The sequence below is a fragment of the Rutidosis leptorrhynchoides genome, chromosome 6 (genome assembly GCF_046630445.1).
Source record: "Rutidosis leptorrhynchoides isolate AG116_Rl617_1_P2 chromosome 6, CSIRO_AGI_Rlap_v1, whole genome shotgun sequence".
In the NCBI taxonomy this organism is placed as follows: domain Eukaryota; kingdom Viridiplantae; phylum Streptophyta; class Magnoliopsida; order Asterales; family Asteraceae; genus Rutidosis; species Rutidosis leptorrhynchoides.
In genome coordinates, this window is record NC_092338.1 from 214,412,548 (window position 1) to 214,484,636 (window position 72,089).

The following is a 72,089-nucleotide window of genomic DNA, read 5'->3' on the forward strand; positions in this document are numbered from 1 at the left end:
TATTCTAGATGCATTTTGTTAATGTCGATTACCAGGTGTTCAATCCATATGAATGAATTTTAAACACTTGCGAGTGTATGACTATTAAATAAATGAAATCTTGTGGTCAATTAAAATTATGGAAATGATTGATTACGATAAACTAATCAACTCACCAACCTTTTGGTTGACACTTTAAAGCATGTTTATTCTCGGGTATTAAAGAAATATTCTGCTGTGCATTAGCTCATTTTAAGGATATTACTTGGAGTCATTTATGGCATATTTCGAAAGACGTTGCATTCGAGTCATTGAGTTCATCAAGATTATTATTAAGTCAATTATAGTTGGATGTATTATGAAATGGTATGCATGCTGTCAACTTTCGATGTAAAGAAAGTTTGTCTTTTAAAAACAAATGCAATGTTTGTAAAATGTATCATATAGAGGTCAAATACCTCGCGATGTAATCAACTATTGTGAATCGTTTATAATGTATATGAACGGGGCATTTCAAAAATCATATGGCGTTCCCTACAATTGAAGTATGCTCACAAGTTACAAATGTGCGGGGCCATACTCGGGAGAGAATGTGCACCCACAATAAAGTCATAACGCGCCAAAAAATATCAACCAATTCATACAAACATTCATCAACATGATAAGATATTCAACCAAATTATTCATCTAACAAGATCACAAACAAGATAGTATCACCATGATTCAACTAAACAAGCATAATCTAGTCAACTATCAACTTCACAAATGCAATATCCAACAAATTCATCAACCAACAAACAAATCGATATTAAACACACACAATCAACATTAATAAAACATCACGATCCCTAATTGTTCTTACGTTATTACATGCCATAAACCAAATTCAAATTGTTTTAATCCGGGAACTACAAACTTCCGGATTTTACCGTCATCACACAAACATACTTAATTGTTCCAAACACATAACCATCGTTACCAATTGTTCAAATTTCCCCAAACCAACCCCCCTTAAGTGTTACATGCCAACAAGTTCAAGTAAAATGTTCCACACATCAACCAACATAAAAATTAACAACCAACAAGGATAAGAGAGTGAGAATGTAACCATAGGAATCACCATCAATTGTACCCTCCATAGTATGAACTCGTGCTCCCGTATGATTGGTCTTGGTTGGGGTATTGGTCATAATTGGGTGGACTATTCCACCTGTTTGACTCCTGCGGTTGTTGGTTCCTCAAACTTTCAAAGTACGCAAACTCCTCGGCTCTCCTATTCGCTTCATTTGCATCATAGTTAATCAAAGGTTGGTTTCTAGGGTATATGTAATCATACGGGTTGAAGGTTGGAGAAAATGGCCTCGGGGAAGTTGGGGCCACATGATGAAGTTCGCTACAATGAGCCTCCCATTGAGAATGTGCCCATAGACCCGAAAAGTTGTAGCGCGCTTCATACTCTTGGTTAGCTTGATTAATGTTAATCTGATTAAATTGACCTTCAAGCCACGCATGATCATAACCAATCAACGCACCACTACTACTACCTCCCGCACCTTGTCCTCCTATATTACCCATTTCATATTCATGCCTCACCCTTTCCTCTTATTCTTCTTCTTCATTTCTCCCGATTGCATTCAGATCAAACCACCTCCTCATTAGTTTGTTCGCGTCCCTTCTCAAAATCTTACCTCCCTTAAAGTCAACATACCCAAAACTTACCATTTCTTCAACCCTGAACCTCGAAAGATCAATTCTCAAATAGTTTGCTATCCTTGTCACAAACATACCACCCACAGTACCTGTCTTCCATTTTGTCCCAGTCTTGTCAAAAAGATAGTCAGCAATAAGGTGAGGGACACGGATATTCACATGATTTTTAATTCAATCAGTGAGCCAAATGTCTAAGTAGGACATCTTTTCATTGCTATGGAAAAGGTAGTTGAATGTATTCGCAATGAATCCGGCTATGATTCGAAGTTCATGTGTCTGAAGGGTGTTGGCCACAGTTTTTCCTGGGCAGAAAACCCCGTGCTCATTTCACGCCAAGCAGCTGGAAAGTTAAACTCATCAGTGTTGGTGGTGGGGATTCGGCAAGTCAAGAGATAAGCCCAAAGGGCATCGGTGTTGTTCCTAAACTCTGTATAAATCCCTAAAGCCCTGATAAATTGGAGCATGCTCATTTTGCTTTGTTGTCCACCCAGGTAAAAGGTCATGTATTCTGGGTCAGTAATTGTTTCTACCCTGAAATTGACAATAAGGGTGGAAGTGAACTCCAATGTTGGGACCATGTAAATGGGCTCATTATACCTAAAGATTGGAACCCAAGGGTTGATTTGCTTATTCTCATATTTGGCATTAAAAAGGGCCTCAGCCACAGCAGTCATACCGGCCTCCTCAAGAAGTGACCAGTCGATACTTTTCCCTAGATAGAAACTGTCCGTGAGCTTAAGTGTTAAACAATCTCTAAAGTATGGGATCATTAAAATCTGCTGTAACCATGGGTCTGCTGAAAGTCTTTGTATGTCATCTAGAATCTGTGGCGTCTCTTCGCCCTCGACTTCAACCTCAGGCTCATCGTTAGCAATACGTTTTCCCCTACCCTTGGCTCCAACACTTTTCTGGCATTTTGATCTAGTTGATGGGCCACCGTGTGACTTTGTTGGTTGGTTAGTCTACAAAATAAGACAACAAGAAACCAACATTGTGGGGAAATAAAAGTTAGCACATGAACAATTTGATTTAAATTCCAATCATAACTTTCAAGTTGATTTCACAAATTCACAATAAGTTTCATCATGCAATTCATTTCAACATTTAGCATACATGACTAAAACAAACGTGATTAAAGCATTATAAAGTATGAAATCCAACAAGGTGAACACTTGGAGAAATTTCAAACTTACAAAAAGTTGCAAAATTTAGCTCATGTAAGCAATTTTCAATCATATATAGCATCATAAACTAAACATGCATTATATTCAACTATTAAGCTCATCTTGGTCAAACATGGTTAGCATGAATCAATTGCAAAAAGTCAATCCCTATTCAAAGCTTAATTTGTGCAAAATTTGGCTAAGACAAGAGTAATCATCAAATCATATCAATTCTTCATGTTATAATATAATCATACTGCAAACAAGTACATTATTACTAATCACATTCTCAAATTGGTCAAACCAAGTCAAATCCCTAGCTTATGAACCCTAATTAGCAATTTCAACTCATACAAGCATGAAAGATGGATTCAAAGCAAGATAATCATGGTAGACTAATAATTAAGCATCAACAACATCAATTAACACTCCAATTTGGCTTAAATTCAAAAACCCCCAAATTGGATGAACTCTAGAATTTCAAAGTTGAAATCGATGTAAATAATCATGCAAATCATCTTAATAATCAACAATATAGTCTAGAATCATCAACAATTAGACCAATAACATCACAAATCAAGCAAAATCTACTAATCAGTTATAAAGAGAAAAAGAGTAAAAATCATACAAATCATGTTAAAGAACGAATTAAAATGATAGATTCTTACTTTTCCCATGTTATAGGATAAAGATTTACAAGAAAAGTGATGAAAATTGAAGTTATAAGTCGATTTGGGTCGATTAGGGTTGAATAAGCGCCGGTATTAGAGAGAAGATAGAAGTTGGGTGTGAAAAAGTGAGGTTTGGGTCGTGCAGAATTAGTTAAGTAGCAGATGCAAAAGCGCCGCTTTTCAACCAAAAGCGCCGCTTTTGACAAAGTCATAAGCGTCACTTTTGCAGGGAAAACGTCGCTCTTAGCGATTTAAAAGCGCCGCTTTTAAACACAAAAGCGTCGCTCTTGGCTACTGACCAAATTTTGTTCCAAAACACAGGTAAAAGCGCCGCTTTTAAAACAAAAGCGTCACTTTTGTATCTGATGCAGTTTTCACATTTTAAAAATCCATTTCGACCAAGTAACAAACTATTTTTGGTGTTTTTTAGTTTTACCCATATGCATGCAATACAAAAACATAAAAATGCAACTAAGAAAAGTAATATCATACATTTCTAACAAAATACAACTAGAAGAAACTATCTACCCAATTGTGAAAAGATTTTAACGAGTCTATCACCCGACTCCCATCCCCTTGAGATTTCAACTAATCCCGGGGTGGTAAACTCCCCTTCCCTTTGAACTTAGGGAAATGTTCCCATTACCACCATATTGCAACATTGACATTAACCAATCATTCATTAGCTTGTTTTCGTTGATTAACTCTTTAAGTTTAACTTTCTCATGTTTTGACAAGTTTGACACTAGGCGTTCTCTCAAGTGTTCATCCTTTTTGGATGAAGCCCTATGCACCTGTCCAAATAACTTTTGCATGGAGTTGTCAACTATATCGTTTTGATCCTTGGGTTTACCTTGAATTCCCTTGGTTAAACCCCCGTTACCTTTTGTTGGTGAACCAACTTGTCTTGTGCTTGTGATGCATTGCACACTAGCAACGACTTGTGGTGTAGTCAATGGTATTGATGGTTTCTTAACGCGTTTTGTTCTTATACTCATGCATTTCTCTTTATCCCGAAGGGTCAATTTTCCAGTTCTAAAGTCAAAGAAAGAGCCCGTGGTTGCTAAGAATGGTCTTCGTAAAACAAGTGGTACAACCGAGTCTTCCTTTATGTCAACAATAACAAAGTCAATGGGGAATTCCATGTCCCCTACCTTAACAATTAAGTCCTCGGCTATACCCACACTAGAGTTAACTGATTGACCAATTAGTTTAACTCCCATTGTGGTAGGTGAAAGGTCACCTAGGCCTAACCTTTTGTAAACGAGAAGGGCATGAAATTAATACTTGCCCCCGAATCGGCTAGAGATGTAAGAATCTCCTACCCATTCACATTGCATGGAATAAGGAAATGTCCAGGATCACCCATTTTTGGTGGTAGGTTGCATTTCTTTAAAATACCATCACACTCCATTTTCAAGAAAGCGGTGGATGCTTACTCAACATCTCCCTATTTGGCCATGAGTGTCTTTAAAAATTTCCCATAGTTGGGCATATTCTCAAGCACCTCCGCCAAAGGGAGTTTAACATAAATATTTTCATTTTCGTTTAAAGTTGACTTACAATCCACATCATTTAGATGTGTAGGAGGCAATGATTGAAGATTTGAGATCAGTGTCTCAGTTTTCTCCTTGGTTGATGTAGCAAGAACCTCGACCTCGTTCCTTTGCTCTTTTTCATTAAATAAAGTTTCAATCTTTTGCTCTTTTTCAACCTTTCCCAACTTAATTTGCCCAAATTCGTCCCTTAACTCCTCACATGTTGACTCGGTAGCCTCTATGGACATTACACCTTTGACTTGATAGGAATGAATGTTGCATCGTCCGAATCTTCCGAAAACTTGAATACCCATAATCTATAATATAAATTTCTAATGTTTCATCAAAATCAAATTCTTCTCCTTCAACGTCAAGCTTGAAAACTTAGGATATTCGGGTTTGTTTTCTATGATTGAGTCAATTGAGTTCACTTGAGCATAAGTATTGGTATGATTTGATCAGCTCGCTTGACTTTGGTTCAAATAGGTAATGTTAATCTCAATAGGGATAACTCTCGTGTTAGTTTGGTGATTTTGTTGGTTGTTTCGGTTATTGTTGTAATTATTCGGGTTAACTTGGGTGTTTGAAGGTAAAGTTCCTTGTGGTCTTTCGGCAACTTGATTTGAAATTCGTCCAACGATGCTCTCAAGGTTTTGGAATGAGGCATGTTGGTTTCGAAGTTGTTGCTTCAAGAGCTCATTTTCTTTCATTAGGAACGCTTCGGTTGATTCTACCTTCTTGATGTAGTTTTGCATTATTTCTTCTAAGCTTTTTGAAGGTTGGGATTGTTGAATGTTTTGTTGAGGTTGTTGATTGTAACCTTGGTTATTTTATGGTTGACTATAACCTTGATTGTTTTGATAATTTGAATTACTTTGGTTGTTATAAGGTTGGTTATTGTAAAGTTGTTGGTTTTGGTATTGGAAATTGTTGTTTCGGTTTTGGTGGTAGTTGTTGTTATAACCTTGGTTTTGGTTTTGGTTTGTGAATCCGGGTGGTGTATTGGTTTGGCTGTTAAATGACACTTGTTTTTTGTTAGGATTGTAATAGCTTTGATTAGATGATCCTCCCCTTTGGTAGTTTTGATTACTCACATAGTTTACATGAGCATCCGAATTCATGGGAATGTCTTATAGATCAACATGATTGCATTGAGTAATTTGTGGACAATTCTTTGTGAGATGGGGACCCTCGCATCTTTAACAACCAACTTGCATTGCAACTACCATTTGTTGAATCTTCTTCAACTCCTTCCCGAATGATTGAAATTGATTGTTCAAGCTTGCAAGCATCACTGGCCCATTTTCACTCTCGACTTGTGCTTCATTCGTCCTTGCTAAATCTCGTGGTGAAGGTGCCCATTCATATGTATTGACCGAGATATCTTCTAACATAACTTCGGCCTCATTTGGTGATTTGTACATAAATACCCCACCGGATGAAGAATCAAGATGTCGCTTTGTTTGCATATTACAACCGCGATAAAATGTGTTAAGGTATTCCTTCTTTATCAAACCATGCAGTGGAAAAGCTCTTAGTAAATTCTTGAATCTAACCTATGCATCATATAAACTCTCATCACCCCATTGGGTGAACCCATTAATCTCCATTCTTAACTGCTCTACCTTGGATTTTGGAAAGAAATGATTGATAAACTTGTTTGTTAGCTCTTGAAAAGTTCTTATGGAATCGGCTGGTAAATTACGCATCGAAGCTTTTACGTCTCCTTGAAGTGTAAAGGGGAATGCCCTTAACTTAAAAGCGTCATCGGTGATGTCTTTGGTTTTGTAAATATCACAAAGCTCATTAAAGTGTTGAATATGCTCGAATGGATTTTCATCTATCAACCCATGAAAATAAGTATCCTTGATAAATGTGAAAAAGTTACCCTCGATCTTCCAATTGTCCGCTTGAATTGGTGGTTTGGTTATAGCCGGTGCTATCAATGTTGGTGCAACTAATCTAGCATTCCACAATGGAGTATCGTTTGGATCATTCAATGCTTCTTGATCAATTGGATGACCATTAGGATCACCCTCTTCATTAACAATTGGATTACCATTTGGATCTATCTCTTCTAAACAAAATGGCAAAGCTTCAAAGTTTTTTCCTTAATACCCTTGCTTCTCTACGATTATAAACCCCGTGCACGTATCGTTCCGAATCAGAAAATAGATGTGTGAACTCTTGATCCTTGTGAGATCTTGTTTTCATACACCAAAGGCACCTATCCTTCAATCACAACGCAAACACAACGGTTTTTCCAAACAAAAATAATATATAAAATGTGAAAACTAACTTCCGCAAGGGCAAGCCCTCACGAAAGGATCAAACAATTAAAATTTTAAACCAAATAGCCCACTAGGCTAACTTCGATCCCCGGCAGCGGCGCCAAGAAAGTTGATGTTGCGTGCGTTACAATACATCTTTTTACCCTCTAAATTTATATTTGACTTAAACACTACAATCAAGCACACAAAATTAACGAGCACTTAAAACCCCGTTGTTATAGAACTTTAATGCAAGTATTCTTATTAAGTTCGTCCCAAGGGAAGCGGTGTAAGTTGGTTATTTGAAACTAGAAATTTTCCTAGGGGTTTGTTTGATTGGGGGGTTTTGATTGATATCAACTAACAACTAAAACTTGTACAATTAAACAAACCTAAATTAATAAAGTAGCAAAGTATTAAAGACTTAAATCAATTAACTAAGACGTGTTCACTTATCTAATCCTCTCTATGCTTAGCTTGCCCCGTTTTGCCTATTTTGTTATCTCATAAGTTGTTGAACTATTAAATATTAGAATCACTTCTAAACCTCAATTCGAATGATACTCCATGAATTCACATAAGCTTTGTATCTTAAGATCGAGTTAAGCATGATTTGGTCATTAAGATTGAGCTTGAGTTAAAATCACTTAAAACTCCCAACTATCGAAATCACTTAAGATAATCAGCACTACTATGTTGGCTAAAGGCCAATTGAAAACCAACTTAGATCAAGAACACAATCACTTATAATTCCCTAGCTAGTTGTCTAGATCACCTAAGGTGTTGAAGCACACATTGATTTACTTCTCAAATCACTAAGAGAGCTACTCAACATATGTAATCAAAGTCAAGCCTAAAACAAACTCATAGCAATGGTTCTTTAGCCAATCTCAACAACACATGATCATGTAATTCATTCAAACAACAATATTCAATTGAATTGGGGCAAACACTAGCATTAGAGATTCATAGATAAGAAAACACAAGAGATTTAGCCAATCATTGCTAAAACTAAACTAATAATAAGCATAGAAATGTAAATCATCATCATATTCAAGCTATTACAAGTAACCAAAGCAAGTATTAAGATTAAAGTAATGATTACAACTAAATATTGCAAAGTAATTAAAGTAAAGTAAAGATTACAACCCAAATTGAAAAGAAGATGAAGATCTAAGCTAAATGATGATGAATCTTGAACAATCTCCCTTGAATCCTCCCTTAATCTCTAATAGATGATGAAATTAAGGTTTTGTGTGTGAAAATTGGACCCTAGGCAGCTGCTACAAAAGATGCATATGAAAAATGACCTAATCTCGTCCCTTTTATAGTGCTGAAAATCTGGGCTGAAACAGCGACAGGAGCGCCGCTTTTGCTTCAGGAGCGGTGCTTTTGGCTATCTTCAGGAGCGGCGCTTTTGATGAATAGCGACGCTTTTGGCTCTGATCAGGAACGACGCTTTAGCTTGAAGAACGGCGCTTTTGCCCACTGATAAGAAATGAAGACAAATCGTGCATAATAACGGCGCTTTTAGTTCTGGAGCGGCGCTTTTGATCCTGTAGGAGCGGCGCTTTTAGGCCAGGAACGGCGCTTTTGGAGCTGTTTCCTGCACTCGTCATTTTCTAAGCCAATTTTGCCTAAGATTTGGTAAATTTTACACCAAATCAACTCCTTAGCCCAATATTTACCAAATAGCTCAATAACACACTAAATGGGTCTCGAGATAGTCAAAAACCGAGCAAAGTGAGGTAGATATCGCGAGATTAACATATATAAATTGAGCGATATCAGCATTCCCATTATCAACCTTCTTCTTTGGGCATTGATTTTTGAAGTGCCCTACTTCTCCACATCCGTAGCACGTAGGAACTATTGCATTTGCTTTTGTTGTCGGAGTATTAGATTTGGGAACAACAACTCTACAATTTTTTGCAAGATGGCCTAACTTCTTACACTTGGTGCATTCAACAGTACACTTCCCATGGTGATACCTCTCACACTAGTTACTGTACGGGTGTTTCCCGGCATAGTTACTCTTGGAACCACCAGCAGTTTCATCAGCAGCTTTCTTTCTTGAGTATTGGGTTGAACCTTTACCCTGATCAATATCAAACATCCTCTTACCATCAGTATTTCCCTCAACTTTCTTACTTCCAGCATTCCTCATTTTCAAAGCCATCATAAGATTTTGTGCCAACAGGATGACACAATCAATAGTTTCCTTACCAGCAGATTTAACGTTTCCTTGGATCTCGGCAGGAAGACCCCCTGACATATCTCTCGATCTTCTTATACTTGGGTGTCACCATAGTCGGGCACAGTGAAGCTAACTCCACAAATCGGTCGTTATAAGCCTCAATATCAGTACCCTTTACCTTTCTATTCCTAGAAATCAGTCTCCATCTTTTGGACCTGGTTCCTTGGGTAATACTTTTCAGTCATCATCCTTTTCACGGAGTCCCACGGTGTAGCCAAAGCAGCATCCAGACCCACTGTTTGGGCATAAGAATTTTACCAAGTCAGGGCACTACCAGATAGAGTGCAGGTGGCATACTCGACTCTGTTAGCTTCCCCACATTTGCTGATGCGGAAAATAGATTCAAGCTTCTCGAACTAGCGAGTTAATTATACCGCTCCTTCAGTATACTTGAACGTAAAGGGTTTACAGTTCATGAAATCCTTATATGAACAGGTATTCGGGGATTTTTGGGAGCAGTGTTGTTGCCTTGAGCGGCAGCTAGTAGTTGTTGAAATTGAGAAGAAGTCAAAGTGTCGTTAGAATTGCATCGCTTGTTGATAATCCATGAACCATGTTTCTTCAATACATAGGTAAGTTGGTGTTAGTTAAAGAGTTTATAATGCGATAAACATTATAATGTGATTAAACATACAACATATTTAGAAGGATAAGATAATTCATAAATAGAATGCTTAGTTTTTATTAATAGCACGGAGATAAAAATCTCTTATTACACAGAAATAGAAAGAATGGTAGGCATTGACATGGGGTATTAAGTACATATATGTATGTATGTATGTATGTATGTATGTATGTATATATATATATATATATATGTATATATATATGTATACATACACATATACATATAGGTATATATATACATGTATATATACATATACATATATACATATATATGTGTGTATATATATATATATGTATATATACATATATACATATATATATATATGTGTGTATGTATATGTATATATATATGTGTATGTATATATATATATATATATATATATATATATATATATGTGTGTGTGTGTGTGTGTGTGTGTGTGTGTGTGTGTATGTATGTATATAATATATATATATATATATATATATATATATATATATATATATATATATATATATATATATATATATATATCCATGTAATTGATATATAATTTATAAATTATAGTCCTAATGTTAATGTTTGCAAGTTAGCGTAAATATTATTCACGACATTTTTTTAATAATAAATAAACTATTTGAATAATTAATACCAAAATTATAACAAAAAAACTTATAGTTTATAGGTAAAAGCATGAGAGTCTATCCATGTGACTGTGAGTTCAAATCCTCTTTTATGCTTTGACTATTAAACGAGCATACGATCTATTCGAGCAATATATGCTCGAGTAACTAGCTCGACTATTAAACGAGTTTTCAAGCGAGTCGAATATTAAAAATTTTTATACTCGGATCGTGAAATTAATAGAACAACATTTTTTGTTTGAACTCTACTAGAATTCGAACTCGGTAAAGTTTGAATTCAAAATAAACAAGATCGAACTCGAATAGCTCGTTAAAAGCTTGGTTCGTTAATAGCCCTAGTGAAACCTATACGAGGGCTTATCATTATTTCAACGAAAGTATGCTCAAGACATTCTAGAACGGGTCAACATGTCCTCATGAAAATTTGTAACTCCTTTGGTCGATACCAACTCTAAGCTAAGTACTACTTCGGGTCTCGCTTACTCTGATACGACCATTATTTTTTTTTAGCCAATGCTCTTCAGTATCATACTTTTATGCGTCCATACATTTTCTTATTCCGTGCAACATGTTTTTCTTCATTTGCATGACCTAAAGGACAATCTAATGGATGTTTTGAAACACATACTTCGCTATATCAAGGGTAGTTCCTCTTATGAACTTCAACTCTACATGTCTTTTATCACATTCCTTGTCCCCTACACAGTTTCCAATCTAACTTCTGGCTACTTTGTTTATTTCAGTGACAACCTGTAACACCCCATGTTTTAGTTACATGTTATTTTGGACATCATTTGAGTTACAAGGTATGTAATCGTATATTTTTGGACCCCAAATAAAGTCTGAGTGAATGTTCTAAAACCTTACCATTGGAAAATAGACCTTATTACATTTCCAACGATATTTGATTTATCAAAAAAGGAGTTACGGTGTGAAATTTACGACCAAAACAAGTTTCACAAAAGTACTGAAATTGGGGACCTCGCGGTCGCGACCTGAAATCTCGAGGTCACGAGATATGGTTAGGTGATCAGTATTTTCTTATTTGTAGGCTCACGGTCGCGACCTAAAACCTCGCGCTCACGAGGTGTGTGGCTGGCAGCAGTTTTTGAACTTTTTTTTGGAGTTTTAAAGAGGGGTAAAGTGGTCTTTTCACTTGTGAACATGTATATGGCTTGAGATTTGATCTAGATCTCATCTTATCTTCATTTCTCACCCACCAAACACCTTAGAAAGAGAGATGAGGGTTTCTAGAGAGAGGAAGCTTCAATAGAAGAAGAAGAAGATGGTGATTTCTACCCAAATTGGAGTTCATCTTGGTGTGTCTAGCCTCTAGAACTTGTTTTGGTGCTAAGGTAATCCCTATAACCGAATTGTAGTGTTTGATTCTTGATTTGAGTTAGGGTTTGAGTTAGTGTTGTGTTATAAACCTCATTTCTTATGATATTGGGGGTTTTGTTGTATGTATTGTGTATGTAAACCCGATTATTGTGAGTTTAGGGTTAAATGAAAAATTTGAAAGTATTTGTCATGGTTTGGGTGTTAATCACTAGATTGTAAGTGTGTTAGTGATTTTTGTGTTCTTAAGAACATGTTTGTTGGTCATAATGGGTGTTGACCTTGATTTGGTGTCAAACTAGGATTTGAGGCTAGTGTTAGTGTAATAAGTACTCAAGTACTTGGTTTATGTTGTTAATTGGTTGTTTAAGGCCTAATCACTAGACATTAGTGATTTTGGGTGAATTTGGCGTAAATCAAATGAGGTCAAGTGTGATATGGGTCAATATTGCACGTGTTGTAGTTTTGGTGTAAATGATGTTTTGAAATGATCACTACCTAAGTAGTAATCTAGTGTCAGGACCTAGGTTGGTCTAATTGGTGTAAAGTATAATTTGGGTTAAATTGTACTTTGTAGAGTGGGTTTGGATTACCACCCGAAGTGGTAATTGGTTTGTGTCCATTATGTGTTAAATGAGCGGGTTTTAGCGAGCAAGGTGTGATCCCTCGGCTAAAGGAGGATTGTGTCGGATTCTCTTTTAGAGAATGTATATTTATGTGAATATTTTGCCTAAGTGTGATATAGGTGACTACTTGCCCGGATTTGTGGACGAAAATCATATTACATGACTTGTGCGGGCATTTCAAGGTGAGCGGAATAATTATACGTGTATTTATATGATGTATTTACTTGTGTGGGATGCGATGTGGGATTAAAGTCGAGGCGTATGACACCACATCGTGTTAGCATGGGATATGAGATTTAAGTCGGGGCGTACGACTCCATATGATTTATTTGCTTGTGTGGGGTGAACACGGTGTAAGCTAAAGTCAAGGCGTATGACACCACATCGGGTTTGCAGCATGAAATGTGGATTTAAAGTCGAGGCGTATGACACCACATTTTACGTGAAAGGTGGTCTTAAGTCGAGGCGTACGACACCACCTAGGGAATAGTGATACAAGGCGTATGTACACTAGCGGTCATTGTGACTATCGTTTCCTCATTTGTGTTATGGTGTGAATCCAGTGTAGATCCACCATAGCATGTGTATGGTCGACCATATTGTGTGTGTGTTGTTTATTTTTAGCGTATTATATTGTGATGATTATATGCCATTGGTGATGCTAGCTTGTTGTGAATTGTGAGGATTTAGCTTTATACATTGTGATTGTATGTTATTTGGATTGCTAGCTCGTATGCGGTATTTATGTAAGTTAAGGCAAGTAAGTAGAGTATATATGTATATGTATAATTGTTGCATTCACTAAGCGTAAACTTACCCCTCGTTGTTGTTACCTTTTTATAGGTGTCGTTTGATTTTGCGAAAGATTCTAGTTGTTAGACTAGACACTTTAGTGTCTCTTGATCTTTTGACGGGGTAGCTATTGGATATTCGGAAATGGATTGGGGACTTGGTAAATTCTCAGGATTATGCTCTTGGTATCGGGTTGGGTTATTAAGTCTTAACCCAGTTTGTAGTGTAAATGGGTCGTAATTACCCACTTGTTATGTAACGGGTCGAAAGGTGTCGAATTGAACGTTTTGGACTTGGTCATATGTTACACATGTATTTCATTGTATATTGCACACGCTAAAACTAGTGTTAAACGGATCGTGCGTTTTGATGAATTAAACTTTGTTTATAAAAAAATGTTATCATTTTAATATACGGTTTTGGGTTGTTTCACAACATCTTATCTTGTTCCATGTCCCGCTCAGGTGCTAAAACAAAAGGTGAATGTTGTCTCCAAAACTTGTGCTACATAACCGTCAGCTCGAACTTCATTGTCCATTGTCTAAAGCTACGATAGTGTATGGTGACAATGTCAGTACCATCTACTTAGTCAGTAATCCCGTTCAGCATCAGCTTGCAAAGCAAATTGAGATAGACATTTTGTTCGCGAGAAGTTGCACGCGACCTTATTGGAATTTTGCATATCCTTTTCATATATCAAATTGTCGACATCTTTATCAAATGACTTTCCCGAATGTTTTTTGAGGATTTTCGAGACAATATTTTCGTTCGTACATTTCCTGCTTCGACTGTGGGTGTATGCTAAATAATAGAGTCCTTGTAAGAGTCGAATAGATAGAAGTCAGTTTAGATGTCTTGTGCTATAATGTTTGTATAATAGTGATATATCATTTGGCGTTGGCGTTTATATGGAAAGCATATCAAATTCAAATAATTATGAGTTACGAGAGTTAATTAAGTATATATCAATAGGTAAATATTCATTTGAATCCTTAATTTTGCTTGAGATCTTAAACACACATGTGATTCGATCTTACAATCACATGTAATTGTCCAGCATTTTTAATCCTAGCCAATCACATGTGATTGTCCTGTGTTTTTAATCCTAGCCATTGATTATATTGGTCCAATGGCTGAGATTTATCCCCTAATTTTCAAGTAAAATTAAGGATTCATATGAATATTTCCCTATATTAATAACAATAATCGAATTATTGAGTTTACACATAGGCACCTTATTTCCTAGATCTTGGCTTACCTTTTATTCTTAACAAGATTGAGGGGTATGCGCTACGCTGCTGACAAATTTATGCGATTACGATGGTTATTGACTACACATCGAATGATAATTGTATGCGATTACGGTAGTTATTTACCAAACATCTTTTTTACATGACAAAGCAGTTTATTGTGTAATAGTTACTGAATGTCGACTATTAATTAAAAACATAATTTACATATCCAAATATTTAATTCTTACATACGTGAGTTAATTAACATTCGAAATTGTTTTCCGGTCAGGAACTTACAAGCTCATACAAAAGATGTACATGTCCAATACATACATACACTAAAATTGCTGCAGAAAGGAAAGTTAAACCTGCAACATCAAAAGACTATTTACCAACAGTCGGCTATTCATTACAAACTTAATTTACATACTAAAATATTAAACGGTTAGAAACTTACCATAATTTACATACAAAATTGTAAAACGATTACAAACCTACGAGTACATAATATAATTAGCATTGTGAACACACTACTGAATAAGTTGCTCGTGAAGATCATTTTTGAATAAAAAAGGTTCTTCTATCTTGCTAACGACGGAACACCCCGTTGGTGAAGTAAATTCATTTTCTTCCAAGTGAATCCTATAAATCATAATCAAGTATATATTAACTATCAAATGATTCTTCATATAACAGTTATACTATCATAATAAATCAGTTATTAATGCACCAAAACATGTAAACACCACTAATTCTTGTTAATAAGCAATTATCATGAAATTCAAATTAAAAAAATCAAAAGTTGAAGATAATTTGAAAGGACCCGTTCATATATATTATAAACGATTCACAATAGTTGATTACATTGTGAGGTATTTGACCTCTATATGATACATTTTACAAACATTGCATTCGTTTTTAAAAGACAAACTTTCTTTACATCGAAAATTGACAGGCATGCATACCATTTCATAATATCCACTATCCAACTATAAATTGATTTAATAATAATCTTTGATGAACTCAATGACTCGAATGCAACGTTCTTCGAAATATGCTTTGAAAGACTCCAAGTAATATCTTTAAAATGAGCAAATGCACAGCGGAAGATTTCTTTAACACCTGAGAATAAACATGCTTTAAAGTGTCAACCAAAAGGTTGGTGAGTTCATTAGTTTATCATAATCATTTATTTCCATCATTTTAATAGACCACAAGAATTTCATTTCCAGTTCTCATAAATATACGTCCCATGCATAGAGACAAAAATAATCATTGATATGGTGAACACCTAGTAACCGACATTAACTAGATACATATAAGAATATCCCCTATCATTCTGGGATCCTCCTTCGGACATGATATAAATTTCAAAGTAGTAAAGCATCCGGTACTTTGGATGGGGTTTGTTAGGCCCAATAGATCTATCTTTAGGATTCGCGTCAATTAGGGTGTCTGTTCCCTAATTCTTAGATTACCAGACTTTAATAAAAAGGAGCATATTCGATTTCGATAATTCAACCATAGAATGTAGTTTCAATTACTTGTGTCTATTTCGTCAAACATTTATAAAAGCGCATGTATTCTCAGTCCCAAAAATATAAAGGGTAAAAAGGCAAATAAAACTCACCATACTGTATTTCGTAGTAAAAATACATATAACGTCATTGAACAAGTGCAAGGTTGGCCTCGGATTCACGAACCTAAATTAATTATATATAATTATGTGTTGGTCAATATTTGTCTAACAAATTAGGTCAAGTCATAGTGTACCACAATCCTAATGCTCGAGACTAATATGCAAAAGTCAACAAAAGTAAATTTGACTCAAAATAATTTCCAAAAATCTATACATGATTAATATATAGTTTAAATATCGTCGTTTTATATTTTTAAATATTTTTAAAAGATTTATTAGAGTAAATAATATAATTTATTTATTAATAAATAAAATTTTATATTAAATTTATATAATAAAATATAATTTTATATATATTAAGTAATAAAATTTATAGGGTTCATTTAATATCATAAAGATAATATGATAGGTATTATTAAAGTAAGTTATTACACGTAGTAAAATATGTTTGTATCACATATTTATTTAATAAAATAATATCTATAATAATAGTAAGTAAAAGTTGTATTATTTTGTAATAATAATTATTATTATAAAAATATCAATATTTATAATTACTAAGATGACATTATGATAAAATGATAATTCAAATTATGATAACTTTAATATTTACGATAATTTTTAATATTATCTTTAAAATAATAATTCTATTTAAAATAATAATAATAATAATGATATTTTATAGGAACAATGACATTTCTATTAAAATGATAATTTTTGTTAAAATGATAGTTTTAATACTAACGATACTTTTAATAATAATAGTAATGATAAAAATAATAAGAACGATAATTTTATCTAAATCAATATCTTATAATATTTTAATTTCATCATGATACTCTTACTCATTATTTCCTAATCGTTTCGTTTAATAGCTTTTAATCGTCTTTTATATCGTGTTCATAATAATGATAATAATAGTAATCAAAATAATTAGGTGTTACAAATATTCGTTTTAATTACACTAATATTAATAATGATAGTTACTATAACATTATTAACGATAATACTAATAATTATCTTAATGATAATATAGTAATAATAATAACAACAATAACAATAACCATTTTTAAATAATGATATATATATTAATAATGATAATAATAATAATAATAATACTAACAATAATAATAATAATAATAATAATAATAATAATAATAATAATAATAATAATAATAATAATAATAATAATAATAATAATAATAATAATAATAATAATAATAATAATAATAATAATAATAATAATAATAATAATTGGATAATAATACTAATACTAATTATAACTTTAACTATAATAACGATTGTAATAATAAAAAAAAATAACAATTTTTAATGATAAATCCCTTTTATTGATAAAGATAATAATAATGATAATAATAAGATAAAACTAGAACGATGATAAAAACGACGATAATAATAATCATTTTTAATAAAAATATCGAAAATTCAATTGATTATAACTTCTAATCCGTTCATCGAAACCATTCGATATCTAAAGGAAAAGTTCTTAATTTTTCGCTAGCTTTCCAAGGACATACATATCTTATACCTTATCTCAACCGCAAGTGTAACTAATTCAATATTCAACCTAACCTGTCTAAGGGCAATATCAAAAGTACAAGCATGCATAATCCTAAATACTCGAGCACTAGTCAGGGATACACTATTAGTATGTAAAAGTTAAATTATGAGTACTCACGTATCAATATTGAGATTCAGTATTGCAGGAAAGGTACGTAGACGCAACAGAAATGATAAACACTATATTGACCTCACGAGCATACTCATGAACCATACTCAATCACCTCCATAGCTATAACCCATAATTTCCTTAATCCTATCCTACTCGAAAAACAATTTCAAAATCACTCGGACAGCACTCCGTCGTAATATTTTATGTATACTAATAATATCTTGAAATAATACGGAGTAAATATATATATGTAAATCGATTGAGAGGGTTTAGAGAAAAATATTTTCAAGTTTCTATGAAATAATGAAATTTATTGAATTCTATTTATAATAGATTTTTGAATTATTAAAGTGAATTATTAAAGTATGAATTATTAAAATGAATTATTAAAGTATGAATTATTAAAGTGAATTATTAAAGTATGAATTATTAAAGTGAATTATTAAAGTATGAATTATTAAAGTAAATTATTAAAGTTAAAGTAAAGTAAAAATAAAGTAAAGGTAAAGTTTAAGTATAGTAAAAGTATAAAACTATGTACGTATAATACGCGTATAAATATATATAATATTAATTTAAATCGTTATATATATTTAATAAAATAAAATATAAATATCGTTATCATTATCATACTAGTTAAGTAATGAGTTGTCAAAAGTGGTTCTAGATATTTATAAAAGTTATATACGTTTTAATAATAAAGTTCTTTTTAAACTGAAAACGTTTTTGTACGTTTGAAACTAAATAGATCAATCGAGTCTTTATGAGATTCAATCTTCCACTATCCTTTATCTAGTTCTCAATGATTGACAATTTGTTCTTATTTATAAATCACTTTACCATTTTCCGAATATTGTTAAAATGGAAAGATTTCTCAAATCAACGTAGGCCTTTCAACAGAAACTTGTAATCATAATTCAATATATCTGATAATTCAATCATTTGATCTTATCTTCTAATTCCATTGATAAACATTTTGAAACAGATACAATCATATAATAATCTAATATTTTGTTTACGTTTCAAATTATAATATATATACACATATACATATATAATCATATTCGTTTAATGGTTCGTGAATCGTTGGAACTTGGTCGAGGTTGAATGAATGTATGAACATAGTTTAAAATTCTTGCAATTTAACTTAACAAATATTGCTTATCGTGTCGGAAACATATAAAGATTAAAGTTTAAATTTGGTTGAAAATTTCCGGGTTGTCACAGTACCTACCCGTTAAAGAAATTTCGTCCCGAAATTTGAGTGGAAAGGTCGTGAATGATAATAAGTATATTTTCATGATGCATACGGGCTAAAAATTAGAGTTTTATCATCAGTGAATAATTTGGATAAACAATTCATTTATATGAAGAGTATGAATGAAGCTAACATAGAAGAGTGAAATGAGTAAGTGTAGATTCATCTTATCATTTGACGTAGATATGATTAATTCCCAGATTTCAAGGGATTTGAAGAAAATCTTCTTAATAAGATTTGACTCTCCGGTAATCAAAGGAATTAGGATCCGCTTTAAATGCGATCGTCCATTTTAATTGTTCTGTCAGAGATTTTCTTATAAATTCACCTCCTTCGTTTCCTTACAACTCACACCTTCCGTTGATGCATTTTATGCAAGTCCCTAGACATCTACCCACGTCCATTGCAGGAACAACAGTTTACAGGCCACCATGATTTCTCGTTATTATCCTATCCATGTTTGTATGTGGTTACAGGAGCTGCAGGAACGAGATTTAGATGTTTGATTATGTTAGACTTAGTCAGACGTACAAGTGAAGCCTCACTAGTACGGCAGACAGGCTCATACGCATGGTTGATGCTGAGCTAAGTCACAATTACAACCTAAATGAGAAGACACGAGTGAGTGATCACCCGTACGGCTGATGAAGCCAACTCGTACGTGTGATGAATGAATCGTATGGGGTGAGTCAACAGCAGGGGTATATAAAGTCTTATGTTCTTCATTTTAGGTTAAGCCTCTCATTTGTTACACACACTCAGATCTAGTGAGCTCCTCCGATTTTCTCTCAGTCCAAATCACCCAGGTGGTGAATAATAGCTCTAGGTGTTGATCTAATCACACTTGATTTAGTTGTGGTTTGACTAAATTAACCAAAAAAAAACTTAACCTATTCACTAGAGGGTTTGATTCACTTATTCCGCCATTGTGTGAGTTAAATCTGTTGATTTCTAAGTTCCTAGTCATGTTTTATCACCTTCTATTCTTTCCCCCTCACCTTATATTTTAAAGTATTCATCAATATGCTCCATCCAGTTCTGATTCTCGATATACTTCTAACTTTCATATCAGTCATTCTTCTTTTTCATCTACCGCCGGAAGAATCTATTTACTTCTACTATACTCTTGGAGTTTTGTCCTTTCGTTTCTTCTTCTTGCGATTAAACACCGCTTGTAATGGTTCAAAATTCGCAGATATGAATTTCGGAATGAACATTGTTAATGTTCTAGGAAGGAAATTTTGATGGCACGATCTTGACTTGTCAAATTAGCAGAATACCTTGGAAAAGGCCGAATCATCAAGAAATATTTTCTTGATATTTTAGAGGTTAAATAGAATACAAGAGTCTTATAACATGGCACATGATGATGTTATGATCTGTGAATCATCACGTTCCATTTAGAAACTCAGCATGACTTACTATAATATAATCACGTTGATCAAGTGTCATTATATTATATTAACTCATGCTTCAGCTCCCAACACTTCTTCTAAAATATTCCTATTTTAAACTCGAATGTTTCAGAATTTAGAAACTAAAATAGTTTCTTTTATGATGTAATACAGATAGCGCGAAAAGGTAAATGATTTCAGATAAGAATAATTATGAAAATATCTTCAGAAATATGGAGGATATTTATAATGAAAGATACGATGATATCTTAGAATTTCTAATATCAGAGGATGATGAAGGATATTGTCCGCAGGAGTTTAGAGTCAGAAGCAAGGTATTGGTTAATGACTTCAGCAGATACTGAATCATTTGGATTCTTTGAAGTCAGGTTCAGTCTTTGTAATTTGTCCACAGCCTCCTTCACACTTTGCTCAATCCTGTTTCCAGTTCCAAAACTTCTCTTTTTCTGCGCTTTGCCAGCACACTTCATCATTTTCATCCAGCTTTTACCGTTTAAAGTCGTTTTTAGTTTTTGCTGCTTCATCAGCATTTTTTTCCCATTTTCGGAGAACCAATTCGTAGTTTGGAGTTTTTTTCAGAAACTTCACATTCAAATTAAGTCCAGAAGATAGACGTTATATATACACATATAACTGTTGGCGTAGACATCCTGCGAGATTTCAAAATACTGATTGCTAATTTCCAATGATTCGTATGGCAATTCTCATTACAAGATGCAAATGAGTAAATGATGGGGTTTCAATGAATAATTATAATGACTTTTTGGAGAGGCTAAAGTCAAAGGGTAATGAAGTTGTTGGTACATCTGCTAATAATGTGGTGAAATGTAAAAGGTTCCTTGGTAACGATGGTGTATATCTCAAGGATATAATAAGGTTAGTCTGACTGAAAAGTCGAAGTTGACTTGCTGGAGCTGTGATAAAACTGGCTACTTTGAATAGGAGTCGCAAAGTTATTTTTGCTAATAAATGCCAAAGAATCTGACACGGATACGTTGTTTAAACTTTTACTTTGGTTTCAAGAGTTTTTCGGGTACATAACTGTGGGTAACATGTGGTTGGATCATTATCTCGATTGCTCATCATTCGAAGTGTCTTCAGAAATTTTCGAAGGGTTTGAACACAGATTGTAATCGTTAACATACGTTTGATGTTCTAACACAGTTTTGAAGTCAAAATAAAGCTTGTGAAAGATGTAAGGATCTAAGAGTGATGATTTTGGTCATATCTCAAGTTGAATTTTGAGATTTCAAAATCAGAATATGTAATTAAATTTTGAATGAGTATGGTTGTTTTGATTTCTATAAAAGAATGTATATTGTTGTGAAAGTAGGGAGTATAATGGATGATTTGCTGAATCAGATTCGAAGAATGTAATATATTAATTGTGAATTTATATATCTCTCGGGTATTGCCTACCCGTTAAAAAAAATTTCACAATTAATATTTTGTACAAAAGAATTTTATTACAGTCTTTATGAAAATATATATATGTATATTTTCTTCAGATGTAACATAGATTTAATGAGTTAATGTTAAATTAAACTCATTTGATTTACGGTTGAAACTAGAATTGAATAATCCCTAAAGGCTTTAAAAAGTACATAACTTTTACGCAGTATTTCTTTAATGACATTGAAATTATGAATCAATACTTCGTTATTTGTTGATGTATGATGTTCGGTTCGTGGAATTCTTGTGAATTTCGCAAAGTACGAATGATGTTATCTGAAAAGTTTCGGGTACATCGATGATGAAAGTGTAAAATCAAATATATACTTGATTTATTATGAATTGGAATTTGTTGAATTGCGACAGAGATTGTAGTTAACGCTGGTTAAGTTGCGGCCGAAGGACGTACATTATTGCATATTTGTAATATGAATTAACCGAGTAGTTAAGATTCACACACAATAGCTTAGCACGGAAAGATTTATTTCAAAATATATATATATATATATATATATATATATATATATATATATATATATATATATATATATATATATATATATACATATATATATATATATACATATATATATATATATACATATATATATATATATACATATATATATATATATATATATATATATATATATATATATATATATATATATATAATATACGTATAATTTCTTCAGAGGGAATGAGTTAATTCTTCATAACTCGTTGATACAATATACACGTTATTGATTCGTAATGATGTCCACAGTGATTCTTGAACTGACGGAGTTTGTGATGTTATCGGTGTTGTTGATTCGGATGTTGACTGTACTGACGATGCTGGTAACGCTGATGGTACTGTTGATGCTGTTGGTAAAGCAAGTTTGGCTTGTTAATCACACACCATTTTTGTCAGGGTTTCTACTCTTCCTTCTATCATTTTGGTTCGCTTAACTGATTTATGGTTAGGGCTAGATTAGATAATCTCTAAGACTTTAGAGATTACATAATAGCCGCGGAATTTTTCTCCAATGAAGTTATGAATTAATACTTCGTTAGTTATTGTTGTTGGTACTCCTTGGTATCTATGGTGCGTATGACGTTGATGCTCGTGGGACAGATTGTGAAGTTGAGGTTTACGACGCGGTTGTGGTTGGAGGTGGTAATGGTACTGTTGGCATTGATGATGGTGGTACTGGTTATGCTGCTGATGCTGTTGCTGGTGTTTGTAATCTCTGCACCATATTCTCCAAAGCCACTACCCGAGCGCGAAGCTCGTTGACTTCTTCTATTACACCGGGGTGATTGTCGGTTCGGACGAGCGGATAAATAAAATCTAAAATTTGATGTAATATATAATCGTGACGAGATACTCTGGAAATGAGCGAGAAAATGGTGTTTCGGACAGGTTCGCCGGTAAGTGCTTCAGGTTCTTCGTCAAGAGGGCAATGTGGTGGATGGAAGGGATCACCTTCTTTTTGTCTCCAATGATTGAGGAGGCTACAAACCCATCCCCAATTCATCCAGAATAGGTGATGACTGATTAGTTGATCTATTCCGGTCACACTGCTTTTGGAGCTTGAATGGGATTCCATTTCGGAATCTGAGTGACTTGAACTGATGACGAATTCCATTTCGTACGATTGGATAAAGGATTTTTTTTTTCGATATGAAATGATTTTGGCTAACGGATAGTATTCTAATTACATAGAATATATATATATATATATATATATATATATATATATATATATATATATATATATATATATATATATATATATATATATATATATATATAGATCAAAAGATTTCGTAGATTATGGAGGACTTTGCGGGATATGTCAGGCAAAGTTTAAAGTAACAGATATGATAAGATATGATTTAGCAGATATTCTAAGATATGAATTTTTGTCTATATACAATTCATGCAATCAATGCAGCAAGATGTGTCTTAGACTAAAAATGATAAGCAGGTAATTTTCTGAGGATGATAAGTAGTTAATTTTCGACACAACATGATAAGCAAAACTTTTGACATACAGACACGGTCGAAGTCCAGACTCACTAATGCATCCTATCGACTTATCAGTTAGACACACTAATGCAGACCTGGTTCGCTAAGACCACCGCTCTGATACCAACTGAAAGGACCCGTTCATATACATTATAAACGATTCACAATAGTTGATTACATTGCGAGGTATTTGACCTCTATATGATACATTTTACAAACATTGCATTCGTTTTTAAAAGACAAACTTTCTTTACATCGAAAATTGATAGGCATGCATACCATTTCATAATATCCACTATCCAACTATAAATTGATTTAATAATAATCTTTGATGAACTCAATGACTCGAATGCAACGTTCTTCGAAATATGCTTTGAAAGACTCCAAGTAATATCTTTAAAATGAGCAAATGCACAGCGGAAGATTTCTTTAACACCTGAGAATAAACATGCTTTAAAGTGTCAACCAAAAGGTTGGTGAGTTCATTAGTTTATCATAATCATTTATTTCCATCATTTTAATAGACCACAAGAATTTTATTTCCAGTTCTCATAAATATACGTCCCATGCATAGAGATAAAAATAATCATTCATATGGTGAACACCTGGTAACCGACATTAACTATATACATATAAGAATATCCCCTATCATTTCGGGATCCTCCTTCAGACATGATATAAATTTCAAAGTACTAAAGCATCCGGTACTTTGGATGGGGTTTGTTAGGCCCAATAGATCTATCTTTAGGATTCGCGTCAATTAGGGTGTCTGTTCCCTAATTCTTAGATTACCAGACTTTAATAAAAAGGGGCATATTCGATTTTGATAATTCAACCATAGAATGTAGTTTCAATTACTTGTGTCTATTTCGTCAAATATTTATAAAAGCGCATGTATTCTCAGTCCCAAAAATATAAAGGGTAAAAAGGCAAATGAAACTCACCATACTGTATTTCGTAGTAAAAATACATATAACGTCATTGAACAAGTGCAAGGTTGGCCTCGGATTCACGAACCTAGATTAATTATATATAATTATGTGTTGGTCAATATTTATCTAACAAATTAGGTCAAGTCATAGTGTACCACAATCCTAATGCTCGAGATTAATATGCAAAAGTCAACAAAAGTAAATTTAACTCAAAATAATTTCCAAAAATCTATACATGATTAATATATAGTTTAAATATCGTCGTTTTATATTTTTAAATATTTTTAAAAGATTTATTAGAGTAAATAATATAATTTATTTATTAATAAATAAAATTTTATATTAAATTTATATAATAAAATATACTTTTATATATATTAAGTAATAAAATTTATAGGGTTCATTTAATATCATAAAGATAATATGATAGGTATTATTAAAGTAAGTTATTACACGTAGTAAAATATGTTTGTATCACATATTTATTTGATAAAATAATATCTATAATGATAGTAAGTAAAAGTTGTATTATTTTGTAATAATAATTATTATTATAAAAATATCAATATTTATAATTACTAAGATGACATTATGATAAAACGATAATTCTAATTATGATAACTTTAATATTTACGATAATTTTTAATATTATCTTTAAAATAATAATTCTATTTAAAATAATAATAATAATGATATTTTATAATAACAATGACATTTCTATTAAAATGATAATTTTTGTTAAAATGATAGTTTTAATACTAACGATACTTTTAATAATAATAGTAATGATAAAAATAATAAGAACGATAATATTATCTAAATCAATATCTTATAATATTTTAATTTCATCATGATACTCTTACTCATTATTTCCTAATCGTTTCGTTTAATAGCTTTTAATCGTCTTTTGTATCGTGTTCATAATAATGATAATAATAGTAATCAAAATAATTAGGTGTTACAAATATTTGTTTTAATTACACTAATATTAATAATGATAGTTACTATAACATTATTAACGATAATACTAATAATTATCTTAATGATAATATAGTAATAATAATAACAACAATAACAATAACTATTTTTAAATAATGATATATATATATATTAATAATGATAATAATAATAATAATAATACTAATAATAATAATAATAATAATTGGATAATAATAATAATACTAATTATAACTGTAACGATAGTAATAATAAAAAAAATAACAATTTTTAATGATAAATCCCTTTTATTGATAAAGATAATAATAATGATAATAATAAGATAAAAATAGAACGACGATAAAAACGACGATAATAATAATCATTTTTAATAAAAATATCGAAAATTCAATTGATTATAACTTCTAATCCGTTCATCGAAACCATTCGATATCTAAAGGAAAAGTTCTTAATTTTTCGCTAGCTTTCCAAGGACATACATATCTTATACCTTATCTCAACCGCAAGTGTAACTAATTCAATATTCAACCTAACCTATCTAAGGGAAATATCAAAAGTACAAGCATGCATAATCCTAAATACTCGAGCACTAGTCAGGGATACACTATTAGTATGTAAAAGTTAAATTATGAGTACTCACGTATCAATATTGAGATTCAGTATTGCAGGAAATGTACGTAGACGCAACGGAAATGATAAACACTATATTGACCTCACGAGCATACCCATGAACCATACTCAATCACCTCCATAGCTATAACCCATAATTTCCTTAATCCTATCCTACTCGAAAAACAATTTCAAAATCACTCGGACAGCACTCCGTCGTAATATTTTATGTATACTAATAATATCTTGAAATAATACGGAGTAAATATATATATGTAAATCGATTGAGAGGGTTTAGAGAAAAATATTTTCAAGTTTCTATGAAATAATGAAACCTATTGAATTCTATTTATAATAGATTTTTGAATTATTAAAGTGAATTATTAAAGTATGAATTATTAAAGTAAATTATTAAAGTATGAATTATTAAAGTGAATTATTAAAGTATGAATTATTAAAGTGAATTATTAAAGTATGAATTATTAAAGTGAATTATTAAAGTATGAATTATTAAAGTGAATTATTAAAGTTAAAGTAAAGTAAAAATAAATTAAAGGTAAAGTTTAAGTATAGTAAAAGTATAAAATTATGTACGTATAATACGCGTATAAATATATATAATATTAATTTAAATCGTTATATATATTTAATAAAATAATATATAAATATCGTTATCTTTATCATACTAGTTAAGTAATGAGTTGTGAAAAGTGGTTCTAGATATTTATAAAAGTTATATACGTTTTAATAATAAAGTTCTTTTTAAACTGAAAACATTTTTGTACGTTTGAAACTAAATAGATCAATCGAGTCTTTATGAGATTCAATCTTCCACTATCCTTTGTCTAGTTCTCAATGATTGACAATTTGTTCTTATTTATAAATCACTTTACCATTTTCCGAATATTGTTAAAATGGAAAGATTTCTCAAATCAACGTAGGCCTTTCAACAGAGACTTGTAATCATAATTCAATATATCTGATAATTCAATCATTTGATCTTATCTTCTAATTCCATTGATAAACATTTTGAAATAGATACAATCATATAAAGTATTTAATCTAATATTTTGTTCACGTTTCAAGTTATAATATATATACACATATACATATATAATCATATTCGTTTAATGGTTCGTGAATCGTTGGAACTTGGTCGAGGTTGAATGAATGTATGAACATAGTTTAAAATTCTTGCAATTTAACTTAACAAATATTGCTTATCGTGTCGGAAACATATAAATATTAAAGTTTAAATTTGGTTGAAAATTTCCGGGTTGTCACATAATTAAACACAAATATTACCTGAAAACAAAATAGAAGACTAAAGGCGTTGGCCATTTACTATACCAATTGTTTAAGGTTTACAAAACCATGCAAAATTCATGTTATTACGACTGCACAGATAGATAACTAACAACAAAAAATATTAAGGGCTGCAATATATGATAGCGGCATATATACCATAAAAACTGTACAATTGTGATGTCTCTACATAAAACACAAATCGTTTTACCATGGCTTCTTTAGCAGTTGGCCTCGCTTGATGATCGTCCCGAAGCAGCTTGTTAAGGAAGTCAATCGCCTACACGTTGAAATAAATGCATCAATTACAACAGATAATAATAACTTCAAATGTATTTTGCATTCTACAAAAAAGCAAACGAATATAAGAATGTGCTACAACTTACTAACCTCCGGCACAGCTAAATGTTGATTATCAGCATTAATAAACTTTGTCCATAGTTTCCTGTTATGCCTGCAAAAAAAAATAACAAAAAAAAAAAAATGTTGTTAAAATCAACACAAAATAATAACTGATTTTAACTTCTTGAGTGTGTTTTACCAGCCTCCCAACAAGTGCACTGAGCTGTGGGTCCAGCTCGATACGATACCTTTGCAATAAGTATTTAGTTCGTCGGTACCTATTACCTACCACCCAAACATAACAATAATGATAAATAGTGTTACACTTGGAATTATATAATTTGCTCGGCAAAAAAAAGGGGAAAAAAAAAACTCAGTAGCTTTGTAACAGAAAGTATAAGAGTAAGAGTACCTTAGCAATTTTGACAAGCTGATCATGGTTGTCGTGCCCATAAAAGAACGGTTCCTTCCGAAATATCTGTAGACAATAACCAATTTTATAACATAAAACTATATATACTAAATGAATCATTAAGGTTAATTAATTATATAGTAAAATGCAACTTGGCATGCCTGGATGATAAAACTCAGCAAGATCCCAATCTACAAGACAAGGCTTGCATTGCTCATGATCAATCATCACATTGTGTGGCTTCACATCACGATGCATAATCCCTTGAGAGTGACAAAATTCTAACGCCTAAAAAAATAATATATATATATATATATATATATATATATATATATATATATATATATATATATATATATATATATATATATATATATATATATATATATTAATATCACAAAGGTGCAATAATTAACATTAAGTTTACCTACATTAAAATAGACACGGCCAACTTATTGAAATAAGGTTAAGGAAACAAAAAAAAATGGAACATGTATGAATGGAGTGCTTGCCTTAAGAAGCTCATAGATATAATAGCGAATGTCAAATTCAGAAAGTGTTGGATAAAGCATACATACGCAGCTATAGTCACCAATAGCGCGATATAGAGGCGAAAAAATTTCATGGGTATAATAACATTTGTTTAAATTAGAACCACCAATATTGCGTAATTAAAGTATTCTACCCGGAAAGGGAGAAAAGGCCTGAGTGTACATAAATCCACATAAAACAAATATGGGTGAAAATGTATACACGACCTACATATGTAGAGACGCATACCGGGCCGTCTACACTCGAATTTTAAACATGCCATATTTCTTCCATTGTCAAAGAAATTACACCTGCAAAAAGCTACAAACTTTAAACTTCAAAATTATGAAATACTCCATATGCAATAATAGTTTTCCTATATGTGGCAAGGTAAGTGGACTTGGTAACCGATAAGGTAATAAGAAATGGTTTGTATTAAACTTAATAAAAAAAAGTTGTACATGTCAAAATAAGGATTTGTCTATTTTTATTTATTTTGAATAAAGAACACAACCCAAATTGACACACTAATATGTAAATGGGTTGACATTGTCACCTTTAAGATTGAGCTGCACAGGTTAGAGCATTTCCTGCATTCCCACCTCCTGCAAACAACAAAGTTAGATGGTACTTTAGAGCAAAAACCTGAAACTACACCGCATGGACATCAAATGCAATAAGCCTGCAGAAAGTGTGTAAGATTATACCTGTAATCCACTTGATCAACTTTTGTACCATTGCAGCTTCTTAGCTTATGTAAAAAACAAATCTGAAATATAACGTCACATATATGCAGCAAAACAAAAGTTGTAGTAAAAGGGCAATTAGTAAAAAAATCAGAACACAAATAGTTAAACAATGCAGTAAAACACGAATGAAGTAACAAAAACAAAAATAAATCTATGAAAGCTATGGTTATACCTCCTCTTTATCTATAAATTTTCAATGAACACTAAAGAAGGAGATGATTCAGAAAAACTAAACAACATAACTTACTTGAAGCAAATCAAATGATAAACTGGTATTATAACCTGCAACAACAAAATGGAGACGAGAATTTTTAACAGTCCCTTATTTCAAAAAAATCAAAACAAAACCTAGTTTCAAAGAATTTTTAACTATCATAATAAAAAAACAGGTACAATAAGGTAAATAAACAAACATGTACAATAATAAAAAAAATCAAATTGCCAAACATGCCATACATGAGGAATACACACATCGCAACTAAATCCACCAAATAAGGTAAAAATCCTAGAAAACATGTACGTTCAAATTATGATTATTATGAAACTTTTTAACTACTTATATACAAATTTTCATAAAATTCTATACTCATGATATTTTATGAGATGAAAAGAAACAATAATAAATGTTCGAAACATACATGTAATAACATTTTTTCTTTTCATAAGAACCTCAAGAACTCTGACTTAAAAAAAAAAAAATATAACGATGTGGCAAGCGAAATTGGGAATTCAAAGTTTAGAACCTCAAAAAAAAGGTTAAAGTATCCTCTCAAATTGGTATAAAAAAAAAACACTGTCAAACCTCAGTGATTGGGGTATCAACAACCTTTTCAGGACCGTATTTGTCCAATAATCCCTTGGTGATCTATAGCAAAGCAAAACAAAGTAAAAAAAAAAAAATTGACTATACAGACCAAAACAGAGAAAAGATATAGAGTATTTGCTATGTGAAAAAGAAAAAAATGAAGCATAAAAATTCTAACCTTGTATGTACCTTGGTATTCTCCAACCTGACCAAAAAAAAAAAAAAAATATGAGCACAAACGAGATAAAAAAGTTCTTAGCTTTAAAAGAACAATTTACCTCTTCGCCCATCACAAAAACATTAGGATCAGCACCCATTTCCTCATCAAGAGCGGAGTTTAAAGCATCTCTGTCATCTGCAATAACATAAATAAAAACCATATATTAAAAGAAATTTCATAATACCAAGCAACTTTTAAAAAAAGTCTACTGTATATTTGACGAGGCGCTTAACTAATACAAATACAAAAGCTAATCCACACTTGACTACTCGACTATATATTAAATTCAGTTTTGACGATACTTTCTTTCTTATGAGTCTTAGTTGCTAAGGGATGAACCCTAATTATCTATCTTCTACGACAAACCAAAAATCAAAAAATCAAAATGAGAAATTAAAAAATATAAAAGGTTAGGATGAACCATTGACTATGACGATGGATGAAATCTGATGAAATTGATGAAATTAGGTTTGATAATGAAAAGAAAAATTTAGAGAAGAAATATTAGGGTCGTGAATGAATAAAGGAGGTGAGGTTCAAGGTAAGGCAGTAAGGGAGAAGGTATGGGTGAATGCAGAGATGTCTCCTGAAGAGAGAAAAGAAATGTTTACATTACCCTTTTTTTATTTTTATTTTTATCACACATTAGTGTAAACATCCTGTTGGGCCAAGCATACAGTTGTTGGGCCAGCACTCCTGTAAGCCCATTTGAGCACCTTAGCCCTTTTAAAGGGTTTTCTATTGGAAACCATCACATATAGGTGAAAATAATTAAAAAAAAATACATTAAACCTATTATAGATCAAAAGAAAAAAAAATTATGGGGGGACAAAAATCGTGAATAGTGAGTTTTCAACCAATGCGGAGAGGGCAATTTGACCACCAAAGAGAAGATGTATAATTTTCACATATAACCACTCATGCTTTTTTGTTGGCTATAATCTTGTATTCCTTTCGAATCCACTAAAACGCATACTTAAACAAGATAAGTATCTTGATTAGATTAGCAAATCGACTTTATATTCTACTTAAAGAAAGAAGAAAATAGCATATGGATAAGGGCATCTAAAGAATGTCAAATAAAGATTCTCCACCATCATCAACTCAAGGTTCAAGAGCTTCTCACCAAAAGCCTTAATTTTCTTAGAAATAAACAAGTGCATACAACTGTATCACTAATTCAGTGTACACATACATGAATTTAATTGATCAAGTGGCTTACTTGGTCATGATATGTTAAAAAGTGCCTTAAAATAAGTTCATGTAACAAAGTGATAATATCACATTTGCAAAGAACACCTACGTCAGCGAACCTCATGTCATTCTTTCTCCAGAGCAGCTTATGAATCATATGCGTGTTGCATATGATTAGAGTGAATCCTAATGGCTAAAGCTATATACATAAGTACTTTGTGTTTATTTAGATGTACTGTGTTGCTATATATATTGTGGTTACCGCCCAGTTGTAAAAATCCCTGATTACTCATGATCAAGGTTGCAAAATTCGCTATTCGGGGATTAATCGGTCGGAACTTTGGAAAGATTAATCGACAATTCGGGGATTAATCAGGGATTAACCGGATGATACTGTATACATTGAAATATTAAATTTTAAAAATTAAATGTGTAAATATAGAAAAAAATCATAAATATAAAAATAAAGTTTAACATAATTGTCTAAATATGTTCATTTTTCTTCAAAACTATAAAGTTCTAGTTTAAATTCATGTTAAAATGATACGATTTTTGACTTTGACCAACTTTGGTTACCAAATTCGATTTTGACCCATCAATTGACGTTGATTTTTGGAAATCGGAACGGATTGCTCTTAAAAATGATTAATCGGAGATTAATCGGCGAGTAATCGGGTTTTTTACAACCTTGCTCATGATTAATTCCCAACTACTCCTTTCCTTTTTTAGAACAGGCCGATCCGATTTTTTAAGATCCATTTAATTAATCGGTCAACGTCGATTATTGGGTTAAAATTGAATTTATTGATCAAAGTGGATTTAGTCGGTCAAAGTCAAAGTAGTCAATATTTTAATATGTATTTAATCCTCAAGTATAAAATTTTCAATCCGATTAATCCCCAAGTTGCTGATTACTCCCACCAAAGTCCCAACCGAGTATTCCCTGAGTAGCGAGTTTGCGAGTTTTGCTACCTTGGTTACTGCTCAAGTCCAGCCGTAACATAGTCACCTTGTGTGCCACACTATTCATATATTCTGATGTTTCATCAAACAAGTCTTTGATTCCATCATTACCAAAAAATAGGGAGTATAAATAGGGATCGAGCATTACATATCTTGGTATAAACATCTTCTATTCTCTAATATAACAATGACCAACGTCACAAATCTGTTAGCGGAGAACACAGTAGTCATCTTCAGCAAAACAACATGTTGTATAAGCCACTCGATCATAGCACTAGTGAGAAAATTTGGAGCTAACCCTACTATTTACGAGCTCGATGAGTTTCCAAATGGGCGTGCCATAGAGAATGAACTAATGGAGCTAGGATGCAATCCTAGTGTAACGGCTGTGTTCATAGGCAAGAAACTTATTGGGGGTGCTAATGAGCTAATTAGTCTCAATTTGGAAAGCAAGCTTAAACGACTACTCATTAATGCTAATGCAATATGGATGTAGTAACCAACTACATAGGTGAACCGTTATATACTACAGTACTAAAGTATTTTCTTATGTAATAATAATAATAATAATAATAATAATAATAATAATAATAATAATAATAATAATAATAATAATAATAATAATAATAATAATAATAATAATAATAATAATAATAATAATAATAATAATAATAATAATAATAATAATAATAATAATAATAATAATAATAATAATAATAATAATAATAATAATAATAATAATAATAATAATAATAATAATAATAATAATAATAATAATAATAATAATAATAATAATAATAATAATAATAATAATAATAATAATAATAATAATAATAATAATAATAATAATAATAATAATAATAATAATAATAATAATAATAATAATAATAATAATAATAATAATAATAATAATAATAATAATAATAATAATAATAATAATAATAATAATAATAATAATAATAATAATAATAATAATAATAATAATAATAATAATAATAATAATAATAATAATAATAATAATAATAATAATAATAATAATAATAATAATAATAATAATAATAATAATAATAATAATAATAATAATAATAATAATAATAATAATAATAATAATAATAATAATAATAATAATAATAATAATAATAATAATAATAATAATAATAATAATAATAATAATAATAATAATAATAATAATAATAATAATAATAATAATAATAATAATAATAATAATAATAATAATAATAATAATAATAATAATAATAATAATAATAATAATAATAATAATAATAATAATAATAATAATAATAATAATAATAATAATAATAATAATAATAATAATAATAATAATAATAATAATAATAATAATAATAATAATAATAATAATAATAATAATAATAATAATAATAATAATAATAATAATAATAATAATAATAATAATAATAATAATAATAATAATAATAATAATAATAATAATAATAATAATAATAATAATAATAATAATAATAATAATAATAATAATAATAATAATAATAATAATAATAATAATAATAATAATAATAATAATAATAATAATAATAATAATAATAATAATAATAATAATAATAATAATAATAATAATAATAATAATAATAATAATAATAATAATAATAATAATAATAATAATAATAATAATAATAATAATAATAATAATAATAATAATAATAATAATAATAATAATAATAATAATAATAATATCAAGTATTGTTCTTATGTAATAATATCAAGTGTTGCACTGTCTAAGAAGCGTGTACCATTGTCTACTTTTTTCTTTTTAAACAAGCTCCAAAGACAGTTTTTTGATGTGTAGTTTGGATTAGAGAGTAGATAGGTTTCTTTTGTAATGATATCAGAGTCAATTAAAAAAAATATTATACATTAGATAACAAGCAGAATCAGACACTTAATTCCAAAGAAAATCTTAATTTACAATTTATATAATTTGCAGAAATGAAGTATAAGACCATTCACTGTTGGGGATGGAATATTGTAGAGTTTTAGACGGAATTACGCTTATGTGGTATGTTGTGGGGCAGTGTTTGAAAACCGGTTCGAGATGAGACTTTTGTACTAAACCAAACTTTTCATCCATTCATAATCTTTGCAAAAGCAAACATACATATACATATTTATACTAAAAAACATCTCCTACCAAAGAATAGTGCTTGATTGTCAACTCTATGGGTATGTTTGACAAAACTAGCTTGTAGGCTAGTTGCTTTTAACTTGTAGCTGTTAGCTTTTAGCTGATAACCGGTAGCCGTTAGCTTTTTAGATATATTTTGGTGTTTGATCTAGTAGCTGAATCTATTAAATAAAGAGTACATAAAAAACTAGAAATCAAAAGTTAAACGCTAGTTCCAGTAACTTTTACTTTTTAGCTTTTTCCTCTATCTAAAAGGTTTAAGCTCATTTAAGGAGCTTTTTATTAAAAGTGAGTTTTTTTATAAAGCTACAGTAAAAGTTAAAAGGTCTTGAAAACTCTGAGCCAAACATACCTTATGACTTCCATCCTGGTTACTAGTTGAAAATTCAATAGAATAACTAAACTACTTGCACGCAGTAAGGAACATGGGGTAGTTCATGGGCACGTATACATTTGTTGTATGAATTGAGGAACATGGTACGTACTACCAACAAGCATGAACGTACAACGCATTGTATACCAGTTGATTGATACTTTGCTAAGTATTCATTCATTCGATCAGTATGTTTGACATTTGCGAGTCTCATATCAGAAAGTGTAGAAAAATACCATTCGTAATTAGGTGAAAAGAGGGGTAAAAAATTAAAATAATAAAATCCAATCACTAAATGTTAGTTTTCATCCGTCGTTGTGTGTTCTACCTACCAACGTGCCCAAAACAATTTTTAAATTCCTCGCCCTCACAAGGGTTGTTGCCATGGTACACGTCAGAAAACGAAAGGGGCTACAACGTGCATAGTGTGTCGGTAGTGTGAGTCTGTAGTAGTTCTCTCTTGTCGTACCCAACATCAATCCTCACCCAATACACAAACACACACAAACACACACACACATATTTATATTTAGTGTTAAAATTGTAAAGTTTTAAGAATAGTAGAAGTGGCAATTATAACCCACTTGCTTGTAAATGGATTCACTCGGTTATCTGTTACCTCTGATGTGTCAAACTAACAAAATATAAGATAGTTTACAAAGAAACGTGTCAAATGGGTCACACAGACAGGTCGAAAGCCACCCAAGGTCTACTTTCACAGAATAAAGCATCCAAGTCATTTTATTCACAGAATAAAATTATTAATGAAAAAATATAAATGGTATACTCATATTCGACACTCTAATAATCTAGACAAACAAGTTAACACACAAGGTATTATCGGTCAATCCTAAAGATTATGAAGAAGAAACTTAATATCATACGATGCAATTATAATATACAGGAAGTGTAGATAACAGTTTATTCCCCTATGGTGTGAGGTCATTCTAACGGTATGCAAGAATTAATTATAGAAGAAGCTACGTGTGCAAACTTTATAATGAAACATGGAATTCACATTTATTTTTAACAAACAGTTGAAAGAGTACCTAGCTTTAAGGTTCACTAAGGTTTACAACGTACACACAAGAAAGTAGTTACAAAATTACTACTACTACTACTACTAGTTATTTCGGAGAGCGACTTCAGTCACCTTTTCCCATGATTTGAGTGTTTTGTCTTCCGTGTCTGTTTTGTACAATGCGAGACGAGTTATTGGAAAGCTCAGGCTATCAATACTTTCATCAAGAGCATAGGCTTTCTGTTGAGCTCTTTGCTTTTCTTCTTCACTTAAGTCACCATAAAGGATACTCAGGTGTGGCATATAAGCTGAACTCTTGAAACCAAAATGCGACCAGCAGTGTGCACCCGTCTCCATGACCTGAAATAGCCAACCGTATTATAACTCGAATGTAAGCATTGTTTACTAGGCAATGGACAATAAATATGCAATCTAATGTTTAATTTCTGAAAACTTATGTCCCATGTACATGCTGTATAATGTTTATTTGGATTATTAGTAAAGCATTAGTTCGCTAATGAGATTAATTGTCCAATTTTTGTAGCAGCAGGGAAAAAAAAAGTCAATGTTTGACTTTTCAAAAGTCAATCTAATACTTTCAGATCTATAGTTAATCTGCAAGTCTTTGAATATAACAGTTCTCATAATCATTTCATTTAACAAAATTATTAATAAAGATCACAAAACCATAGCAACAAAGCCTTCCAATCCATGACGGTTGATACAAATTCAAAAGTCAAAAATCATCAAGTTTGACGAGTAATAAATAAAAGTCAAACTGTACCTCAGATGTTTTATTAAGCAACAAAAAAACACACTGATAAAAAAAGTTTCCAGTAGCCACTTTCTCAACAGTTGCATCATAAACTTTCAAACCCTCACACGCTTTCTTCAGTTTGTCACGTGCCTCATCTTCCGTTAAAGTGGTCGCACCAACGACAGTCACGTGCGGCTCAAACTCAGGCCCACCGAACTCCGAACGAAGACCAGCCATCAGTTTCTTGACCCGTTCGGTTACATGTTCAGGTGGTAGGGCCCACACAGAATACACGTCTTTTTTGGGGTGTTGTGATGATTTGCCGGCATGTACATCCATGGAATTGAAATGAGAAAAGGAATAGAGTTGAGATATCGAGTAATGAGATAATAAACCTAATTAGAATTAGGCGAAATGTTAGAGATAGATCATAGATATACATACATTATGTGTATGTAATGGTTTATGCTGGAATATATTATTACTCATTCTTTTTTACTTTTTGGGTTAAAAACTAAAATAAAATCAATTCTATTTTACTTTTTAGTTAAAAAAAACTAAAATAAAGTTAAGTAAAAAATTGACAAAATTTCAGGACGTTTACATCAAAAATTACTCCTCTTTTTACTAATTTGTCTGCATTCTTCGTCTCTAATATTTGAACGTTCTACATTTATTATCTTTTTGTCAAATTTCTGTCAAATTCAATAGTTAAATGGAGACATGTGTCAGTCATGTGAGGGTAAAAAGGTCTTTTTTTCTTCTTTTTAATTCAACTCATTTTTCTTTTAAAAAAAAGTACTACTAAAACGTATGATACAAGTTCCTCAAGTAATCTTTATTTTCTTTTTAACATTTCATCCTCACCTTTCACATTTTGAGTTTAACAGTGTGATCGGTTAAATTTAACTCGGAGCGAGGAGGAAGATACGGGATGTCGAAGTGTTTGGGTGGAGTTTTTATTTTAGTAGAGAAAAAATACGTTTTACCCCCTGAAGTTTGGTGTAGTTTTTGTAAGTTGGTTATACTTGAGGGGGAAAAAGGAAAATACAAGTGTGGAAAAAACGACAGCAACATACAAATTTGCAAAACGTCCCCGAACAATGTTAAACACGACGAATTTGCAGGGGCTAAGCATGTAAAATTATTATCCTTTTTAAAAAACACCAACAAAATTTTTAACAGTGTGGTTGGTGGAATTTAAGTCGCGGTGAGCAGGAAGATACGGGGTGTCGAAGTATTTGAGTGGAGTTTCTATTTTAAGTAAGAGAATTTATGTTTTACCCTCCTGAAGGTTGGTGCAATTTTTGTAAGTTGATTATAGTTGAGGGAGGAAGAATGAAAAATGCAGATCTATGTACCCCATCAAGTGAACATGAAAATGTCTCAAATCCAAAACTCTCTTATATATACAGTATTAAACTCGAGGGAATGACTAACGTGTGCCTTTAAAGCATACCATAAGAAGCATTCAATTCACTCAAACTTTTCAATTATAACATATTAAGCATTTAATAAACTCTCTATCATATGTATATTCATATTAATTATGGATAGTGTTTATTCATAAAAGGTTTTGATTATTTAATTATTTTTATCACGTGCCCTAGCGCACTCGTTAGAAAATTCGTTATATGCTTGTATTGTTATAATAATAATAATAATATAGATATGGATAGTCAATTTTGGTGTATACATATAGTCAATTTTGGTACACAAAGTATGTATTTTTATATTGAGATTTTAGGCTATAAATACTCATGAATGCAAGCATTAAACTTGCACCATTTCTCACACTTACAAAGTGTTTCTTTCTTTCTCTCCATTATCATCTTTGTTCTTACACTTCATTATTAGTATTCTAAATCAAGAATCAAATCACTAAAGGTAGTTATAAGCCTACTGAATTATAACATCAAGAATCAAACCACTAAAGGTAGTTATAAGCCTACTGAATTATAACATCAAGAATCAAACCACTAAAGGTAGTTATAAGCCTACTGAATTATAACACGTTATCAGCACGATAATCTTAATACTAAATATGGTTGGCTCTGCCACCAAAATGATATATGGTCGGTTATACCACCAAAATGATATATGGTCGGTTATACCACCAAAATGATATATGGTCGGTTATACCACCAAAATGATATATGGTCGGTTATACCACCAGAATGATATAGGTCGGTTATACCACCTGAAAAAATATATGGTCGACACTGTCGCCAAATTTTCATTTATGTTTACTAATATTTATATTTTTGTTATATAACATTTATTTATGATTGCTTACACATGGTCGACACTGTCACCTACTTATCATTTATGTTATATTAAATTTATGTTTAATGTTTATATACTTATGAATATAAATTGACTCTGATTTATCATGATGTTTGTTTTAATTTTTGATAATAGAAAATGTCGAATCTGGAAAAGCTTAAATTTACTCCTTTAGAATCAACTGGAAACAACTACATGCCATGGGTTATAAAAGTAAAAATGCATCTTAAATCAATGGGCATTCTTGAAACCATAAATGAAAACAACACTTGTTCTGAAAAAGAACAAGCTACGGCATGTTGCTTTATTCATCAACATATTGATGAATGCTTACAAAATAATTATGTGACTGTAGAAGATCCCCATGTTTTATGGGAAGGTCTCAAAAGCAGATTCAATAATCAAAGAGAAATTTTACTTCCAGCTGCAATGGAACAATGGAGAACATTAAGGTTCCAAGACTTTAAGAAAGTAAATGAATACAGCTCAGCTCTGTATAATACATGTTCACAACTTAAATTCTGTGGACATGAAATTAGTGATGCAGACATGATGGAGAAAACTTTCTCCACAATGAATGCTGCAAACATCACAGTGCAAAGAAATTTGAGAATGCTAAAGTTCAAAACATATCCTGAACTTAATTCATATCTCTTAGTTGCAGAGCAAAATGATGAGCTATTAATGAAAAATCAGCAATCCCGTCCTACTGGTACACTTGCAATCCCTGAAGCAAATACTGCAAATAATTATAAACAGGGACAAGGACGCGGGCAAGGTCGTGGTTATAATAACCATCACCATCATCATGCCAAAAGCCATAACTATGGTAGAAACCATCCTTATGGTAATGGTAATGGGCGTGGACGTGGTCGTGGTCGTGGCCGTGGTGGTCAAAGAAATAGTAATCCACGAAAATATAAATATCAACCACAAAACAAGCCCATTAAACAAGATGTTGAAGAAAATTCTTCTAAAAATTCTGAAGAATCTTGCTACAGATGTGGTAGAATGGGCCACTGGGCTAATACTTGCCGAACATCTAAACATCTTGTTAAGATGTATCAGGATTCGCTGAAAGGTAAAGAAAAGGAAGTAAATTTTGTGGATAATATTGATCCAACAGTCACTGAGAAACCATCTGATTTATATGAAGATTTCTTGAATGTTTAAGTTGTGTGTCTTTTGAAAAATAAACGATTTAATATCGTCTGTCTTTGTCATTATGTTTGCTAAATGTTTCAGTACTATCTATTTGCGTTTAAAATATTGTGTAATATTAATGTACTCACTATTTATTTCTTATATATGAAGTTCAATATGAATTTTGCTGGAATACAACATCAATCAAGTGGTGGAGATCTCTGTATAGCAGACAGTGGAACTACACACACTATACTTAAATCCGAGAAATATTTTATTGATCTAAAACCAACGGAAGGAACTATACATACAATATCAGGACCTGCTAACTTGATAAAAGGGATAGGAAAGGCAAATTTCATACTACCAAATGGTACAAAATTTTTAATAAATGATGCCTTATTTTCTCCCAAGTCAAGCAGAAATTTATTGAGTTTCTCCGACATATACCTTAACGGGTATGATTATCAGTCAGTGACAACAGAAAATGAGAAATATTTAAGTATCACTGACAAGAGTCATGTGGTTGAAAAACTGCCAAGACTTAGTTCTGGATTACATTATACACATATAAATGTACCAGAAATACATATGGTAGTTAACGAAAAATATATTGATCCTGGTGTATTCAGTTTATGGCATAACAGATTAGGCCATCCAGGATCAACAATGATGAAAAGGATTATTGAATGTACTCATGGACATCCACTAAAGGATAGAAAAATCCATCATGATACAATGGTTCCATGTACATCTTGCTCTCTTGGAAAATTGATAACTAGACCCTCACCACTTAAGGTTGAGAAAGAATCACCAATGTTTCTTGAAAGAATTCAAGGTGATATATGTGGACCAATTCATCCACCATGTGGACCATTTAGATATTTCATGGTTCTAATAGACGCATCTAGCAGATGGTCTCATGTTTGTCTGTTATCAAGCCGTAATGTGGCATTTGCAAAATTTCTTGCCCAAATTATTAAATTGAGAGCTCATTTTCCTGATTACACCATTAAAAGGGTGAGACTTGATAATGCTGGTGAATTTACATCTCAAGCATTTAATGACTATTGCATGTCTATAGGAATTGTTGTTGAACATTCTGTTGCTCATGTGCATACACAAAATGGTTTAGCCGAGTCATTGATTAAACGTTTACAGTTAATCGCTAGACCATTGATAATGAGAACAAAACTCCCTGTATCTATATGGGGTCATGCAATTTTACATGCTGCTGCATTGATTCGCATCAGACCAAGTGCAAGTCATAAATATTCCCCCCTACAACTTGCTTTTGGTCAAGAGCCAAATATTTCCCATCTTAGAACATTTGGTTGTGCAGTGTATGTTCCAATTGCGACACCACAACGTACAAAAATGGGTCCTCAAAGGAGGTTGGGAATATATGTTGGATATGAAACATCTTCAATATTAAGGTATATTGAACCTATGACAGGTGACGTTTTTACAGCACGTTTTGCTGATTGTCATTTTAATGAAACATTGTTCCCTAGATTAGGGGGAGAAATGAAAAATAAAGAAAATGATGTTTCATGGTGTGAACCTCAATTAAAGTATCTTGATCCTCGCACAAAAGAATGCGAGACAGAAGTTCAAAAGATAATGCATATACAAGAACTTGCAAATCAATTGCCTGATGCATTTACAGATACAAAAACGGTGACAAAATCATATATACCAGCAGTAAATACTCCAGCTCGAATTGAAATTCCAAAAGCTGGCAATAACGTCACTCATGAATCTTTGCCACGTCAGAAACGTGGAAGACCAATCGGTTCAAAGGATAAAAATCCTCGAAAAAGAAAATCAGCTGATAATGAAGTAAAAGAAAGTGTTCAAGAAGAACCACAAATCAGTACTCCTACTGCAGAGGAGATTGATGATGTCAATACAGAAATTGCAATCAATTATGCATATTCAAAAATATTATGGAACCGAAATGAAATGAAAAATCTTGATGAGAAATTTTCATTTAATGTTGCATATGACATCATGAATAATGATGATGATCCAGAACCAACATCTATGGTTGAATGTCAAAATAGACATGATTGGGCTCAATGGAAAGAAGCAATACGAGCTGAATTAGAATCACTCAATAAAAGAAAAGTTTTCGGATCCATCATTCTCACTCCTAAAGATGTGAAACCTGTAGGATACAGATGGATTTTTGTCCGAAAAAGAAATGAGAAAAATGAAGTTACAAGGTATAAAGCTAGACTTGTAGCTCAAGGTTTTTCTCAAAGACCGGGAATTGATTATGAAGAAACTTATTCTCCTGTTATGGATGCAATTACTTTTAGGTACTTAATCAGTCTGGCAGTTTCTAAAAATTTAGAAATGCATCTCATGGATGTTGTGACTGCTTACCTATATGGATCACTTGATAGTGATATATATATGAAGATACCTGAAGGATTTAAGGTACCAGAAGCATCAAATGCAAAACCCAAAGAAATGTATTCGATTAAATTACAAAGATCTTTATATGGGTTAAAACAATCGGGACGTATGTGGTATAACCGATTAAGTGATTACTTGATAAGCAAAGGGTATACAAATAACCTTACTTGCCCTTGTGTTTTCATTAAGAAAACAACATCCGGATATGTGATCATAGCTGTTTATGTTGATGATCTTAACATCATAGGTACAAATAAAGAGATCCATGAAGCCATTCAACTTCTAAAGAAAGAATTTGAAATGAAAGATCTCGGAAAAACCAAGTATTGCCTTGGTTTACAAATTGAGCATATGCCTAATGGTTTACTTGTACATCAAACAACATATACTGAAAAGATTTTGAAACGTTTCAATATGGACAAGGCAAAACCATTAAGTACTCCTATGGTTGTTAGATCACTCAATGTTGAAGCTGATCCATTTCGTCCATGTGAAGATCAAGAAGACATTCTTGGACCAGAAGTACCATATCTTAGTGCAATTGGAGCTCTTATGTATCTTACAAATTGTACAAGACCTGACATTTCTTTTGCAGTTAATTTGTTGGCAAGGTTCAGCTCTGCTCCTACCAAAAGACACTGGAATGGGATCAAACACATATTTCGATACCTTCGAGGAACTACTGATTTAGGATTATTTTATTCTAACGAATCAAAACAAGATTTGGTTGGTTATGCAGATGCAGGTTATTTATCTGATCCACATAAAGCTAAATCTCAAACTGGATATGTATTCCTAAATGGAGGTACTGCAATATCATGGCGTTCTCAAAAACAAACACTTGTTGCTACATCGTCAAATCATGCCGAAGTGATTGCATTACATGAAGCTACTCGAGAATGTTTTTGGTTGAGATCAATGACACAACTCATTACTGATTCTTGTGGACTAGAACGCGATAAAAGTCCAACAACTATCTATGAAGATAATGCAGCTTGCATAGCACAGATGAAAGAAGGGTATATCAAAAGTGACCGAACAAAACACATACCACCTAGATTCTTCTCATACACTCAAAATCTCATTAAGGACAACCAGATTGAAATGAGATATGTGCAATCTAGCAAAAACTCTACTGATCTTTTCACGAAAGCACTTCCAACTGCTATTTTCAGAACACACGTTCATAACATTGGCATGAGACATGTTCAAAAGATGTAACAGCTGAAGCGATGTCTACTTGAGGGGGAGTCAACTCCATGCTGCACTCTTTTTCCCTTAGCTAAAGTTTTTTCCCACTGGGTTTTCTTTAGCAAGGTTTTTAACGAGGCAGTAATTTATAGTTGATCTTCAATAAAATAAAATTGCTATCCAAGGGGGAGTGTTATAATAATAATAATAATATAGATATGGATAGTCAATTTTGGTGTATACATATAGTCAATTTTGGTACACAAAGTATGTATTTTTATATTGAGATTTTAGGCTATAAATACTCATGAATGCAAGCATTAAACTTGCACCATTTCTCACACTTACAAAGTGTTTCTTTCTTTCTCTCCATTATCATCTTTGTTCTTACACTTCATTATTAGTATTCTAAATCAAGAATCAAATCACTAAAGGTAGTTATAAGCCTACTGAATTATAACATCAAGAATCAAACCACTAAAGGTAGTTATAAGCCTACTGAATTATAACATCAAGAATCAAACCACTAAAGGTAGTTATAAGCCTACTGAATTATAACATGTATCACTTAATCCAAAATGTTTTTGCATAATACTCCGTAGTTAACTTGTCAATTACCTTTGACATGTGAGTTGTGTAATTTGACATAGCATACATATCTTCTTTGTCAATAAAAGATTTCCAGCAAAAGTATTGGACATATCATCATTCTAATTTATCAATATTAGTTGCTATTGCAATCTCTTGTTGCGAAATATTATATTACAACAATTTCATATTATCAGATTGATTTGGTGACAATTCCATTTCGCTGATTGGGTAATTGAAAAATAGATTTAATATCATTTTAGAATAATCCGATATTATTCATATTATTAAGATATAAATAATGTAATTTAATTTATAAATTAATATTAATTAAATTAGCTTTTGAGTATATCAGAATGCCATAACCCAGTAACACACATTGTTAAGCATGTTGAAGCGACCCGTCCTAATCCATAAGGACAAATACAATAACATATGATTACATCGCGAAGTATTTGACCTCTAAATGATACATTTTACAAACATTGCATTCGTTTTTAAAAGACAAACTTTCATTACATCGAAAGTTGACAGACATGCATACCATTTCATAATATATCAAACTATCAATGACTTAATAGTAATCTTGTTGAATTCAACGACTCGAATGCAATGTCTTTTGAAATATGTCATAAATGAGCAAATGCACAGCGGAAGATTTCTTTCAAACCTGAGAATAAACATGCTTTCAAGTGTCAACCAAAAGGTTGGTTAGTTTATTAGCTTATCATAATCGATCATTTCCATAATTTTAATAGACCACAAGATTTCCTTTATTTTTCATAAACATCATCTCATATCAGACATTTCGCACAAACTGCATAGAGATAAAAATCATTCATATGGTGAACATCTGGTAATCGACATTAACAAAACGCGTCTAGAATATCCCCATCATTCCGGGACTCTCATCGAACATGATAAAATCGAAGTACTAAAGCATCCGTAACCCGGATGAGGTTTGTTAGGACCAATAGATCTATCTTTAGGATTCACGTAAATTAGGGTTTCTGTTCCCTAATTCTTAGATTACCAGACTAAAAAGGGTGATATTAGATTCGATAATCCAACCATAGAATGTAGTTTCGATTACTTGTGTCTATTTCATAAAACATTTATAAAAGCAGCGCATGTATTCTCAGTCCCAAAAATATATATTGCAAAAGCATTTAAAAAGGGATCAAATGAAACTCACTATACTGTATTTTGTAGTAAAAATACATATGACGACATTGAACAACTGAACAATGCAGGGTTGGCCTCGGATTCACGAACCTATATTAGTTGTAATTATATTAAAACACATAATTGAATTCGAACAACTTTATATATATATATATGTAAATTCATTAGTTATATCCTTTTTATATTAATAATATATATTTCATATTTTCATTAAAAATATTAATTTTGTTAAAAATGATAATAGTTTTAATACTTGATTTTACTAATAATGGTAATAATTATATTAATGATAATAATAATGATATTTATAATATTAGCTGTAAAATATTAATTTTATTGTTATTGATATTTATGATAATGATAGTAATAATAGTAATAATAAAGATAATCATAATTCTTAATAATGATAATTTTTAATAAGTATAATAACTCTAGTTAAAATGTTAATTTTAAATAAAAAGAAAGTTAAAAAAAATGATAACTTTGATAGTTTTCATTAAAATGATACTTTTGGTAATAATAATTATAATAGTAATAATACTGATACTAATATTAACTACAATAATACTTTTATTACTAGTGATAATAGGTTTAGTAATAACAACGCTAATATCTATATTAATAATAATAATGTTAATAATACTTATCCTAATAATAATAAAATGGTAAAATCATATTTGTTAATGATTTTAATAATATTAATTATAATTTTAGTTATAATCATATTATTAATAATGAATGATACTTAATACTTATTTTAGCATTAATAATTATAATACTTATAATACTTGTAGTAATAATAATAACTAATAATAACAATACTAATAACAATAATAATAATAATTAGTGGTAATGATAATAATAACATAACAATAATAACATAGTTAATAATAATAATAACACTAGTAATAATAACGATAATAATTTATAATAATAATAATAATAATAAAAATAATAATAATAATAATAATAATAATAATAATAATAATAATAATAATAATAATAATAATAATATTAATAATAATAATAATAATAATAATAATAATAATAATAATAATAATGGAAATGGGAATAAAAGGGTATACCCTCCTAAAAAGAAATGCTCCAGACGGGACTCGAACCTGAGACCTCTCGCTAAATCCGAAAACCCCCTTAACCGGCTGTGCTGTCCTGTCTTTTTGTTTTTAATCCCATTTTATTTTCATTAAACCTACATCTCCATCTATCCTAATTCTTCTTCTTCCTTTTCCTCAAATCAGTCGACCGGTAATACCAATTAATAAGGAATAATACTGAATTGTTTTTGGAATAATGAACAAAATAGAAACTATAATTGGTCGATTGAGTTAATTAAAATATAAAGAAAGATAAAGAAGAAAGAAAAAAAAATAAAAAGAATAACAGCTCGTGTTTTAAACTTCAAGAACTCAAATGACGTTTTGAAAATCTAGACCGTTTTAATTAATGATCATAACATGAAAGATGTTTTAAATCCTTTATAGAAACCTTAGAGATCATCAATTGAACTTCAAACATACAAATGAATTCAAATTTTACGAAGAACGAATTCGTTGACTTTTTAAATTTCAACTTTGACTTCAAAATTTGAGATCAATTGAAGGAATTGACAACTGAAATTCAGCAGATAGTTTGATTGAGAGGTTACTAACAAGATAGCGTTTACACAATTTGAAATTAAATACAAAATCGAGACTTTGTGAAAAAGTAACAAGAACAGGGCACTCGTCTGTTCTTTCCTATTTCTGTTTAAAAAAATGAATTCGTACAGCGAGTTTTGATTGATACTTGATAATGTGAATGTGCAGTTGGTTGAATGTGATAATAAATCTAAATAATCCACTTGTTTTATATCAATTTGAGTCGACAGACTTCATAATCAGGAACATAAAATAAAGAAAAAAATAGAAAGGTGAAAGAGATTGTTAATAAAATCGTACCATTTATTGGATTAATTTTAATAATCAGAAATGGAAGTACAAATCAATTACAGTTTGGAAAAGGATGTAATTCAGTATTCGATTCTTATATATAACTGTACACGATATGTATCTGCATATAATTATATAATATGGATTACTAATACTTATTGGTATTTATAAATCAGTATATATAGATATATCTGTTATCATATGTTTATTTATCTATTAACGGTATATATCTATATATATGCGCGTATGTATTTAAATGTCCCGTTCATAATGATTATAAACGTTCCATATTAATTAATTTCGTCACGATGTTTTGACCTCTATATGAGACGTTTTTCAAAGACTGCATTCATTTTTAAAACAACCATAACCTTTATTTTATCGATAAAGGTTTAAAAAAAAACATTACCTAGATTATCAAATAATGATAATCTAAAATATACCGTCTACACACGACCATTACATAATAGTTTACAATAAGAATATATTACATCAAAAATAAGTTTCTTGAATGCAGTTTTTACATAATATCATACAAGCATGTACTCCAAATCTTGTCCTTATTTTAGTATGCAACAGCGGAAGCTCTTAATAATCACCTGAGAATAAACATGCTTTAAACGTCAACAAAAATGTTGGTGAGTTATAGGTTTAACCTATATATTTATCAATCGAAATAATAGACAACAAGATTTCATATTTCAATACATCCCATACATAGAGATAAAAATCATTCATACGGTGAACACCTGGTAACCGACATTAACAAGATGCATATAGAATATCTCCATCATTCTGGGACACCCATCGGACTTGATAATTTCGAAGTACTAAAGCATTCCAAATTCCAGAATGGGGCTTGTTGAGCCCGATAGATCTATCTTTAGGATTCGCGTCAATTTGGGGGTCTGTTCCCAAATTCTTAGGCTACCAAGCTAAAAAGGGGCATATTCGGCTTCGATCATTCACTCATATAAAGTAGTTTCATTTACTTGTGTCTATTTCGTAAAACATTTATAAATTTGCATGTATTCTCATCCCAAAATATTAGATTTTAAAAGTGGGACTATAACTCACTTTCACAGATTTTTACTTCATCGGAAAGTAAGACTTGGCCACTGGTCGATTCACGAACCTATAACAAATATGTACATATATATCAAAGTATGTTCAAAATATATTTACAACATTTTTAATACGTTTTAATGTTTTAAGTTTATTAAGTCAGCTGTCCTCGTTAGTAACCTACAACTAGTTGTCCATAGTTAGATGTACAGAAAATAAATTGATATATATATATATATATATATATATATATATATATATATATATATATATATATATATATATATATATATATATATATATATATATATTATCTTGACCCAATCCACGACCCAGCGTATACACGTCTCAGGCTAGATCACAACTCAAAGTATATATATTTTTAGAATCAACCTCAACCCTGTATAGCTAACTTCAACATTACTGCATATAGAGTGTCTATGGTTGTTCCAAATAATATATATAGATGGGTCGATATGATATGTTAAAACATTTGCATACTTGTCTATGGTATCCCAAGATTACATAATATATTAGAATACATGTATAATACAATACAAGTTAGCTAGGATATGATTAATATAGATTTGTTAGCAATTTTCACGTAGCTACAACAAGCAAAAATATCCAATCTTGTTTTACCCATAACTTCTTTGGTTTAAATCCGTTTTGAGTGAATCCAATTGCTATGATTTCATATTGAACTTAAGTTTATGAATCTATACAGAAAAAGTATAAGTTTATAGTCAAAAATACAGGTTACAAGTCATTTTTGTAAAGGTAGTCATTTTAGTCGAAAGAACGGCGTCTAGATGACCATTTTGGAAAACATACTTCCACTTTGAGTTTAACCATGATTTTTGGATATATTTTCATTTTCATAAGAAAAATCATTTTCCCAGAAGAATAACTTTTAAATCAAAGTTTATCATAGTTTTTAATTAACTAACCCAAAATAGCCCGCGGTGTTACTACGACGGCGGATATCCAGTTTTATGGTGTTTTTTGTGTTTTCAGGTTTTAAATCATTAAGTTAGCATATCATATAGATATAGAACATGTGTATAGTTGATTTTAAAAGTCAAGTTAGAAGGATTAACTTTATTTTGCGAACAAGTTTAGAATTAACTAAACTATGTTCTAGTGATTTCAAGTTTAAACCTTCGAATAAGGTAGTTTTATATATATGAATCAAATGATGTTATGAACATCATTACTACCTCAGGTTTTGTCGATAAACCTACTGGAAATGAGAAAAATAGATCTAGCTTCAAAGGATCCTTGGATGGCTTGAAAGTTCTTGAAGCAGAATCATGACACGAAAACAAGTTCAAGTAAGATTTTCACTCGAAATAAGATTGTTATAGTTATAGAAATTGAATCAAATTTTGAATATGAGTATTACCTTATATTAGAAAAATATCTTACTGTAAATAAGAAAGATTTCTTGAGGTTGGATGATCACTTTACAAGATTGGAAGTTAGCTAGCAAACTTGGAAGTATTCTTGATTTTATGAAACTAGAACTTATAGAATTTATGAAGAACACTTAGAACTTGAAGATAGAACTTGAGAGAGATCAATTAGATGAAGAAAATTGAAGAATTAAAGTGTTTGTAGGTGTTTTTGGTCGTTAGTATATGGATTAGATATAAAGGATGTGTAATTTTGTTTACATGTAAATAAGTCATGAATGATTACTAATATTTTTTGTAATTTTATGAGATATTTCATGTAGTTGCCAAATGATGGTTCCCACATGTGTTAGGTGACTCACATGGGCTGCTAAGAGCAGATCATTAGAGTGTATATACCAATAGTACATACATCTAAAACCTGTGTATTGTACGAGTACGAATACGGGTGCATACGAGTAGAATTGTTGATGAAACTGAACGAGGATGTAATTGTAAGCATTTTTGTTAAGTAGAAGTATTTTGATAAGTGTCTTGAAGTCTTTCAAAAGTGTATGAATACATATTAAAACACTACATGTATATACATTTTAACTGAGTCGTTAAGTCATCGTTAGTCGTTACATGTAAATGTTATTTTGAAGCCTTTAGTTTAACGATCCTGTTAAGTGTTGTTAATCCATTGTTTATTATATCAAATGAGATGTTAAATTATTACATTATCATGATATTATGATGTATTAATATATCTTAATATGATATATATACAATTAAATGTCGTTACAACGATAATCGTTAAATATATGCCTCGTTTCGAAATCCTTAAGTTAGTAGTCTTGTTTTTACATATGTAGTTCATTGTTAATATACTTAATGATATGTTTACTTATCATAATACCATGTTAACTATATATATATCTATATATATGACATCATATAGTTTTTACAAGTTTTAACGTTCGTAAATCACCGGTCAACTTGGGTGGTCAATTGTCTATATAAAACCTATTTCAATTAATCAAGTCTTAACAAGTTTGATTGCTTAACATTTTGGAAACACTTAATCATATAAATATCAATTTCATTTAATATATATAAACATGGAAAAGTTCGGGTCACTACAGTACCTACCCGTTAAATAAATTTCGTCCCGAAATTTTAAGCAATTGGAGGGGTTGACGTATTTTCTGGAAATAAGTGCGGGTATTTCTTTTTCATCTAATCTTCTCATTCCAAGGTGAACTCGGGTCCTCTACGAGCACTCCATCGAACCTTAACAATTGGTATCTTGTTTTGCTTAAGTCTTTTAACCTCACGATCCATTATTTCGACGGGTTCTTCGATGAATTGAAGTTTTTCGTTGATTTAGATTTCCTCTAACAGAATAGTGAGATCTTCTTTAGGAAAATATTTCTTCAAATTCGAGACGTGAAAAGTGTTATGTACAGCCGCGAGTTGTTGAGGTGACTCAAGTCGGTAAGTGTGAAGACCCGTCCTAATCCATCCGGACGAAGTCCATATCGATTATAAACTATTCACAACAGTTGATTACATTACGAGATACTTGACCTCTATATGATACATTTTACAAACATTGCATTCGTTTTTGAAAAGGCAAACTTTCATTTACATCGACAGTTGACAGACATGCATACCATTTCATAATATATACAAATATAATTGACTTAATAATAATCTTGATGAACTCAACGACTCGAATGCAACGTCTTTTGAAATATGTCATTAATGACTCCAAGTAATATCTTTAAAATGAGCAATTGCACAGCGGAAGACTTCTTTCATACCTGAGAATAAACATGCTTTAAAGTGTCAACCAAAAAGGTTGGTGAGTTCATTAGTTTATCATAAATAATCAATCACAATTTTAATAGACCACAAGATTTCATATTTCCATTTCTCATAAACATACGTCCCATGCATAGAGACAAAAATATCATTCATATGGATTGAACACCTGGTAACCGACATTCACAATATGCATATAAGAATATCCCCATCATTCCGGGATCCTCCTTCGGACATGATATAAATTTCAAAGTACTAAAGCATCCGGTACTTTGGATGGGGCTTGTTAGGCCCGATAGATCTATCTTTAGGATTCGCGTCAATTAGGGTGTCTGTTCCCTAATTCTTAGATTACCAGACTAAAAAGGGGCATATTCGATTTAATAATCCAGCCATAGAATGTAATTTTAGGTACTTGTGTCTATTTCGTAAAACAGTTATAAAAGCAGCGCATGTATTCTCAGCCCAAAATATAAAGGGTAAAAAGGCAAATGAAACTCACCATAATGTATTTTGTAGTAAAAATACATATGAAGACATTGAACAAGTGTAGGGTTGGCCTCGGATTCACGAACCTATGTCATTTATATATATATTAACACATATAAGGGTAATCAAACAAATTATGTATTGATATATTTTTATATACTCTGTATATATGGTTCATATAAATATTTGTTTGATAGAATGATAATAATAAGGATAGTGAATAACATGTTGTTTTATTTTGTGATAATAATAATAATCATATTAAGAATAATAATATTAGTAATAATAATAGTATACATAAATTAATACTAATAAAAGTAATAATGATAGTAATAATAATAATTTAAAATTTTTGATAATCTTACTAATACTAATAAAATAAAAATGAAAATTTTGATAAAATAAAAAATAATGGTAATTTTAAGTATAATGATACTAGTAATAATTAAAATGATAATAATGATAATACTTACAATATTCATAAATTTATAATAATATTCATAACATCATTTTTATATTATTTTTATTACAATACAATTTTATTCATTGCTATGCCTTATGGTTCGTTATCATAATAATCTTCATGATATATATAACCATAATACTTTTATATTTATCTTTTAATGATCATAATCATATTTATTTTCATAAGTTACAAATAATAATAATAATAATAATAATAATAATAATAATAATAATAATAATAATAATAATAATAATAATAATAATAATAATAATAATAATAATAATAATAAAAGTGATTACTACCTTTAAAGCTTTTTCTAAAAAAAATGCTCCAGGCATGGTTCAAACCTACGACCTCTCGCTAAAGGCAAACACTCCAAACCACTCCTCTGCTCCTTACTTTTCTGAGTGAAATTGCAAGCCATATTTATTTAACCCGTTTATACTTCAATTCGGCCCATCAACAAATAAACTCTCTGGCCCAACAGTTAAACACTTCGGCCGAAGACAGCTATCTTTTATTAAAAAGAAATTTGTTTGCAGTGGCCTGGATTTGAAACCAGGACCTCTCGATAATCACCAACAGCTCAAACTATTGAACTGCCATTGCTTTTCTGAATTAATATCTAAACCCAATCTATATAACCCGTTTTGGCCTGCTGTCATCTTCTTCTTTGCTCGTTTTCCAATATGATCATAAGATCATCATCATCATCATCATCATCTTAAACATCATCATCATTTTCTTTATTACAGAATCCTCATACGATTAGTATCATAATTATCATCGTCACTCACTCTCATTCGTAACCATCATCATATCTTAGTCATTAGCACTATCACCCTAACTCTATTATCATCAACTATATTACATCATAACCGTACCATCACCATCATATTTATCATATCTAGTAATTTAATTACCTCTTAAATATATGACTCGAATATAATCTGTCCACATTTTTACAAGTCCAAACTATCAAAATCATTTTTCAAACTTCAAAGCCCCAACAAAAAAAATAATAATTCTTGGTTCAAAAGGAAAACGACCCATAGCAATCAAAAGAAATTCGGTGGTTGATTGAGCAAGGATGCAGTGGTATCGAGTTGTAAAGAAGCATCATGAACTAACTCCACTAACCCCATTATTACGTGTCCCTTATAAACAAATAAATAAAAAAAAAAGACGAACCATGATGGCCCCCTTTGGACCCATAATCCCACTAGTTTTCCTTGGATGCCCATCTGTTCCCCACGATTCTTGACAGTATCAACATGTCCCTGTCTTCTTTCTTTATTTTAACATTGTTTTATTTAATCAACTTGGTATCCTCTTGGAACTAGTCTATTATCTTAATATCAACTTTTCGATGGATAAGAATAGATGGAAAGTGTATCGAATATATAATATAAAAGGCAGTCACAGTAGGTGTTCGGATAACAGAAATATTATACAACAGCAGCAGCAATTTAATACAAGATGGTATTGAAATAAAGGGGTGACGTGGGGTGGTGTTGGCTTGGTTGTTCGAGCAGAAGGGACAGCGATAGAAGCAGCCATATGCAGCAGTTAACAAGCAGGATCACAGGTAAGTTAAGTGGTGACGGTTTGGGGTTTAACGCAGCAGCGTAAATATGGCCAATTGGGTTTTGTCGGTAATTAAACAGATACATAAGATTTGCAGCTGCAGCAGAAGTATAAGATTTTGGTGGTTCACGAATAAAACAGGAACATTCATGGCAGTTTTCGATCATTATAGTTTTATTGGTGGAAGTGGGTTTGTTCGAGTAGTGGTCGTCTTGTGGGGTGACGATGGTCATGGTGATCATAAAAGTAGGAGAAGAAAAAGGTGGTGGTGATTCAAGGTTATGAGATTTGATGAAGGTGGTGTCGTGGTGATCTTGGTGATATCGTGGAGGTGAGCAAGAAAAAGTTATGAAGATGATTTGATGGGGTGAATGGTTCGTTGTGATTGTGATGATTGGGTATCGGACATAACCAGAAAGGAAAACAAAATTCGATAGTAATTACAAGTGTTCAAATGATATTGTTGTTTGTTTTTGATTGCTTTCATTCAAAGAGGATCGATTTGTTTTATATCAATTGAAGGAGTCGACTAATTTCTTTTGAATCAGACAAAATGATAAACAATAATAGAGTTAAAGGTTGACACCGATTGCTAACAAATTTTGTTTGCTTATAAGATTCAGTTTGATTGATCGTACCAATTAATAGACAGAAACAAAAATCAAACACAGTTTGATTGTGATTTCAAACGGAAATACGTATTTTTCTCATATATGCACATATAATTTTTATTATAAATATAAAATTGCTGTATTGATACGTATATATGCATAACTCGTATCTTATATATATATATATATATATATATATATATATATATATATATATATATATATATATATATATATATATATATATATATATATTTTATAAGTCTTTAATAGTTAACAAATATGTTAATAATATTAATAATATTGCTAATAATTAAGAAATGTACTATTAATAATAACAATTATATTAATAATAATAATAAATAATAAAAATACAATAATCCTAAAACTTATAATAATTATAGTTTTATTGATAATAATAATAGATTACCTTAATTTCTATTAATAAATATTATAATAATAATGATATTAATACTAATAATACTAATAATAATAGTAGTTATATAACAGATCAATTATATCAAATTTCATATTTATATATATTATACAAAATAATAATAATAACACTGTTATTAATATTAGATATATATTCTAACAGTAGGGAAAGTAATCATAATATTAGTAAAGGTAACAATTTAAATGCATCAAATTTCATATCTATATACACACAATTGTTCATGAATCGTCGGGAATGGTCAAGGTCAAATGCATTTATGAAAAACAGTTCCAACATTTTGAGACTTAGTTTAATAAACTTTGCTTATCATGTCGGAATCATTATAAGATTAAATTTAAATTTGATCGGGAATTTCTAGGTCGTTACAGTACCTACCCGTTAAAGAAATTTCGTCCCGAAATTTGAGTGAGGTCGTCATGGCTAACAATAAAAATGTTTTCATGGCGAATATGAGTTGATAAATAGAATTTTATCACAGGGTGTATCCTGGATAAAATAATTCGATTATTCGAAGCGTACGAGTGAAGCTATCACGAAAGAATAAATGAAGAAAATAGAGATTCGTCTTAGCTTTTGACGTAATCAGGGTTGAATTTAGAAAATAAGGTGCATCTTAGCTTTTGACGTTGTTGAATTCCGGAATTCAAGGGATTTAAAGAAAATCTTGAAAATCTAAAAGATTTGATTCTTCGGTGAATAAGGAAATTAAGATCTCTATAATTAAATACGGTGATCTGTCTTGATTATTCTGCCTGATATTTCTCTTATAAATTAAACTCTTTCGTTCCATTATTCTCACCATTCCTATACTTTCTTTCTTAGTTCATACATCCAAAAAAATTGTGAAAAAGCTTAATCTATTTCTAATTATCATTTCTGTCATCCTTCTTTTCAATCTTCCATTAGAAAAATCTGTTCACTTTTACTATTACTTTGGGGTGATACTATTCTTAATTCTACCATGTCTTTATATTGTTATTCGTATTTATATTCACGGTTTGTAATTTATGTGTTGTTATCGGGCTTTATATTATCCCTTATATTTTGAAGCCCTATGCTTTTGTTTTCTCTTCCCAACTTCAAGTCAAGCGAATAATGGTCCAGAATTTGTAGATATAAAGTTTCGAATGATTATAGTATTCTGAGTAGAAAGGAGTGTATTAGCACAATTTGATTTGTCAAATTACCAGAATCACTGAGAATAGAACTATCAAGAATATATTTTCTTGATATGTTCAGAAGTTACGTAGAATGAAAGAGTTATGTAACATGGCACATGATGACGTTATGATCTGTGAATCATCAAGTTCCATTAGAAACTCAGCATGACTTACTGTAATATAATCACGTTGATCAAGTGTCATTATATTATACTACTCATGCATCAGTTCCCAACATTACTTCAATAACATTCATATTTTAAGCTCGAAAGTTTACAGAATATAGAAACTAACAGTTTCTATATGATGTAACACCGATAGCACGGAGAGATTAATGATTTTAGATAAGAATATTTATGACAATATCTTCAGAAATATGGAGGATATATATAATGAAAGATACGATGATATCTTGGAATTTCTAATATCGAAGGATGGTGAAGAAAATTTTTCCGCAAGAGTTTGGAGTCAGAAGCAAGGTATTCGCTAAAGATTTCATCAGAAATAGAATCATCAGGATTCTTAATGTACAAGTTTAGTCCTTGTGATTTGTTCAGAGACTCCTTCGTAATTTGCTCAATTCGATTTCCAGTTCCAACTTTTCTGAGCTTTTCCAACATACTATTCTTTATCATTCAACTTCCGATGATTAAGGTTGTTTACGGTTGTATACAGTTTCTGCTGCTTCATTCAGCTTTTTCAAAGTTCAATGTATTGATTCGTAGGCTGGGTGTTTTTCAAAAGTTCAGAATTGAAGATCATTATTCTAAGAGATAAATGTTATACATATAACTGTTGATGTAGATATGCTGTGAGTTTTCAAAGTATTGATTGTCAATTCCTCTACATTTACTGCTACCATATCTGAATCATTGGTTATCGATCCGAGGTGATTTCAAGAGAATTGTGTTTTTAGATGATTAAACGCTGACGGTAATATGGTGGAATATAAAAGGGTTCCCCGGTAACAATAAAAGAGCATACATATAAATCAAGGTGATAATAAGGTTGTTTCGAACGAAAAGACGAAGTTGATTTGCTGGAGCTGTGACAAAATTTGCTACTTTGAAAGGAATTACCAAGTTATTTTGGGTAATAATAACACTAAAGGAATTAGCACAACTATGTGTTAAACGTTTACTCAGTTTTCGAGAGTTTTTCAAATGCATAACTAAATGCATCAATCTTTTCTCCCGTAGATGAAGTGCGGTTGGTTCATCCTCTCGTTTGAGATGTTTTCAAGAATCATGAAAGGTTTGAACACAGATTGTAATCGTCAAGATACAAATGAGGATTAAGATGAAATCAAGTGGCAAACTTGAAGAATTGTTTAGTTTCATAGGTTATAATCAATATTTTAATTCATTTAATTGTCCAATGTTATTAGTCCACAGTCGATAGTCCACAGTTAACATTCCAATAATTCATATAGAGTTTGATATATAATATTCGAATTAATTAATACGTATCGTGACCTGTGTACATGTCTCAGACTCGATCACAACTCAAACTATATATATTATTATAGAATCAACCTCAACCCTGTATAGAGAACTCGGTCATTACTGCATATAGAGTGTCTATGGTTATTCCAAATAATATATATAGATGCGTCGATATGATATGTCAAAACCTTGTATACGTGTCCCGATATTTAAAGTGCGTAAAAATAAATAACAGAAATTAAATGACGATAAATAAAGTGCGTAAAGTAAATAACAGAAATTAAATGACGATAAATAAAATTGCGAGAATTAAAATGTATTACAGAATTAACAGTTAGCTAGGGTTTCGTTAGCGTGGGTTCTTAACAAAATTTCTCATAGTTAATTTGTTTGTTTCTAACAAATTTTATTTTGTCCAATGTTTTCTTCATTATGCCACTTGTTGGATTCTGATAGGTCAAAATCCAAATATGAAATTGAATTTGAATGAAAATAGTTATTCTTTGGTGAATGGATACGTATATCGGTGGTTGTAAATAGGATAGTAAATGATCGTTGAATCAAATTCGAAGAATATACAGTGTAACTTATTAATGTGAAATCTAAATATTCCTAGGGTATTACCTACTCGTTAAAATATTTTCACCATTAACAGTTTGTACAAAGGAATTTTTAATTACAATCTTTATGAAAACATATATACATATATATTTTCTTCAGATGTAATCATGGATTTAATGAGTTAATATGATATTAAACTCATTTTCTTTTCGGTTGGAACTAGAATAAATAATCTCTAAAACTTTAGAGATTACATATTCGCCATGTCGAACGAAGATAAATGAGGTAGAACGATACGTAGAACGAAGATCATACTTAAAGTACAGATGATGATATTGAAGCATGGATTGTTGATGGTACTGGTGCTGTTATTGATGGTACTGTTGGTGCTGGTGATGTTGCTGAAGCTGGTACATTTTGCATCATATTCTCCGAATTGATTATTCGAGCGCGAAGTTCGTTGACTTATTACTCCAGGATGATTGTCGGTCGGAACGAGCGGATGAATAAGGTTCAGAATTGTGGATAGAATATAATCTTGTCGAGTTACCCTAGAAATGAGACTGAAAATGGTGTCTCGAACAGGTTTGCCGGTAAACGCTTCAGGTTCATTGTCAAGAGGTGAATTCGGTTGGTGGAAGGGATTGCCTTCTGCGCGTTTCCATTAATTAAGTTGGCTACGAACCCATCAGATGAATTGATAATGGCTGATTGGTTGATTCATGCCGATGACGCTGTTTTCGGAGCTTAGTTGAACATCTATGTCGGAATAGCTGTCAGAATAACTATCGGAATAGCTATCGGAATCTGAGGGACTCGAACTGGTTGCAGGATTCATCTCGTACGATCAGATGAAGGATTTTCGATAAAAAAAAAATATAGGATGTGGATTAGTATCCTGCAATACATAATTTACATATGCATATGTAATACTAAAATCTCATAAGTTATGGAGGAATCTACGGAAGCTGTCAGGTAAAGATAACAATAACAGATACGCTAAGATATGATTAGCAGATACGCTAAGATATGAATTTTGTCTATATACTATTCATGCAGTCAATGCAATAAGATGTGTCTAGACTAAGAATAATAAGCAGGTAATTTACTAAGGATGATAAACAAATGATTTCTGAAAAAAAAATGATAAGCAAAAATTTTGACATGCAGACACGGTCGAAGTCCAGACTCACTAATGCATCGTAACGACTTATCAGTTAGACACACTAATGCAAACCCGGTTCACTAAGACCACCGCTCTGATACCAACTGTGAAGACCCGTCCTAATCCATCTGGACGAAGTCCATATCGATTATAAATGATTCACAACAGTTGATTACATTACGAGATACTTGACCTCTATATGATACATTTTACAAACATTGCATTCGTTTTTGAAAAGGCAAACTTTCATTTACATCGACAGTTGACAGACATGCATACCATTTCATAATATATACAAATATAATTGACTTAATAATAATCTTGATGAACTCAACGACTCGAATGCAACGTCTTTTGAAATATGTCATTAATGACTCCAAGTAATATCTTTAAAATGAGCAATTGCACAGCGGAAGACTTCTTTCATACCTGAGAATAAACATGCTTTAAAGTGTCAACCAAAAAGGTTGGTGAGTTCATTAGTTTATCATAAATAATCAATCACAATTTTAATAGACCACAAGATTTCATATTTCCATTTCTCATAAACATACGTCCCATGCATAGAGACAAAAATATCATTCATATGGATTGAACACCTGGTAACCGATATTCACAATATGCATATAAGAATATCCCCATCATTCCAGGATCCTCCTTCGGACATGATATAAATTTCGAAGTACTAAAGCATCCGGTACTTTGGATGGGGCTTGTTAGGCCCGATAGATCTATCTTTAGGATTCGCGTCAATTAGGGTGTCTGTTCCCTAATTCTTAGATTACCAGACTAAAAAGGGGCATATTCGATTTAATAATCCAGCCATAGAATGTAATTTTAGGTACTTGTGTCTATTTCATAAAACAGTTATAAAAGCAGCGCATGTATTCTCAGCCCAAAATATAAAGGGTAAAAAGGCAAATGAAACTCACCATAATGTATTTTGTAGTAAAAATACATATGAAGACATTGAACAAGTGTAGGGTTGGCCTCGGATTCACGAACCTATGTCATTTATATATATATATTAACACATATAAGGGTAATCAAACAAATTATGTATTGATATATTTTTATATACTCTGTATATATGGTTCATATAAATATTTGTTTGATAGAATGATAATAATAAGGATAGTGAATAACATGTTGTTTTATTTTGTGATAATAATAATAATCATATTAAGAATAATAATATTAGTAATAATAATAGTATACATAAATTAATACTAATAAAAGTAATAATGATAGTAATAATAATAATTTAAATTTTTTGATAATCTTACTAATACTAATAAAATAAAAATGAAAATTTTGATAAAAGAAAAAATAATGGTAATTTTAAGTATAATGATACTAGTAATAATAAAAATGATAATAATGATAATACTTACAATATTCATAAATTTATAATAATACTCATAACATCATTTTTATATTATTTTTATTACAATACAATTTTATTCATTGCTATGCCTTATGGTTCGTTATCATAATAATCTTCATGATATATATAACCATAATACTTTTATATTTATCTTTTAATTATCATAATCATATTTATTTTCATAAGTTACAAATAATAATAATAATAATAATAATAATAATAATAATAATAATAATAATAATAATAATAATAATAAAAGTGATTACTACCTTTAAAGCTTTTTCTAAAAAAAAAATGCTCCAGACAAGGTTCAAACCTACGACCTCTCGCTAAAGGCAAACAGTCCAAACCACTCCTCTGCTCCTTACTTTTCTGAGTGAAATTGCAAGCCATATTTATTTAACCCATTTATACTTCAATTCGGCCCATCAACAAATAAACTCTCTGGCCCAACAGTTAAACACTTCGGCCCAAGACAGCTCTCTTTTATTAAAAAGAAATTTGTTTGCAGTGGCCTGGATTTGAAACCAGGACCTCTCGATAATCACCAACAGCTCAAACCATTGAACTGCCATTGCTTTTCTGAATTAATATCTAAACCCAATCTATATAACCTGTTTTGGCCTGCTGTCATCTTCTTCTTTGCACGTTATCCAATATGATCATAAGATCATCATCATCATCATCATCTTAAACATCATCATCATTTTCTTTATTACAGAATCCTCATACGATTAGTATCATAATTATCATCGTCACTCACTCTCATTCGTAACCATCATCATATCTTAGTCATTAGCACTATCACCCTAACTCTATTATCATCAAATATATTACATCATAACCGTACCATCACCATCATATTTATCATATCTAGTAATTTAATTACCTCTTAAATATATGACTCGAATATAATCTGTCCACATTTTTACAAGTCCAAACTATCAAAATCATTTTTCAAACTTCAAAGCCCCAACAAAAATAATAATAATTCTTGGTTCAAAAGGAAAATGACCCATAGCAATCAAAAGAAATTCGGTGGTTGATTGAGCAAGGATGTAGTGGTATCGAGTTGTAAAGAAGCATCATGAACTAACTCCACTAACCCCATTATTACGTGTCCCTTATAAACAAATAAATAATAAAAAAAAGACGAACCATGATGGCCCCCTTTGGATCCATAATCCCACTAGTTTTCCTTGGATGCCCATCTGTTCCCCACGATTCTTGACAGTATCAACATGTCCTTGTCTTCTTTCTTTATTTTAACATTGTTTTATTTAATCAACTTGGTATCCTCTTGGAACTAGTCTATTATCTTAATATCAACTTTTTGATGGATAAGAATAGATGGAAAGTGTATCGAATATATAATATAAAAGGCAGTCACAGTAGGTGTTCGGATAACAGAAATATTATACAACAGCAGCAGCAATTTAATACAAGATGGTATTGAAATAAAGGGGTGACGTGGGGTGGTGTTGGCTTGGTTGTTCGAGCAGAAGGGACAGCGACAGAAGCAGCCATATGCAGCAGTTAACAAGCAGGATCACAGGTAAGTTAAGTGGTGACGGTTTGGGGTTTAACGCAGCAGCGTAAATATGGCCAATTGGGTTTTGTCGGTAATTAAATAGATACATAAGAATTGCAGCTGCAGCAGAAGTATAAGATTTTGGTGGTTCACGAATAAAACAGGAACATTCATGGCAGTTTTCGATCATTATAGTTTTATTGGTGGAAGTGGGTTTGTTCGAGTAGTGGTCGTCTTGTGGGGTGACGATGGTCATGGTGATCATAAAAGTAGGAGAAGAAAAAGGTGGTGGTGATTCAAGGTTATGAGATTTGATGAAGGTGGTGTCGTGGTGATCTTGGTGATATCGTGGAGGTGAGCAAGAAAAAGTTATGAAGATGATTTGATGGGGTGAATGGTTCGTTGTGATTGTGATGATTGGGTCTCGGACATAACCAGAAAGGAAAACAAAAGTCGATAGTAATTACAAGTGTTCAAATGATATTGTTGTTTGTTTTTGATTGCTTTCATTTAAAGAGGATCGATTTGTTTTATATCAATTGAAGGAGTCGACTAATTTATTTTGAATCAGACAAAATGATAAACAATAATAGAGTTAAAGGTTGACACCGATTGCTAACAAATTTTGTTTGCTTATAAGATTCAGTTTGATTGATCGTACCAATTAATAGACAGAAACAAAAATCAAACACAGTTTGATTGTGATTTCAAACGGAAATAAGTATTTTTCTCATATATGCACATATAATTTTTATTATAAATATAAAATTGCTGTATTGATACGTATATATGCATAACTCGTATCTTATATATATATATATATATATATATATATATATATATATATATATATATATATATATATATATATATATATATATATATATATATATATATATATATATATATATATATATATATATATATATATATATATTTATAAGTCTTTAATAGTTAACAAATATGTTAATAATATTAATAATATTGCTAATAATTAAGAAATGTACTATTAATAATAACAATTATATTAATAATAATAATAAATAATAAAAATACAATAATCCTAAAACTTATAATAATTATATTTTTATTGATAATAATAATAGATTACCTTAATTTCTATTAATAAATATTATAATAATAATGATATTAATACTAATAATACTAATAATAATAGTAGTTATATAACAAATCAATTATATCAAATTTCATATTTATATATATTATACAAAAAAATAATAATAACACTGTTATTAATATGAGATATATATTCTAATAGTAGGGAAAGTAATCATAATATTAGTAAAGGTAACAATTTAAATGCATCAAATTTCATATCTATATACACACAATTGTTCATGAATCGTCGGGAATGGTCAAGGTCAAATGCATTTATGAAAAACAGTTCCAACATTTTGAGACTTAGTTTAATAAACTTTGCTTATCATGTCGGAATCATTATAAGATTAAATTTAAATTTGATCGGAAATTTCTGGGTCGTTATAGTAAGCTACTGGTCTGACACGATCAATAACCTTGAATGGTCCAATATACCTTGGATTTAATTTCCCTCGTTTACCAAATTGAACAACGCCTTTCCAAGGTGTAACTTTAAGCATGACCATTTCTCCAATTTCAAATTCTATATCTTTTCTTTTAATGTCAGCATAGCTCTTTTGTCGACTTTGGGCAGTTTTCAACCGTTGTTGAATTTAGATGATCTTCTCGGTAGTTTCTTGTATTATCTCCGGATCCGTAATCTTTCTATCCCCCACTTCACTCCAACAAATCGGAGACCTGCACTTTCTACCATAAAGTGCTTCAAACGGCTCCATCTCAATGCTTGAATGGTAGCTGTTGTTGTAAGAAAATTCTGCTAACGGTAGGTGTCGATCGCAACTATTTCTGAAATCAATAACACATGCTCGTAGCATGTCTTCAGGCGTTTGTATCGTCCTTTCGCTTTGCCCATCAGTTTGTGGATGATAGGCAGTACTCATGTCTAGACGAGTTCCTAATGCTTGCTGTAATGTCTGCCAGAATCTTGAAATAAATCTGCCATCCCTATCAGAGATAATAGAGATTGGTATTCCATGTCTGGAGACGACTTCTTTCAAATACAGTCGTGCTAACTTCTCCATCTTGTCATCTTCTCTTATTGGCTGGAAGTGTGCTGATTTGGTGAGACGATCAACTATTACCCAAATAGTATCAAAACCACTTGCAGTCCTTGGCAATTTAGTGATGAAATCCATGGTAATGTTTTTCCATTTCCATTCCGAGATTTCGGGTTGTTGAAGTAGACCTGATGGTTTCTGATGCTCAGCTTTGACTTTAGAACACGTCAAACATTCCCCTACGTATTTAGCAACATCGGCTTTCATACCTGACTACCAAAAATATTTCTTGAGATCTTTGTACATCTTCCCCATTCCAAGATGTATTGAGTATCTGGTTTTATGAGCTTCTCTAAGTACCATTTCTCTCGTATCTTCAAATTTTGGTACCCAAATCCTTTCACCCCTATACCGGGTTCCGTCTTCCCGAATATTAAGATGCTTCTCCGATCCTTTGGGTATTTCATCCTTTAAATTTCCCTCTTTTAAAACTCCTTGTTGCGCCTCCTTTATTTGAGTAGTAAGGTTAGTGTGAATCATTATATTCATAGCTTTTACTCGAATAGGTTCTCTGTCCTTTCTGCTCAAGGCGTCGGCTACCACATTTGCCTTTCCTGGGTGGTAACGAATCTCAAAGTCATAATCATTCAGCAATTCAATCCACCTGCGCTGCCTCATGTTCAGTTGTTTCTGATTAAATATGTGTTGAAGACTTTTGTGGTCGGTATATATAATACTTTTGACCCCATATAAGTAGTGCCTCCAAGTCTTTAATGCAAAAACAACCTCGCCTAATTCCAAATCATGCATCGTATAATTCTACTCGTGAATCTTCAATTGTCTAGACGCATAAGCAATTACCTTCGTTCGTTGCATTAGTACACAACCGAGACCTTGCTTTGAGGCGTCACAATATATCACAAAATCATCATTCCCTTCAGGTAATGACAATTTAGGTGTCGTAGTTAACTTTTTCTTCAACAATTGAAACACTTTTTCTTGTTCATCCTTCCATTCAAATTTCTTCCCTTTATGCGTTAATGCAGTCAAGGGTTTTGCTATTTTGGAAAAATCTTGGATGAACCTTCTGTAGTAACTAGCTAGTCCTAAAAATTGGCGTATGTGTTTCGGAGTTTTCGGGGTTTCTCACTTTTCAACGGTTTCAATCTTTGCTGGATCCACCTGAATACCTTCTTTATTCACTATATGACCGAGGAATTGAACTTCTTCTAACCAAAATGCACATTTTGAAAACTTAGCGTACAGTTTTTCTTTTCTTAACAACTCTAGCACTTTTCTCAAATGTTCTTCATGCTCTTGGTCATTCTTTGAGTAAATAAGTATGTCATCGATGAAAACAATAACAAACTTGTCAAGGTATGGTCCACACACTCGGTTCATGAGGTTCATGAACACAGCTGGTGCGTTAGTCAACCCAAACGGCATAACCATAAACTCGTAATGACCGTAACGCATCCTAAAAGTAGTCTTTGAAATATCATCCTCCTTCACCCGCATTTGATGATACCCAGAACGTAAATCAATCTTCGAATAAATCGACGAGCCTTGTAGTTGATCAAATAAGTTGACGATTCTCGGTAGTGGATAACGGTTCTTGATGGTAAGTTTGTTCAACTCTCGGTAGTCGATACACAACCTAAATGTTCCATCCTTCTTCTTGACAAACAAAACAGGAGCTCCCCATGGTGATGTGCTTGGTCGAATGAAACCACGCTCTAAAAGTTCCTGTAACAGACTTTGTAATTCTTTCATTTCGTTAGGTGCGAGTCTATATGGAGCACGAGCTATTGGTGCAGCTCCTGGTACAAGGACTATTTGAAATTCAATGGATCGATGTGGGGGTAATCCCGGTAATTCTTTCGGAAATACATCGGGAAATTCTTTTACGACAGGAACATCACTGATGTTCTTTTCTTTAGGTTTAACTTCCTTGATGTGTGCTAGAATGACGTAACAACCTTTTCTTATTAGTTTCTGCGCCTTCAAACTACTAATAAGATTTAATTTTGCATTGTTCTTCTCTCCGTACACCATTAAAGGTTTTCCCTTTTCACGCATAATGCGAATCGCATTTTTGTAACAAACGACCTCTGCTCTCACATTTTTCAACTAGTCCATACCAATTATTACATCAAAACTCCCTAACTCGACTGGTATTAAATCAATTTTAAACGTTTCATCCCCCAGTTTAATTTCTCCATCCCGACATATATTATTCTAGCTGAAATTAATTTACCGTTTGCTAATTCGAGTAAAAATTTACTATCCAAAGACGTCAATGGGCAACTTAACTTATCACAAAAATCTCTACTTATATAGCGTCTATCCGCACCCGAATCAAATAAAATATAAGCAGATTTTTATCAATAAGAAACGTACCCGTAACAAGCTCCGGGTCTTCCTGCGCTTCTTCCGTATTAATATTGAAAACTCTTCCGCGACCCTGCCCATTAGTATTCCCCTGATTCGGGCAATTACTTCTAATGTGGCTCGGTTTTCCACATCCATAACAAACAAAGGCAACATTACTTGTTTTGCAACTATTTGTTCCTTTAGTTCCGTTAAACTTTGGTCCATAGACCTCACACTTTTTCGCACCATGGCCAGTTCTTTTACACTTGGTGCAAAATGTCATGCAGAACCCATTCTGGTGGTACTCTTCGCACCTTTGGCATTTTTGGTTTTTGTTGCTGTTGTTGTTATTGAGGTTGTTGTTGGGATTGCTATTATTGTTGGAACGGTTGTTGTAGTTGTTGTTGTTGTTGTTGGGACGTTTGTTGTAGTTATTATTGGGATTGCGGTTATTGTTGCGATTGTTGTTGTGGTTGTGGTTGTAATTGTTGTTGTTGTTGTAGTATTGGTGACCCTTGTCACTGGTTTCTTCCCACTTTCTCTTGAGTTATTTCGTGTTGGCTTCTTCGGCCGCCTGCTCTTTAATTCTTCCCTCAATCTGATTTATGAGTTTATGAGCCATTCGACTTACCTTTTGTATGGAAGCAGGCTCGTGTGAACTCACATCTTCTTGAATCCTTATTGTTAACCCTTTTATAAACACGTCAATCTTCTCTTCTTCATCTTCGAACGTTCCTGGACATAATAGGCACAACTCTGTGAATCGTCGTTCATATGTTGTAATGTCGAACCCTTGTGTTCGTAACTCTCTAAGCTCTACCTTGAGCTTATTGACTTCGTTTCTAGGACGGTACTGCTCGTTCATCAATTGCTTGAATGCCGACCACGGTAGTGCGTAAGCAGCATTTTGTCCTACCTGTTCAAGATAAGTGTTCCACCACGTTAACACAGTACCTGTGAAGGTATGCATACCGTACTTAACTTTATCCTCTTTAGTACACTTACTTATGGCAAACACCGATTCGACTTTCTCGGTCCACCGTTTCAATCCAATTGGTCCTTCAGTTTCATCAAATTCCGAAGGTTTGCAGGCAGTGAATTCTTTGTAGGAGCATCCTACACGATTTCTTGTGGAATTAGTTCCACTGCTAGATCCAGAGTTATTGTTATTTTGCATCGCAGCCTGTACTGTGGCTATGTTTGCTGCAAGGAAAACACGGAAGTCTTCCTCGCTCATGTTCAAATTCTGACGAGTCGCCGGTGCCATTTCCTTCAAAAATAGCCAAAAGAATTGAGTTAATCATATAGAATTTAAGAGTAGTTAATAGTATTTCGTAGCATAATATGAACTCATTTATAAAAGTTTTTTCTTTATATTAGCGTTTTATAAGTTTAAATTCGGGTACTACCTACCTGTTAAGTTCATACTTAGTAGCTAATATACAATTCAACTACTACAATTCCATATGAAAAACTGATTATAATAATATATCACATATAAATATTCTTCAAACTTACAACTTCGCTATACTATATATAACATGAAATATAGTACACTTTGATACAGGACAGTTTTGAAGAAAAATCTAGTTAATACACAAGTTGTTCAGCAAAGGAAATAAAGACACGTAATTCATAAGTCCAGAAACAAGTCATGCATTCTGGTTTTACTAAGACGACTTCCCATCCTTGGTCTTGTGGAAAATAACCGTTATGACTATTAGCTAGGCAGCATGTTGTAATGTCGTCAAAAGGACAAGGGTTTCGTAATGTCCAATAGCCCCGTAATAATCTAAAAACCTTGTTTCTCACCCCAACTACTGAATCCGTCACTTGTGGGAAGGTTTTATTTAAAAGCTGCAATCCAATGTTCTTTTTCTCACTTTCGTAAGAAGCGAACATCACTAACTCGTAAGCATAACATGCTTCTTTATGTTGCATGTTAGAGCTCTTTCTAATTCACGAAATCCTATGTTGGGATATGTTGAGTCAAAATAGGTTCTTAACCCGTAGCGTAAAATTGCATTTGGGTTCCCCGCATTTAACGCTTTAAAGAAAACACGGCATAACTTACGGTCTCCCCAATGTGATATACCCCACCTATCAAAGGAAAGACTTTTATAAACTAAGGCATTTCTAGAAAGTCTTTCAAATGTTTGACAAGTTAATTTTGCCATAATTATTTGTGCTGATGAATTCTGACCGACTCTAGACAAGATTTCCTCAATCATATCCTCTGGTAGATCTTCTAAAATATTCGGCTGTCTACCCTTAACGTCCATTTTGTTTTTATATTGTAAAATAGACAAGGATTAGATTCGTAAAAGATAATTAACAAATAATACAAGCAATTTTTGCATAGAACATAAAAGTACAAGCACACTACAATACATATAATACACAACATGATTACAACCCTCTAATCTGAATCACTGGTTTCTTCTTCTTCGGACTTGGTTCGTTTTCCTAATTTTGCTAGGAATATATGGTGTTCCTCTAATACGAGCCGTCGTTTTTCACAATGGTTTAGAAAAACCTGGTGGTTTAGAGGTTCCCGGGTCATTGTTACATTTTAGGAAATACGGATTTTGCCGATACATATAAAGTTCATCGGGGTTGGAATCGGGTTTCTCTATTTTTATACCTTTTCCCTTATTATTTTCTTTCGCTTTATTAAATTGGGTCGAGGTAATTTCTATAACATCATCGGAATCCTCATCGGGATCCGATTCATCAAAAAATTGATAATCTTCCCAATATTTTGCTTCCTTGGCAGAAACACCATTGACCATTATTAACTTTGGTCCGTTGGTTGAGGATTTTCTTTTATTTAATCGATTTACTATATGTATCAATATTTCTTCCTCCAGAACCTCTTCTTCTTTCGGTTCCTCCTCTTCTGATTCCTCTTCTTCCGGTTCCTCTTCTTTCGGTTCCTCTTCTTCCGGTTCCTCTTCTTCCGGTTCCTCTTCGGGAATTTGTAAATCTTCTCAAATTATATTCGACTCTTCATTATTATTAGGTGAGTCGATGGGATTTGTACTAGTGATAGGCATCTATCACACAATATCAAACACATTAAGAGGTTAATATATCACATAATATTTACATGTTAATAATATATAGTTTCCAACAAAAGTGTTAAGCAATCGTTTTTAAAGAAAACACGGTCGAAATCCAGATTCACTAATGTATCCTACCAAAATCCATAAGACACACTAATGCAAATTTCTAGTTCTCTAAGACCAACGCTCGGATACCAACTGAAATGTCCCGTTCATATTTATTATAAACGTTCCATATTAATTGATTTCGTCGCGAGGTTTTGACCTCTATATGAGACGTTTTTCAAAGACTGAATTCATTTTTAAAACAACCATAACCTTTATTTTATCGATAAAGGTTTAAAAAAAATATTACGTAGATTATCAAATAATGTTAATCTAAAATATACCGTCTACGCACGACCATTACATAATGGTATACAATAAGAATATATTACATCAAAAATAAGTTTCTTGAATGCAGTTTTTACATAATATCATACAAGCATGGACTCCAAATCTTGTCCTTATTTTAGTATGCAACAGCAGAAGCTCTTAATAATCACCTAAGAATAAACATGCTTTAAACGTCAACAAAAATGTTGGTGAGTTATAGGTTTAACCTATATATTTATCAATCGAAATAATAGACAACAAGATTTCATATTTCAATACATCCCATACATAGAGATAAAAATCATTCATACGGTGAACACCTGGTAACCGACATTAACAAGATGCATATAGAATATCCCCATCATTCCTGGACACCCATCGGACATGATAATTTCGAAGTACTAAAGCATTCCAAATTCCAGAATGGGGCTTGTTGGGCCCGATAGATCTATCTTTAGGATTCGCGTCAATTTGGGGGTCTGTTCCCAAATTCTTAGGCTACCAAGCTAAAAAGGGGCATATTTGGCTTCGATCATTCACCCATATAAAGTAGTTTCATTTACTTGTGTCTATTTCGTAAAACATTTATAAATTTGCATGT

General features: G+C 31.5%; 2 protein-coding genes and 1 pseudogene across 2 annotated transcripts; 1 reads left to right on the top strand and 2 right to left on the bottom strand.

Moving 5' to 3' along the window:
* Positions 1–9,716: 9,716 nt before the first annotated feature.
* Positions 9,717–29,427, bottom strand: LOC139854388 (casein kinase II subunit alpha-4, chloroplastic-like; annotated as a pseudogene).
* Positions 29,428–33,504: 4,077 nt separating this feature from the next.
* Positions 33,505–33,813, top strand: LOC139854389 (monothiol glutaredoxin-S1-like). Its single transcript, XM_071843694.1, has one exon. It carries the CDS (start codon positions 33,505–33,507, stop codon positions 33,811–33,813), a length of 309 nt encoding a protein of 102 aa, XP_071699795.1.
* A 3,075-nt stretch (positions 33,814–36,888) lies between these two features.
* LOC139855898 (cyclic phosphodiesterase) lies at positions 36,889–38,058 on the bottom strand. The gene is made up of 2 exons (XM_071845140.1): positions 37,675–38,058; positions 36,889–37,250 (listed from the first exon to the last, which is right to left on the bottom strand). Exons 1-2 carry the CDS (start codon positions 37,984–37,986, stop codon positions 36,993–36,995), a joined length of 570 nt encoding a protein of 189 aa, XP_071701241.1. The 5' UTR covers positions 37,987–38,058; the 3' UTR covers positions 36,889–36,992.
* Between the last annotated feature and the right edge of the window lie 34,031 nt (positions 38,059–72,089).

What these genes read in the sequence shown, in the direction of transcription:
- LOC139855898 (XM_071845140.1), bottom strand. Translation starts at nt 37,986, where the DNA reads ATGGATGTACATGCCGGCAAATCATCACAACACCCCAAAAAAGACGTG. An exon ending in TGCTTAATAAAACATCTGAG is followed by an intron (nt 37,251 to 37,674) that starts GTACAGTTTGAC and finishes TGGCTATTTCAG; the next exon opens with GTCATGGAGACGGGTGCACA.
- LOC139854389 (XM_071843694.1), top strand. Translation starts at nt 33,505, where the DNA reads ATGACCAACGTCACAAATCTGTTAGCGGAGAACACAGTAGTCATCTTC.